The sequence below is a fragment of the Photinus pyralis genome, unplaced genomic scaffold (assembly GCF_008802855.1).
Source record: "Photinus pyralis isolate 1611_PpyrPB1 unplaced genomic scaffold, Ppyr1.3 Ppyr1.4_LG4, whole genome shotgun sequence".
In the NCBI taxonomy this organism is placed as follows: Eukaryota; Metazoa; Arthropoda; class Insecta; order Coleoptera; family Lampyridae; genus Photinus; species Photinus pyralis.
The window spans coordinates 48066917-48129055 of NW_022170511.1; the positions used below are offsets into that span (position 1 = coordinate 48066917).

A 62139-nucleotide genomic window follows, 5' to 3' on the forward strand; every position below is an offset into this window, starting at 1 on the left:
ATGGCGCGCAAATACACAATATTAGCCTTAAAAGCTTGGCCAAGACTTTCGTTTTAAGCGATCTAAAAGTACAGCGCTCGACTGGCATAGATTCTCTTCGAAAGCTTTAGTAAGAATCCCGCTCTCCCACAAGATTTTTGCTCAAGTATTCGTCGAATCCCAAATACGAAACGGACCCACCGCAACCGAAGCGGTCAATCTGTTTTTTATTCACGCAATCACCCTCACCTTTATTAATAAAGTGATCTTTTGGTGCTTTGATAGAATGTGTTTAAAAAGTGACACCCTAATTCCCTTCTAAAAATTAAATTCAAATTTTGTTTTAAGCTGTTTCTAATAAAAATTCAATTTTGGTAGGTATATAAAGAGACAACATTTAGACAAAAAACAAATACAATCACTTAATGCTATCTGACTATTCGACAACGATCTCAAAACAATGCAATTAGCAAAATTACTCTGTAAGGGCCACTCGTGATACAGCGTGAACTGAGAATCTTGGACATGCCAGAAATGACTTACTTAGGTAGTATGATCTTTGCTTAGGTACATATTGTTGATGCTGTATCATCTTACATTCCACAATAAAATTAAGCTCCATTTTTTTTCTCGAAATTCCATCCTGCTAATTAATCGATGTTTTAACTCACGGTTTATCTTATTTGCTATAAATATCAAAGCTTGATTTACCTACAAAGAAAAGTATAGTGGGTGTAGACATTTAGTTAGACATACTTGATGCGATTTAAGGTTTATAAAAAGATTGCCAGCATAAGAGTTGGACACTTAATGTAAAAAGAAGAGTAAATAAATGGAAAGTTCACAATTAACCGTTTTTGCAAATGTGGCGAGGACGTCATGCGAGGGGTTAACCACTATTAAGAATTGTGACAGTATTGCGCGAAATCGATGCGATTTTGCAAGCGATTTTGCGGATTTCGCAATCGATTTCGTAGTTTTCGCAAGTTTTAACGTGATTTCCAGAGTTTTTACAAAGATTTCGCGATTTCGCAAGGAATTTCGCATGTTTCATTGAAATTTGTGACACGATTTCGCGAAGTGGACCCCTCGACGTCATGACTTCTACCTCGACTTCTACATATTAAACGAATGTAACTTTTGTAATTTGTGAGCCGCACTTTACAAACGTTGCAGATCAAGAACCCATTTTAATCAACCTCATTAAGGTCGTTACCATACGTCGAAGGTTGCAATCGTTTCTGTAGGCAAATAAAACAACGCAGAAACCGTTAAACCGTTGAGTGAAGTTCACTCAACGGTTAAACAGTTAGTTAGGTACGTTTCAGGAGGATACGAGTATATTCAATATTGAATCAAACCAATCGTGCGTTCTCAACACGAAATTTAGTGTACTCGAGCAGAAACAACCTTCTTAACAGCAGACGAACAGTTTATAGTAGTATTATTCTAACGTTACCTTAAGTAACCAAAAACCAAGAATTAATTTTTTAGTAGTTCGATTCGTTTGCAATTTACTTGACCTGTGAATATTTAAATTGCTCGTTGCGATTCGAGTTGCGATTGTGAAGATTATTTGATCAGAATACATTGTCGGATTTTTTTGTTAAAAAGTTAAGAATTGTGGTAGGTAAACGAATCACAACAAAATTCCAAAATAATCACCGAGACCTTTGATTCGCCCCCATTTTTACCACCTTCCCCTTTTTACTGCCAAAGAAAATGATTAAAATTATACACTCTATGCCGAAGAGGAATCCTAACAAGTGGTAAAATTTATTAGTGCTAAACAGAATAGTGGTAAAAAATATGGCGGTAAAAGCTGGAGTTGTAAAAATGGAGTGGATATCAAGGGATTTTTAATATTTGATTTTCTCTGTAAAATTTAATTATTGAGTGTTCCGTTTTAGTAAATTGCACACCAACAAATGGCTTGTATAACACTAATAATTTTGCTACTTTAACCCATTGGTGCTATTCTTATTTCTCTTTCAATAATATTTTCATTTAAACTATATGATCGCATCGCATTATGTAAAATTGTTAGATAAACAAAATTAGCCTTTCCGGTAATTATATGCTTTCAAAAAGCTTTCAACAAGTAATAGCACATACGAACGATGAAAATGCATTCAGCAGTCACCTTAAAGCATATTATTAGACCCTATTATTTCGCAAACCTTGAACTGCGACTACCATGTGATAATTTTATCTGCACATTCATTTGGATTAAAAAAACAAATTATTTTGCTACATTCTTATTACCCACGGTTGTTATTAATTGTAATTAAAATTTGTTGTTGTTTACTTCTCCTCGTCTATACCTCTAGCATCGAGGTGCAATTTGAATGACTCACCACATTCTAAATCCTACTTGAACGTGAAAATCAAACGAAATCTAACTAGATTATTAACGATCCTCGAGATTTATAATTTTGTATTACTGTCTGTCTGTCTGCCCGTGTGGAAGATAATTAGAAAGTGGTCACAATTACATTGCTGCGTGAAGCATTTTAATCCCAGAAAAAGTGTACGACGAATGAAACTTGGTTTTTCTCTTATTTCTGCACGTAAAAGAAATACTTCAATATATGTCAATTTCATTAATCTTGGCAGAGCGAAGGGAATTACGTTCCCATTTCCATTCCCTACTTCATGTTTCTATCAAAGGAATTGTATCTTATAAACGCCTACTGAGCATTTTATAAGAACGCTTTATCTAAATTTTATGCATGAAAAATAAAAGTAGGTACTAAGTAAACGGTCCATCAAATCAGTGACACTGTGTTACTAAAAGTCACGTCACTTTTAAGGTTTTTTTTATAAAATTGTAGAGGCGAATTTTGATCAAATCTTTACTACTTCACAATATGGTAAGGAATGACTGTTATATGTAAATTTCAATGTATAATCGATAGTTTTCACACTGGGGAATTTTCTTTACAAAGAGGTGCCATAAAACGTATGATTTTTATACCTGTTCTGCTTGATATTTTATTTACAGTCTGAAAATTTGCCAGTCAGGTAAAAATAGCACATATTTAGTATTATTTTTTGATTATAAATTATAATTGACTCAAAAGGGAAAACATTACTTTCTATAATATTAAAGAATTGGATAAGTTTAGATAGATTATTTTTTATTTTACCTGCATCATAATCGCTGTTTTTCTAAAATCGATATCCAAAGTAGGCATTTGCGCTCGTATTTGACAACGCAAACGTCATCTTTTTCGAGGAATGTCACTTTGTCGCTTATAAGCGACAAAATAGAAAAAAACGCTCGCTCTCCCAATTATTAACTATAAATCAAATATGCATTGCTCAGAGTATCCAATGACAACGAGTAAATGACATCTTTCATTTGGGCATAAGATTAATATGATTTGAGTGAAAAATTTAAATTTCTGGAAATATGTGAACTGCTCGATTGTAGAAAAAATCTTGTGTGTAATTCGAGCGCAAATTGATTGTCGATTTCAAGAGATTGCCGCGCTCCTTCGTCGCGCGTCAACTGTCTCTTTCAATCGACAATATATTATTTTGCGTTCTTAATACACAAATAGCTTATGTTATCAAAAATCTCTAAACCTTCCCCATATAGTTTTGAGTTGGATCCATCGTTCCTCGAAATGGGGGTTGAAATATCTATCCGTATCCGCCATGCAGTAAAGCGCCGTGAAGGTTGAAGGAGCAAAGGAGTCTCGGCAAGTGAAATCCCAACTCTCTTTCCATCTGATCTTGAACATCCTGCTGGTTCTTTGATGGACGGGATCTCGGCGGTCGTAAGAGCTCGTTGAACAATGTCATTGACTTCCGCGTGGCGTGCGAATATTTACAGCTAAAACCATGATAACCGGTTGAAGGGACATATGCCCCACAGGGGTTGTCTTTTAGTAATGCATCGTAGGTGGCCTTCAGTTTTGGGAGTTCCCAAGACTTTTGTTTCTGCCGATTTGTGGATGTGGGACGTCGCTGCCAGTTTTGGACCATTCTGAGGTTGCTTCTGCCAGTGTTGCATAGTGATGAGAGGGGCCAGAGAATTTCGTCAATTAGACCGTCACACATGTGGACCGAAGCCAAATAAGATGATGTAGCAGTGTCCAAGCCATGACGTAGTCCGAGACCTCCCTTAGTAAGATAAGGGGGCTTGTTCAACAATGGCTTTAAGCGCGGCACCGTATTTAATGAGTAGACCTTCCTCTCGGAAAGAGGGTGTACACCTTAAAAAATACATTAATCTGGGAGTTGAAATGGATACTTTAAGAAGATAGAATGCTGAGTGGGCAGAAATTAAACCCAGTCGCTGACAAAAAGTTTCAATTTGTCGATCTTTCGTAGTAGCATTATTGTGTTTCAGAATAGTAATATCCGGAGCTACCCTAGGAGCTACCTACCACCATTTCACTTCTCTCTTCTGAAGTACAACCAACGACGTCCCGAAAAACAATGGTCGAATATCTTCTGGTAAAGCACATTGTATATTACTTTGTTTTGTAGGGAGGTGGTTGCTCTGGTCAGGCGATCAATTTCTTCACCATTTGATTGGCAAATCAATTGTTTGATAATTTGCGGACGTAGGTCGCCGAGAACACCGGCTGATCCAGGTCCTTTTCAGTGATAAGGGTGTATGAGACGTCTGTGACTTCAGGAAAGTCGACGGATTGTGAATGAGGCGGGTGCCTTTGCTTTCGATCATTTTTGCAATTTTTTCCGCTGCGGGAATCCATAGTCGTACGGGTGGTTTTCGAAATTTAAAGTCAGATATCTGTTTTGAACGTATATTTGCGATGTTCTTCTTCACCCACGAAGTATGGTCCTTCACATCTGAGTTTTCTGGTTCGGCGAAAATACGGAAAGGGAGTAGAGTCTCACCTATAAGTTCGCCATTTCATCCTGAGTGAGGTTAATGGTTAATGGTAATAAATTAATTAATTTATTCTTTGAGGGGTGGCGCAAATTGACATGAAATTGATACCAAATAGTTTTTTAACACGTTTAACTTAAACCGACGACAGTAATTTTATCCTTTGAAAGTATGCAACCGATTATTATGCCAACGCATTCTTTTACGTACTGCGGTATGGTACAAAACGTTGTTTATTTATGTACGCTGTTGGCAAGCACGTTACAATTATAAACAGTATGTTATGGCGTCTTATAATTAATCTACGGAAATTGACGGGCGTTGCGAGGAATAATCACGAATCTAGATTGGTCAGGAAGTAATTTAAATTATGATCAGAACTACGTTTAGGCTTTGCTTGAGAAACAAAATCCTTTAAATGGCTTCGCGTGGAAATGTTAATGTTCCCAGTGATGGATGTTCGTCAGCGTTATTCTTTATTTGCATAATCATCTTTTACAGAAGAAACTTGACGCTATTCTTCCGCCTGCCTTTTTCGGAAGGTATAAGAAATTCCTAACAGTATACTCGCCTTCTGCCACCTTTCGTTGTCTCAAAATATTGAAAATTATGTAAGTAACAAATTTATTGATGGCTTTGTCTCATTAGTGCTTGAATTCATTTCGTAAATGAAAATTGTGAAAATGTTCTATTATGGTAGTAGGTATAGTTTATGTCAACGTTAAAAGCCATTCCAGGGAAATTGAACAAACAAAAATCGAACCCCCGCCCCTCCATTCCTAAAATTAGTTCAAGTGGAAACGGGTGCACTAAAGAACGTAATTAACCCTCTCTTTCCCTTTCTTATTCGGTAATAAATTAAGTTGTAAGATCGAGAATATGAGATTGTATTAAAAGTGGGGCGTGGTGCATGAATAATAGATTATATTTACGCTGTCTACAGGTGTTTGCCTTCCATACCAGATTCCACGTTTGACTCTTCAATTTCCTTGTACACAAACATTTGATTTCTATTTTTGTACGTATCAAGAGATCCTGGCGATCATCGAGATTGGCACTAGAAAAATGTTCTTATTTTGGAAATGGCTGCTTCACTGAATTAATTTACATGAAATAGTGTAGTGATAGTGAATGAATACACATATTTGGCTACACGTACGTGCGTTACAGACACGGTTAAATTTATACGTGACGTTTCATTTGCGGATCATTCAGTGTAGTGTAGATGATGAACACTGTCGTCTAGGGGTTGAATAGTATCACATAACAATGCATGTATACAGGGAGATATACATACCAAACTATGCGAAATTTGGTAGCCACGATTTGAATTTTTTTCTAGGGATCACTCAAAAGTGTTTTGTCCTTTCACATTTTTATTAAATATTTCCATAACATTTATAACATCATTTTACGATCTTTTGTTCTCGATTAATAAATCGTTTGCGTGTGTAGTCCCTCCTTTGCTTACTAACATTTAGTGTCTTTAATGGGGTAATGCCGAGGGTAATGCTTTATCGGAGATGTAACGAAGAGGAAGAACAAGTAGGCACAGATGTAAGGGTATTTTACATCTGAGCTTGTTCCGCCTGTTCGTTTAGTTTAGACAGTGCGTTTTGCTGCAGCCCAAGCGAAATTTATGGGGAGGTTATTACGATTTGTACGATCATTAAAGTTGATATATTGCATCGCGTGTCCAACACCAAGCTGCGAATAGATCTTTGAAAAGTCATAATATACCTAAATAACAGGTAAAATACTATTTGATTCAACGGTTTTTAAATTACTATTTTTCGAAACTTTTGACAAAAACCTATGATTTTAGCTGTACCTACATACTGCAGATATATTTTTGGTGTAGAATCTATGACTGCGCACGAAAAAGGTGCGGCGAACTTTGCCGGGAAGTCCGCGAAAATTGCTTAGTTGGTTAAATCCAAAAATGAAATTTAATTAATTACCGGCGCGGCGTATTAGTTTGTTTACCTTCAAAATTCGAACTAAAACCCTAAAAATCTGGGACATATTTCAAAATCTACATTAATTAAGCGCGCTTCTAATGTACCGCTCCCAATCCAATCAGGCGGTCCGTAGCTAGGGGGTAACGTGGTCTTGTCGCGCCTACAAAATTTAATTTATATTTTGCCGAAGATTTCGAAAAGAATTCGAATAATTCAAAAACTGTCCCATTATGCGTAGGATGACTGACAAGTTTTCTGGAAACGTAGCCTATATTTGAAAAAATAATTAAATCTTGGAATAACACAGTGTGGAACTTCTTGCCAAACTGAACCTGATACAAATCTGAGAACATGGCTGCAACGGACCAGCAATTAAGAAAAGAAAAATTCAACGACGATAGCGGATTTTACTGCTTTCTGCGTTGCACTAGCAAGTGTACTGTATTTTACGACTGTTCACTTTCACTTTCACACGCAACGATATTTTTCTGGTTAATTAACTTTTATACTCTCCACCACCATAGAAAATAAGGACGAATCCCTCTGGTATATATGAAACCCCATCCTATCTTATCTATGATGTGAAGAATACATAATGTTTTTGCATTGTGAGGTGTGCCAGTTTTAGAATAGGAATTTTGGAAAATTTTACAAAACCGGCATCCCAACAGAAACGTCAATTTTGGGACTTTTGGAAACGTACCTACCAATCAAAACGTTTTACATCCTCGTTTATCCGAAAAGGTCCCACAAGCTAGCAGAGCCATTTTAGAAAAATGAAGGACGAAATACATCAGAATTATAGGCTGATTATAGGCCCTTTTTGGAAACTTTAACAAATTTTCAAGCGGCATTCTTTACAGAAAAAAACTATCTGAATTTTTCGCCTTCGAAGCAAATCTCACAAGTGGTCAGCTAGCTTCGTCTTTATAATATTTTTTTATTTTGTTTGTTTTTATTTCCTTATTTAATCTTTAGCCAGCAGAGCCATAGTTTTTTTCTTTAAAGGATGCCGCCTGAAAATTTGTTCAAGTGTCCAAAAAGGGCCTATAATCAGCCTATAATTCTGATGTATTTCGTCCTTCATTTTTCTAAAATGGCTCTGCTGGCTTGTGGGATCTGAAAAAATGCGTGTGTTTCGAATGATCAATAATTCGAATACAAGTCGAACAAACAATAATCTGCCACCATGATATTGTAATGTAAATTTAATTGTGTGATTTACTAATTTACAATTGATTATTAATGAATTTATATCAGTCTTGTACACAAATTTATAGCATGCACCATGCATATCGTTCAATACCCATAAGTCTAATTAATAACCATAACATACTCCAACACTTAAGACAACAAGGTACCTTGTTAATTAGTACTAACAAGTCTCTTAATCTCATAAGCGATTTATGTCCATACCATTTCCAAGGAAAAGGTACGCCTGTACCCTTATATGAATGAAAGACTAATTACATGCACACAATAAACATTCAAGCAGATACACTCACCTTAACAATTGAGTTAATCCTCGTGTTAATCAGATAGCTAGTGCACCGCATAGTAACCAAAATGTCCCCTTTAGGAATCGCAGTCGAAATATTAATTAATATCGGTGAGCCGTCATCGATACGGATGGTTTCACGTACCCTAAGCGAACTTTACGTTGACACTTTTATTGGTGGTTATTGGTAATTTATTGCATAATGTATGAATCTCGAAAAGAATACACGTGTTGTATTAAGACGAAAAAAATAAGTGGTTTTCTAAAAATACAAACATTACATTGAACACTGTAAAATTGAATAAATAATTAATGGGTCGTAAAAAATAGTAGTATGTAATAATACAGATATAGATATTAAATGCTTTTTTTCATTAAGCTACACAAAAAACTACAACAGTATTAAAATTTTAAAACTACTCAAAACATAAAACATAGTTTTTTTTACTGCAATTTTAAACTGCTATAGTAGTCCGGGTTTTGATATGCGGTGAAGTTTATTATAATTTATGTAACTTCAAAATAGTTAGTTCTTCCCTGACACACGATCCATAAATTTTTGTCATTAATAAATTATGTACAATTGACGAGACATTTGAATTGAATTAGAATAGGTGGAAATTAATGTTTCCATATAAACGGAATACTTGTTGACTTATTGACATCTGCTCCCACAAATGGCACTAATATCTAATTAATGATTCAGGAATAATGGCATTCTTTATGGGCATTTTTATTGATATAATAATTCACGTAGTGATTAAAGGCACAATAAAAATCGTCGTAAATTAAATTCTACTTACTTACGTATTGGAAATTTCGTGCATACATTTTTCAGCAATTATCATTACGGAGTAGGATTTCTAAGACACGGAACTGTCATATGAGAAATGATCGAAAGTAACCGAAAAATACTTCGAATTCAAGCAGACAGATAATTTGACACACAATTGAAGAATCTTAAAAAACTCGAAGAATCTATAAAATTGGAAAAAATGTAGAACTTGAAGAACGTGAAGGGCTTGAGGAATTAAAAGAAATATTTTAAGAACCTGAAAGTGCAAAAAGCTGAAAAATTGGTAGAGTCTGAAAGTTCCAAAGAATTCGGAGCACATGAAAAATTTTAAGAAACTGTAGAATAGAAAAGATTGGAAGTATTTAATGAATCCAAGGAATTTGGAGAATTTCAAGAATTCGATGAATCGCTAAATTGATATCATGTTAGAAAAACATAAATTAAAAAAAAAATGTTTGTGGATAAAGTGTTATTTTTATCACATAGATTTTGTCAGTAATTTGACTTGCACTTTTACAATAATATTGCAAAATACGTGGTGGTGTAACAAAGTATTAAAAAAATGTCTCCCAATTCCACTCAAGGTGTTGCCGTGACCAGGATTCGAACCTGGGTTACTACGGCCACAACGTAGGGTCCTAACCACTAGACGATCACGGCTGCGGAGACTTGTTTAAACAATTTCACTACCGTGTATTTCAATAATTAGAGTAAAACCGGTCGACACTGAAAGTAGTTCGCATTAATACAGTTGCATTACTAATCATATTATAATAAATCGATGTTAGTTTTATTCAAGAAAATTATAGTGTAAAGCACGAGCGTTTTACCATTTTTCTCTTGCCCCTACTAATTTTGTAATTTTCTTAGTCGCAATTTTACAAATTTCGGTTACCTATTTAATATGCAATTTGAAGTCCCTAGCTAGTGGTTTATTTCGTGGTATTACTCGTCACCTTCTTTCCGGGTTGAAAGCGGTTTGATGCTTGGCCCATAACATAATCTTCTACAGGGCAGAAACCTTTTGGGAAATGCCGTGGGGTTTTTGTTAACGAATTGTACCTACGTCCCGACTTGTCTTGGGGGTTATTTCTCCGATTAAGACACTTCGGTGTCCAGTGTTCCTTTTCTCACATAGGCTATTTTTTGCACCCCAGTGGCGAATCTGGAGCGAGTTTTTTATAAAATAACTTCGGCAACTAGTTTTTGCAAGTCAATTTATCACACTGAATTTTCGCGGGTGTCACAGTATTTCTCAAATTTGCGAATTTTGGAAATCGTTTTTTTTTTAAATTTATCCCTCTCTTGTTTTGGGCCCTCAACAGGCATGCGCCCAATTACAGAGTGACCCGCATAATGCTATTTAGTGGTGCCTCTGCAGAAGGTCTTTTGTTCTACCTTGAAAAATTAAACTAAAGGCAATGCCTACAGTTCGTTGAATGAAGGTCTCCATTTTGTTAGTATGTTGAATGAAAATGATTGATTTAAAAATGACAAACTAGGTTTTTTTTTATTTTGTAAAAACCTAGTTTGTCATTTTTAAATCAATCATTTTAGCAATACCTATAGGTTTTTATAAAATGCCTTAACGAGAACATGAAGATAAGAATAAAAGTAGAAAAGTTAGATCACAAATTTTAACGCAGAAAAGCATCTCAAAATTGTCGAAAAGAAAAAAATAAAATAAAATTTTATTGGGGAACACATTTTCAAAAGTGAACAAAGTGGTCGCTTGCTGGTCCATCTCGCTGGTTGTGAAATTATCAGATGGGTATTCATTGTTTTGTTCAATATGGTCCTGAGTTTTGAAAATCAACGGTCTCGGAACCATCTGAACTCATCAAACATACTTATCTGAGCCACATTAAAATCCATCGCGGGTAGCATTCGTTTGGAAATCGCGAAATCTCTCGCAATAATGCGAACTCTCCCCAAAATCCCCATTTTTGCAATCTTGTCACAATTTCTCAATCGACCGTCGTGTCTTTTTGAGAAAGAAATTGTTACGTACATAACGATTTTCATATCACCTGTCATAATGTAAGAAAGTCTCTAGAAAGTATGACGTATGACAACAGTTGCTTACAAACGTACACAAGTAGCGGTGGCAGGCGAACGAAGGGACGAAAATGAATGATGTTCAACTTTTGTGGATCGCGACTAAAATGAATACCTAGACACCGCACCGGCAAAGGTTTTTCGTGTAAGAAACTGGCAATTGCAGCCATTTACTGATAATAAATTAAAAGTATCCAGACTTTACCCTACGAGCCAGATGCCTTCATTTTTGCATATTTGAAATTTGTTAATTGAAAGTGAAGGAAAGGATTTCACCCTACGATTTCTACGGGTACAAACTCTGAGGGTTCCCCGTTATTTGTCAGCCGTGCTGACACTTTTTAGCCTAATCATATTAAAGCCGTCAACGAAAACCGTCCAACTCATTAAACTAATGAAGAATGAATTTAAGCAAAAACACTGGTGAAAATTACTAAAGAATGCAAATGATATTATTATTGCCTCTCACAACTGTAAATATTTTCCAGGAGATTTTAAGTAACTAAACGTGGGATTTTATTCTAAATTTCAGTTACGCTTTTATTCGGGTTGTAGGTCACCTCGTAGGTCACAGACTAATGCAGAACGTATTCCGATTTTAAGGGATTGAGGTGCCTTACACAGTTTTAAATTATACAATCCATCATTTTGTCTTCCGACAGATTCTACGGCGTCTACTTTGAAAGAAAAAATGAAACTTTACTGCTATCCATATTCAGTGTAATGGTAATTTGATATTTGAAAATATAGTAGTTTTTTTCTTTCTCGTTCGTTATATTGGGGTGCAGAATCTGAATTTCAACTTTGCTATTTCCCAGCAGTAGGCACAGCGTCGGAACTGACTTTTCAATTTCTCCTTTTAGCCATACATCTAAATCTGATTGTTTGCTGGTCCAATTCTTAGTTTCTCGCATAAAATTGATAACCTTGTTCTTAACAGACGTCCTCTTCGGTCACTAACTATTTTGCATTCGCATTTGAGGGATTTTTTGGATCCTATACTTATATGCAAGATCGAATATATTTGCCTCGAATCAAAAGAATCAAACAATAACCACAATAACAATCCACAGAACCCTGTCAAAATTGCGACGGTCGGTTTCCAATTCGACAATTTATATTTGCCTGCTAAATATAGCGTCCAACATCTGAAATATGCAAATAGAATCCGAAAGGAATAATTGTACCTATTTAAAATTGAATTTCTTTTAAAGGATTATACCTTCAAGCTTTTAAAACTAGAAAACACAGTCATTTTCATCTCGCACTGGGGAATCGTTTGCATGTTCTAATTGGATACGATGCTTTATTTTATGACTGTGCACTTATTCCAGAATCAGAAACAGAACCATGAGGTCGTTACCTAATTTGTGTGAACATGATAATGGTGGTTTTCTTCATAAAAGAGGTTTTCTGTTACTTCCAAGACGTTATTCATGGAAATCTACTTTGTCTGCTAATTATTTGCTTCTTAGCTTGCACTCAGATAACGAAATCATAAAATACCCTGTTTTTTATTTGTACGCTCTTATCAATTTTAATTTTAGCCTTCTTTATTTGTTGATATTAATTTTGCATTTTACAATGTGAGACAAATTTTGTTGAATATGCAAGTAACCGGATGTGTGATTTAATGCAACCACGTACAAAAGGTAGGTAGTTAATTTTTTGAACATCATGACTTGATTGCTGAAAATTAAAATATATACACCATCCTGATTGAAAAGTTCTCGAAGGAACGAATGTATAGCTACTAAATACCTACACACCAAAGTTATTCATTCTGTACGGATCTAATTTTGTACTCATACCATAACGTTTACGATCTATTTTTATATGGATTCTCAATTCTCATGCTTCTTTTCTATTTTGGATTTTTTACGTTGAGTCAAAACGCACAGCATTTGTTTGACGTGTTGGAAATTTTTCATGTGTTTTCGGAAATAACTTGTGTGCATTTCTTAGTTTAAACCTCTGAACGCAGTGAATAGTGGTACCTAATTGTAATTTGTTCTCATAAAGTATATTTATCGATAATAGCCAATAGGACACCGATGTGATGGTTTATAAAATAATATAAATGGTATTTACCCAGGTATTTACAAATAAGGGACGTTTATTAATTTTAACGTAAGGGAAAATATTTTAAAAAGTGTATTATGAATTTTTTTGCAAAAGTAAAACAAAAACACTAATAAACCAGAATAATATATTAAAACCTCAAACGCGTTTCGAGAACAAGCGAACAACTGAGCAACACAATATAAATATGACCCTATTTATACTAATTATACCTGAAAGTGAATGTTTACCAACTCTGACTGGCCTGAAGGACCTCCTTTATCATTGTTCATTACGAAGCGTTTTTTGAATGTATGAACTTTCATAATAATCCAATTCATTTTTACTATTTACCTGCTTAACTAGGCAACGTTAACTATATAGTATAGTAAATAGTTACCAGACTATTTTCAAGCATATGTGTATCCAATGAATTTCTTATTGTTTTATTCAGTATTGTTCATTTTGGTATATAGTGAAAAAACTTTCGAATTTCATTTACAGCAAAGTAGCACACGCGTTGTTGTTATCAAAACGTTAATAGCAAAAACAATTAAATCCAAATCCAATCAGGGTTGCTCATAATCACACGAGATTAGCTCTAGGGAATTCATTGATTACAAGAAAAGCGCTATTGAAAACCTCCCAGGATATGTACTCTCTTACTTTCTTACTTCTTTTCAAATTTGCATTTTACAATGTCACATTATGATAGTTTTCAACGTGAACGACAACATCGGAGAGTTTCATTTTCCTCAAAATTGTGACTATACACCACTATTTCAAATATTGTGCCACATCTTTCATGGAAATGAATGTAATTAATAAGACCGTTATGTAACGGTATCCGCCATTCACACCAAGGGCTCGCGGTATGAAGAATACACATAATAATTATATAAATTTTGTTCATGGTTAAGAGCTTAGGCAGGCGTCTACATTAGGACGTGACCTGTCTCGCCATGAGAACAATATAGGGGCTATCTTTAGGGTTTTAGTTCGTTGTTTGACGCCCGCCTTTGGCTAGGACATAACTTGTCTCATTATATAATAGGGGTATAATATTTGCATACAAAGTAGGGTTTCGGGCGGGCAGGGACAAGTCGCCGTCGGGCAATCTCGCCATCGGTTAACTTGCCGTCGGTTAACTCGCCGTCACCGGAAACAAAATAAAGATTATGTTTTTAAAATATTTAAATCTAACACTTAGATGTTTATAACTGCAATCAGTTTAGTCATATAATATTATTTAGTAATCTCGTTTCATCATTGGAATGGTGTAGTTATTTGCAGTGGTGGGCAAGATCCTTTAATTCTGGATCTAGATAGAGATACAGACACATTTAAAAATCATGATCTAGATCCAGATCAAAGATCTACACTTAAGAAAAGATCTAGATCAAGATCCAAGATCCCCCCAAAATGATCTAGATCCTTTTATCGTATGCAAAATAGCAAGAAAAATTGTACGTAAACCCTTGTGAAAAAGACCTTCCTTGAAAATTATAATAACCGCCTACACCCTTTTAAGAATTCACTGGTCACTGGTAACCCTCCACCTCTAAAATTGAGAAAGTATATCGAGACCCCGACGCACGCGTGTTGTTATTAGTCCAGAATTTTGGTGACGATAGTGATATTTCGGAATATCTTAGGGGGTTAGCCTATAATTATGAAATGTAAATGTATAATGTATAACCAAAAATATTTTTGTAATTTTAGAGTGTTTTGTTTGATAAGAATAAACTGATTGCACTTATTTTATTTAGTAGTATTTTTTATTATTTATTCCGCTGACGGCGACTTGACCGACGGCGAGTTTGCCCGACGGCGAGTTTGTTCTACGGCGGGTCGGCGACGGCGAATTTCCGACGGCGATTTGGCAACGGCGAGTTGTCCTAGGACACACAACATAACAGTATTTCAATAACATCAATATTCGGGGGTCATGAAAAATAGTCACATTTGGCAAACAGATCCAATTACGCCCCTACATAAAGCAAACAAAACACCCGACTCATCACACAAGGCGATAACAAATATCGTAACTGAATTTTGAAGTCCACCTCCCTGCGAATTGTTAAAATATAAAATACATGTGAACAGTTCCATAGCATTCTAACTACGTACACAAAATATCCCAGATACCCTAAATTACCCCTATATATTAATTTCAAACTTTCCACTTTACTACCTACGTATCAAAAACTATAATATTGGTTAACTTGTATTAACACTCCTACTAATTTTCAACTTTCTCTCAACAAATAATAAAATCCACCCTGTAGTAAAGATATGAGAAAGCATTACGCATGTGACATCTCTAACAAATAAACAAAGCTACCTACCACTAAATACGGCCCTTACCTCAACTTATTTTATAAACCTTGCGCAATGTTACCCTACATCTTATGCTAATTAAAGTAATTTCAAAGAAAAATAAAGGATACAAAGGAAGTTCAAGGAAAGTGCTAGAATGGCTTGGAAACAGTGTGGACTCTAGAATGCTCTGAAGGGATATTTCTAAAATGCGCAGGAACATTATAGGCTCTTTTGAACAATTTTTGGGTCTGTCCAGAGGATATAATGTTAATATAAAGTCTTCTACTTTCTAGAGAGTGGTTTGTCTTCTAACGTATTATGGATAATTTCCTGGGTTGGACTTGCCTCGAAAGCTCTAGAAAGTGCTTCAAAAAATGGACACACACTTCTGAAAAGTAGCTATAAAGCTCTACCAAGCCATCGATTTCCATAGGGAAGTTTCTGAGTTACTTTTTAGAACTCTCTAACGCTTTTCTGGATAATAACATAACTCTTTACAGGACAAAGAACAGGCGGTAAAGAGCACTGAGAAGTGTCTAAAATGCTCTGAAAAGCTGTATATTGCTCTAGAAACCGATAGATGTGTTTAAATTTAGCGCTATTTCTTTTCTATTCAATTCTATACTCTTCAATTCTACCTTAAATTTAAGTTTTTGTCCGATTTTAACAATATCGCAGTTATCGAAAGAAATTCACTGTGAGCTAACTGCGATACACTGCGATTTGTATAATACTGTTATAGTCGCCTTGTACAGATCACCTTTGGGAGACTTTGGCGTGTTTTGTGATGTCTTAGAACGCGTTTTACATATAATAAAGCATTATCCACGAGTTATAATTTGTGGTGATTTTAATGTAAAATTTAACAGTCTTGAAAATACTGCCACAACAATTACTAACTTATTTTTGTGTTATGGATATATTAAAGTCACAGTTGAAGCTACTAGGAAAAACAACTGTTTAGATAATTTCTTTATTAATTTTTCTAAGCGTGACTACATTTTTAAAAATATGGACACGAAATTATCTGATCACCTAGGTCAATATATCTCACTTAATATAGGCCCTACTGTTAAGGATAAAGCACAAGTAATAAACACATTCAGACCAATCACTCAACGAGGACTCTCAATTATGTTCAATATTCTAAGTCAGCAATCATGGAACATCTTAGATGACTGCAACTTGGATTCCAACGAAAAGTTTCTAATATTCCATAAATGTTTTTATAGTGCGTTTTTGAGTTCTTTTCCGGTGTGTAAATTAAAAACCCGGCGATGTGACAATGGTATAAGGTGGTTTACTAAGGAAATCTGTTCTCTTAGGGACCAATTACACCTTATTACTGATATGTACAATACATACAAAACTGAAAATTTAAGACGATTGCGTAATAAACTTCGTATTAATTACAGAAACAAAATCAAAGCGGCAAAAATTACTGCGAATGACATAGTTATCTCGCAAGCAGCCAATAAATCTAAAGCAATGTGGCAGGTAATCAACTCACACAGAGGTTCAAATAGCGTATCTTCATCGGTTAGCATAAGTCCTGATGAATTTAATTGTTTTTTTGTAAATATGGCACAAATAATAGTTGAGGACATTCCAAAAACAAATGGTGGTGCGTTAGATGTTTGCAAAATAAGCGTAAATTCAAATATTAAATTTAGTTTTCATGAAATCTCTCAAAATGAAACCAGATGTATTCTAAGGAGTCTAAAAACTAGTAAATCAAAAGATATATATGGTGTTTCAACTTACCTACTTAAACAAAATATTAGTCTATATGTTTCGCCGTTAACAAAGTTAATAAACCATACTTTAACTTCTGGCTGTTTCCCTGATGTTCTGAAGATTGCATCGGTCGTACCATTGCATAAGTCAGGAGATATTAATGATGCGGCAAATTATAGGCCAATTTCAATATTGCCTTCATTCTCAAAGGTATTTGAAAAGGCAATGAGTATGCAAATCTCCAACTACTTTGAATACAACAATCTCTTTTACACTAAGCAATTTGGTTTTCGCAAGGGAAAAAGTACTTCAGATGCTTTGGTTGAATTTGTAAATAATACTTTGAACTGTTTCGAAGAAGGTGCCTATACAATTTCAATGTTTTTAGATTTGTCCAGGGCTTTTGATTGTATATCACACAATACATTGTTGCAAAAATTACAAATAACGTATAATTTTGACGATTTCAGTTTAAAGTTAATTTCTTCCTATTTATCTAATAGATTTCAGCACGTCTTCCACAATGGAGTATTGTCAAGTCAACTATCTGTAATTAGGGGAGTTCCCCAGGGGTCCATTCTCGGACCACTTTTGTTTTTGATTTATTTTAATGACTTCCCTAATTACATAAACATCTATGCGGATTGTATTTTATTTGCGGACGACACAACGCTCGCTATAAAACGCAAAATTAGCAAAAACATATTTGTGTTACGTCGTTTATCCGATAATGTCTCAAGGAACGTTTTAGTGAGTGCTTATTATTCGCTAATACATTGCATATTAAGCTATGGTATCTTAGTCTGGGGAAATTGTCCTGCAGCGCCAAGAGTTTTTGGTCTGCAACGACGTGCAGTACGAATAATAAATGGTCTTTGTTATAGGGATGATTGCCGAATGACTTTTATTGACCTAAAAATATTAACCTTACCATCACAATATTTGTTAGATAGTATTATGTATGCGAAAGATAATCTTCATCAATGTAAATTACAAAGTGATATACATCATCATTTCACAAGATCCCGAACTAACATAAGGCCAAACTATTGCCGTTTAGCCAAGACGCAAAATGGACTAGTGTACGTCTCCCAAAAACTCTTCAATCGTCTTCCAACGCAAATAAAAGAGTTGACTAGACTACAACTAAAAAAGAAATTAAAAGAAATACTATTAAAAAAAGCATATTACGCTATTGAAGAATTCAACTGTGATAATCGATCTAGTCTTATATGAAACCTGTTAATTTATTTTATTTTTCGATTTTATTTTATATACTCTTTATTTATTCCACTAAATGGTAACTCGTGCCTTGATGCGTATCAGTTTTGTATGTTCGTCCCATCATATGTCCTTTGTTTTTATATTACACCCTTGTGTCACATATATGATAAGTGTAAGCGTAAGCTAAATTATTATTATTATTTTATGTAAATCAAAATTTTAATGTGTAGTGTACGTCCATATTTATATTTATTGAAAATGTGTAGTTATATCTCGAATGTTGCTGTTTTATATTTACGTTATTTACATTGTGCATTATTGACATGTCAAAGCCACATTTGGTACTCTGACAATAAATGATTTGATTTGATTAGATTATGAAATCATCGCTTGTTTTTACTGTAAGAGAGAGTGTCACCGAAGCAATAAAAAGTCCTCACTATCTGAAAAAAAATCGTATTTTGAGAAAAAAATCCGGTTCTCTTATTTGGACACCCTTTATTTAGAATACCCTTGGTTTATGTACATGGTACATGGTTAACCTAATTTACTATAAGTAGGATTGACTTTCTATTATTCCTCACGTAGTAGCAACTAACATTGATTGCAAATTGATAGTTTGCAAGAATCTCATCCTATGGCTGTTTTTCTGTCTTTGCTTGAGGGGCACATAGCACACCCTTCGATATGGCTCGATTAGGAGGTTCTTTTTCAATTGGTATTGCTTCCCCCCCCCCCCCCCATATTTCTGCTGCCATACCTTTTCATGGGCATCTACAAAGAACGATGTCAAACCTTCGCCAATCAATTTCTACGAGTTCAAGGATTCGTGCTATATGAGCCGTATTTGAAGTCTGGTTTCTGAATACGATCTGAGTGGCAAAAAATTCCCCTAGTGAAAATCGTATGCGATTCTTAGTATATTGTTTTATATCTTTCTCAATATTAAAAATCTCTTACATCAATTCCCGTCTAGAATAGGCACATTGTTTTCCATGTAACTTTTATAATGCAAATAATATTGTTAAATTACACACGGATAACAGATAAATCTGTAAATTCACAGAAAATCTGGCAACTCAGCGGATTCCTAGATGAATCTGTACATTCCTAGAAATGTCTGTGGTAGCGCACCGTTAATAAAGAAAACATCAGATTAAAGGCCATATCTCATCCACTTTACAGTCTATGAGAGTATTTACCCACGGCAAGATTCAATTATAAGTATAATTACTAACGTAATAGTTACAATTCGTTAAGTATAAATAGACATTAATAAAGTAAACTCCTTGAGTTCAATTAACACCTCTGTGTTTTTCTAACACTTGGTGTTGTTCATAAACGTATAATTTATCCGATAATGGATTTATTAGCCTCATATATTGGATTAAATTGTTAAACTCATACCTAACGTAATAAGTAGATCGATTTGGGCGTTATATTTAAACAACTAATTGAGTTGGGGTTGCGGTAACATGGTTTTCCTCTTGAATATCTCTAATTTTGTTATTATATGTCAATTCTCGCGTTCCGTTCGTATCCATTCAAAACACTGTCGAATCCAGAGGTAACAAATAAATATAAAAAGCCAGCTCCAAAATAAATTTAACCTCGAATTTAACAGACCTTCGGTGTTTATTCGTGAGTTTATTCTGTTTCAAACTTTAACGTAACAAATATCGAAAACAAGACCGAGAATACAAGCAAGAACATCCCCCAATAAAGCCCCGCCTGAGCGTGACCGGCTGTCTTAGTAGCTGTATCAGTTTACTTTATTAGAAACTTCTTCCACAAGCCTACATGGTTACATGCATACTAAATTTCATTTACGTCAGCGCCGAAAATTGCTCTATTTGTTTAGCATGCTATCAGTTAGCTGATAATGTACTTAATCGCGGTTTTATAATTTATTTTTAACTCTGTCAAAGTACCTGTTAATATTCTATATTAGTGTCGCCCAGGAGTACAAATATGTTTGAAGCATAAGTGAAATGTAACACTCAATTTATTACAACACCCGAGGGAAGGAATTGGTGTGTAAAGATGAAACCGACGAACTTTTGTGATTCAAGGTTCAAGATGACGATTATGCTTTAGTCTTCAAAGGTTCGAAATATAAGATTTAGACCAGGGCGGCAACAATCTTGTATGTTGAATTGTAATACTATAGTCCTGAAATTGTAAACTTGAAACTTGATAATTAAATTAAAGCCTGAAGCTTGGTAGGCGCTTGAATTTTGAAGTACCAATCCTGAAGACACATTCTAGAAATCTGTGTGGCGTAGTTGAATTGAAGCTGGACTGCGGTACTGAGAATCCCTGGTTCGAATCCGGGTTCGGGCATGGATATTTGTAAATGTATAGTGAGTTGGGTTGCTAGAGGAGCCGTAACTGAAACCCCGCTCACTCAAAAATAAAGGCAAAAATAAAATTATGTTTATCTTTAATGTCCGGTTTCACAAACGATGATTAACGCTAATCAAGTATAGAATGTTAGTCACCTTCTATAATTAGGTTTGAGGTGTTTACCATTCTAATATTTTTAATTATTGATTAACTTTAATCATCGCTTGTGAATTCGGGCACAAGATTCGTATCTAATGTGGATCGCTTATCGTTCTAGAAAGTCAATTATTGCGTGGCGTGTGCTTGGAATTAATTAATTAAGGGTTTTTAGAATCAATTGGGGGTCTTTAACGCTTTTGTCAAATTACTCAATATTTGGGAAGGACATTGACCTTAACAAATTTGAAAACCTAACATTTACTTTTATTAAACTGCCAATTAGTAACTACACATTTCGAAAAAAGAACTGTAAACCTTTAGACATTGATTTCAAGATTTTCAGATAAATAACTATTATCGTAAGTTTGCAATTTAGTGAACATTTTATCATGGAAAGTATAGGTAATATAAATCATTCATATTTATTCATATTTTCAGACACATAGAAACAAACATTTCCAGATGCAAGTGGAAATTTCGAAACAGACATAAGAAAGTTCCTGGCATTGTAAGTAAAGTGTGTAGAAAAATAGAGACAGTTAGTGCACGTATTTTAAGTAAGTCTGCCTATAATACGATACGAGTATGCGATATATACGTAATTGGTCAGTAGGATTAAAATCCAAATCCGATTTAAATCCTACAAAAGGTTGTATACCTAAAATCGTCCTGAAAGTTTCCATGATAGAAGCAGAGCAGACTACGTTTCCTACTGCTTGTCACTTTACTGGCCGCACCTGTCACTTTACCGGCCGCATTTGTGACATTGATAAATGTCTATAATGACTACTGTCATCACTGACAGATTGACATCATACAAAAGTTCTATATGAAAATTGAAATGTTATATTAAAATATGATTTCGGGTAAATTTAATACAAATTCGCCAGTAAAATGACATTACTATAATGAGTCATCAAAAACATAGTCCGTCTTGACTTCTTTGACGTATATAGGGTGATCTTAAATATGATGTAAGTACATAACTTAACTTCATAACTTTTATTGTTTCCTGTTGACAATATAATATTATATTAGGACATGTCACAAAATGAAGAAAAAAGAAAGAAAAGGGGAAAGAAAACATTGACATAACTTAACATAAAGATAACATAACACTACTTAAAACCTTTAGCACTTACTTAATTCTACAAACTCGTCGACAGTGTAAAAGGCATTTTCGCTTAGAATATTTTTTATTGATCTTTTAAAATGTTTGAGTGTATGCTGGTTTTTAATTGAGGTTGGGAGGTGGTTGAATAGTTTGATTCCTACAGAGTTTGGAGATTGTATTTATTTATTTACTCCGTTGTTTTTGTATTCGGTACCTATAGCTCTGCCACCTGAGCCAAGAAGAATCTACATGATTTATGTGTGCGTGCGCAAACTGCATGCGTCAAAGTCTTTTCCAAGTTCTCATGTCGCGGAAATTGCGCCTCTACGTCGCGAACACCATCGTTAAACGTCTGCACCACCACTTGTTCTATGAAGCTTTCTGGAGCCGTGGGTGACGCCAATCTTCTAAACCTGGCTATACCTTTCGGTGTCCAGTTCTTGAAAAGTTTCGCTCGGTTTTTGTGTTGGGTTCTTTAATTGGGGGTGCAAATGTTTATTTTCATACCGAGCTTCTAACCGTGATACAATTTGCTCAAAATCTTGTTGATGGTGTTCTCTAATCGTACGCAAAATATCCAATGCAACTATCAGGAAAGTTGTCTTCTCTTCCACTGTCCATTTATTTGTAATGGCAGCGGCCTCGAAGTGTTTCAAGTAGGTGGACCAGTAATTTTCCATCGAATGCTGCTTTTGGTAGCTCGTTGATTTCCGCTTTCATTTCATTTTCTACCGTATGAATGTTATCTTGGACACCGTCTTCTAGTTTTTTGCTTTAAGTGGAGCAGTTCTTCTATTTTCCCTGACGCAGTGAATCTGGTCTCTAGTGGCATAAAGTTGCATTACTTGTCGACTCGCTTGTCCACTTATAACACAACCCCACACCTGACACCGATGTAACGTAAATGTACGACGTGCTTTATTTATTATTTACAATTAGCTAAAAATAAATTTTTAAAAGTCTTAACATGGATTAATTTATAACAGTAATTATTATTTATCATTCACTATTTATAACATAAGTCAAACGCATTGATGTTGGAACTGACCCGAAACACAATTCGATTTTTCTATATAGCAAACAACAATCTTTCTACAATGTTCTCGAGAGCTAAGGAACGCTTCAGAATGTTCTACAACAAACACGCCGTATTTATTGGGAATCTAATCAAACAAATTAAACTGCTGTATGCCCCAAATTTCCACCAAATTAAGGTGGATTCAACGGGCAACCCTCAACTTCGCGTCGGGCGGCAAACACTTCGAGTGCTTGAGTTGTAAATGTGAGACATATGAAAAGGAGCTGTATGTATGTACATGAATAATTAAATCCACAAGCAAAACACTGCAATTGTGTTGCCTTAACAATCGCATTATTATTATAGTAAAGTGCCGCTGTATTTTCTACATTGAATTTATGCATTGCAAACAGGAACGTTGTTAATCATGCAAAGAAAAAGTCATCCAAAATATTTATCGTTTGATTTACGTTGTTTTTCCAGTTGGGGAACAGGTGTTTGCTTATGAAATATAACATTCGTTCATCTCAATGTTGGAGTTTGGCAGTGCTCAATTTTTCAAGTATAAAAAAACAATTGTGGATTCGTGAAAGTTTCTCGAAGTTTGACGGTTTTCGGATCTTGTGAAGTTTTTCTTTTTACTTGTCTCGTTACAGGTTTTTTGTACTACTAGATGTATAAACATTAAAATTGTAACGATGGGCGTCAAAAACTTTACGCTTTTGTAGGAAAGCTTTTTCGGGTTTTCCATGATAACTTTATTGTAATTCAAAGAGATCTGTAATAACGGATAAAGGGATTGTGGATAGAATTGCAGAAAGTTTGAATTTGACTTGTTGCGTATATTAAACGTATCAGTCCGGATAACTGTGTAGAGTATAGCACACAAGACAAGTTTTGGTGAATTTTAGCTATAACTATTAGAGTTAGCTCATCAGATCAAATGTTGTTCAGCAGCTTTACGCTTATGAAACTGTACGGGTTTGGCGTTGTATGTGCTGTCTCAATTAGGTGCTTACGCTGCTTACATTTGTAACATTGTAGGCAATGTTGTAGATACACGTATTGCGAGAGGTAGTTCTAATTACAGAAACATTTCTGTTGTACTACAATGGCGGCTTTCTTGTCTACATTTCTTTGACGTGATCTGCAAGCATGAGAATCTCATCTATAAATTTACAGCACGAAGAGAGGTTCTTTGATGCCTGCATTGCAAGTTCAATTCAAATGTCTCTGGGTCTACTGATATTTTTCTAAAACAATAATTGGATGGGTTGATTTGTATATTTATGGACACTTTTACAAAGTTCACTTCGATTCGGGATAATTCATACTCAAAGACATAAAAATATTAAAAAAAAATTATGTCATTAATTCCTACGTATAAGGCGGTACTCAACGAAAATAGTTATTTATGCGCTAATTATTTGCTGTTCGAAAGTTTAAAAGCGAGTTTAAAAACTTTTTCCGTTTCTTCGGTATTTACAATTTAAATGTCCGTTTATAAAAGACTTCGCGTTACTTTGCGCAAGAATTTATAAATTTTGTCATATACCAATTTTTATTATTTTTATTAAAGAGATCGCAAAATTTGTAGTTACGGCTTCTGAATTTACCAAAAGCTAATTTTGGATCTTTTGTTTTATTTCGTGTCGAAAACGTCAACATGGTAGCATGTTTACTTGCAAGCGTTTTCTATAGTACGTTGTTATCTTCGCTTTTTCGTTATAGGATTTAATTCCTTATTTAATTTTAATATTAGTATAGCTGATTTTGTTTCATATTCTTTTTTATCGAAAATAACATCAGTGGATTGACCTTTTTTACCCTTTACAACATTTAAGATCAGCAATCTCCGTCTACTAGGGTTTTGTATTTTATTTAAAGAATATCGATTTTTGCCTTTAAATATTATCCATTGCGGTTTAGAGTAAAATTAAGTTTATTATTTTGTACTTGTTAATTTTACTGTTGAAAAACTGTTCATCTTAAACATATCTACAGATATTGTACGTTAATAAAAGTGTTATTGTTATTTTATGAATGCTAATCAGTTACCTATTAATTTTTTTAGTATTATTTATCTTAAAACAGATGATGCGTGATTTTTTGTTTTATTGTATTTTATTTTAAGTTGTTTTTCTATGGGAGTTTAATTGTCTTTTATTTTTTTCCTTTTTCCAAGGATTTTATTGTATTTGCAGAATATCAACATACGTCAAGGAACTCAACATTCTTATAATTCCAAAAAAAACTGTTATATTGGAAACTTTCAGTTATATTTGTAAATTTCCACTTGGATCTAGAGAGTTTTTTAAAATCTGGTTTATAATGGTTACCTTTAGAATTTTGGTCAAATTACAAACAAAACTAGTGGAAGCGGAAAAACTCCAAAAATTGGATCAAAGACCGGACCAATCCTGCTATAGTAATTTATTACTTAGCGGTTTTTGTTTGAGTGCAGTTCAATATTTATTGCTTTACAATTTCAAAAAATAGTCAGATAACCCTGAATAACCTTCAGTTTAAAATAACAACTACATTATGCAAGCAATAAAATACATTGCGCTTCACTTTAACAATGTAAAATGTGATGAATATTCAAGAAGCGTTTCTGGCGTCTTTTTTTGTTATCTTGTTTTTTATTATTAGTATTGTTTTCGTTTTGGTTTCACTGTATGAATGATTTTAGATTTAGCCGTTAACCTTGAGGTTTTTATTTTCCATTTACACACAAATCTTCTTGTAATTTTGTACCAGGTAGCAGCATTTCGTTCTGGATTTCTCCCGAACTGGAAGTGGCTGAGGTGTCAAACAGCACTCGTAATGTTGTGGTGAAGCTTCCTCTTTTAACGCCACTTGGTGGGGAATGTAGTATTTTGCAGACGCGTCACCTGCATTTCGAGGTACCATATGTCTCAGCTTTTCATACTCTCGCAGGAAAACCTTGTACCTGGATTTCATCTGTAGATGCATTTCGAGGTACCATATGTCTCAGCTTTTCATACTCTCGCAGGAAAACCTTGTACCTGGATTTCATCTGTAGAAGGCGAGCGGCTGCCTTTTCTAATTCCTGCGCATATCTTAGTAAATAAACGAGATATTTAAAAAAATCAAAATCCGTTTCGGTAATTCGGAGGGGGAATCACAATGACATAGTTGGCGACGCACCCCCTCACACCCCCTGCGCCCTAGCCACCCCAACTTTTAAATCTTAAATAGGGACTCCCCATGTGTGATACGTCATTGGAAAGCTCTGAAAAAATGCTTTCCAACCATACCAAATAGCATTACATTTAGGTTAGTAATTATCGTGCAAATCAAAAAATAAACATGGAAAATCGTATTTAACTTGAACTTCCAAAGCCGACTCGACAGCAACTCATTTTTGATCGCCAGTTATAATCTATTCTCAAACTCTTGTCGAACCTTTTCAAATGTTGGTTTTGCAATATTTCGACATTCTTGAATTATTCTCTGTCTTAGTTCGTCTATGTTCGCCGGTTGCGTTTTAAATACGACAGATTTCAAATGTATCATATTAGTTTATTTTTTGATTTGCACGATAATTACTAACCTAAATGTAATGCTATTTGGTATGGTTGGAAAGCATTTTTCAGAGCTTTCCAACGACGTATCACACATGGGGGGTCACTATTTAAGATTTAAAAGTTGGGGTGGCTGGGGCGCAGGGGGTTGGAGGGGGTGCGTCGCCAACTATGTCATTGTGATTCCCCCTCCGAATTACCGAAACGGATTTTGATTTTTTTAAATATCTCGTTTATTTACTAAGATATGGGGGGTGGTAAGTTTTCAAATTGTCACCCTGTATATTCGGTGTTGTTGTTTCTTGATACCTTTCCTCGCATTGGTCATCCTGCGGTAGGGCTGCGTGTTCGGTTTGAACTTCTTCAAGTTTCCAAAATGTTGTCAACGCGGACTCGTTCGTCATGCCTTTGTACTCTATCCTCTTTGGCGAACTTTGTCTTCCCCGAAACAATCCAATTCATTTCCATATTCTGCATTGCCGCGTGGATAAACGGACGTACATCGAACGTGCTTATTGGCGTCGGGATTTTCTCTCGCAGAACGTGAACGGCGTCCTTTTCTGTTTTGTCGTCTATTAGATAATTCGCTGCTTACCATTATATCTTCTTGGGCTCTTTGTATGGCGTCCCACAGCTCGGAAATCTCCATAATTATATAATCCTAATAGCTGTGGAACGTTCCTCACCCCGTTCCGTCCCTACGTTCTGGACAAGTCTCGTAAGCTGATCAAATTTTAATTGCTGTCAGCGAAAGTATGGGTGCGTGTGACCCAAGCTGGGCAGGGAAGGTATTTCTTGGAAAAAAGTTCCTCTTCGATGTTATGCATTGCTCTGTTTTGTGTTTTCGTTTTAAGGTAATCTATAGCTACATTTGAACTCAAGTTTCCTGGAAGCCTCAAAACTCATTTTTCCTGACCTGTAAAAAAATTACTTACGCTACTGCTTTTAAGACACTTACTGTCCAAGTTGGATTTGCATATCAGGTGGTGATCCCTTGAGGTTGACATCATTACTTCTAGACGTTTCGAATTAGCTTCTTAAAATCATAACGAATCCAGTTTTTAAAAGTCTCGTTTACAATGTTGGTAGTGTATGGACTGTACTCTTTCTGGAACGTTCGGTATTCAAAGGCATGTAACAATAAAAAATTTGGAAGTGTTTCCCAAAAATAGTGGATTTGCTCGAAAATATTGCGAAAACTCACAGATGTTGATGGGATCTAAAAAGAGTGTCGCCGTTTGATTCATATACTACTGTTTTTTTTTTTCATTTTTGTTTTCAGAACTCGCTTTAGAACTTCTTCGAAGGTAAATATTGGTTACTGCTGCTGAGGTTTACCGAACAGTTGATATGAACTGTAATAATACCAGGTAGATGTTTCTCTGCAGAATCTGTTGGACATCCTTCGAATTTACTGATCCATTGATTGGTCGCCTATAACAAAAAACTGGCTAATAGTATTCATCGTCGATTTGATATTGTCTGGCATGTGAATTTACCTCGGTATGACTACCCGAGTATAGATCTCCGAGGTGCAATTACTGTTTGTGTATCAAACGGCCGATTTGTTGATGCCTTCTTCTTCTCAACGTGCTTGTCTTGTCTGTCCAATTAGCTTGAATTATACCAAAAATGAATTGTGCATGGATGCACAAAGATTAAAATTAAATTTAATTAAAAAGGTGCTGCAATAAACACTCGCCTAATTAAGAGTTATGAATAATGGGATGCACATTTCATCTCCGTAAAGATAATTTGGAGAAGTTAATTAAAGGCGCTTGAAGTGGGAAGTCATAAATCATTTAATTAGGAGTTGATAACGTAATTTAAAGTAAAATAAATTTCGCGTCCCACTTAAAATGACTGTTATTATTGACACGGGTTTTCTCTTTAATAGTATATGTGTATATAATTATTTTCTGTTTCGCTTGCAACACACGCCTTTATTAATTACTACTGGCTGTGCATGCAGATTACTTCGTTTCTTTTCCCAAAAATGTTGGAATAGGTATATGAATCATGACCCCCTAAAAATACGCTATTTATTTTAATTTCATGATCTCCAACCTTGCCTGTCACTACGTACCCTTTAACGTTTTCGTAATTACCCAAAATTAACTCATATATCATTTACTATTTGTTTTCGTGACGACTATTTGTACTTGTTCCAAAATCTAAATCGATTTCGTGGGCGGATTCTTGGAATAACAATCTGCTGGGTTAAAAAAAAGCAAGTGGTTTTACTGAAACATTTATATACGGCAGTAATGTACTGAAGACAGATTTGTGACTTGTTTCGCGATTTTCTAATTTTTTAATTTATCCATCATTTTCCAAACCATGTGAAGTGAGAATGAAAATAATCTGGGTTACTCAAATATCATAATGACCGGAAAAGTAACCGATTCTGTGTCACCTTCCATACGTTAAATTTGCAAAAAAAAGTAGCGTGCAGTACAATAAAGCATGCACACTTTTAAATACCACATAATAAATTGCTGACCTTTATAAATGTTCGGAAGAAAAATACTTTCTTTGGAAAGAAGTTGAGCCTACCGTTACGAATGCTTTATAATTCATGCATTACCATTGCTTACACAACATCGTTCTATAAATGAATGTAAATTTCGCATTTGTAAACCTTGTATCGTAGATTGCCTTCTGTTATTGATTTTCCAAATCCCGCAGTAATACACATTACTAAATACCTAGTATCCGAGATTCGCTAATATTCGTGTAAATGGGGGTATTTTACTGTAAAGCTCAGCAGGGATATATAAATTTCATTTAATTTTTTATACAAACAAAATCGATTCTCATATTGTTCATTTCACACAATTTTTTTTGAAAATTTCGGCTTATTTCCTTACAAACCTATGAATGGGACTATCCCATCAATATATTATGTAGATTCATGTACATAATAAACATTCACGCTTAGTATTCGCGAAGGTGAAATCCAACTACCTAAACGTCTAGCCGATGGGAATTTCATTTCGACTAGCAACAGAGGAATGTGTAAAATTACAATGCATGTCAATAATAAAGAAAAATGATGAAAATCGTTATTTAATACCGGAGTAAACATTACATAATCCCTTTTGATTTATGAATGGATAAAAGTTGTCTATGCAAATGGAACGCTGTTGTTCCAAAATGAAAGGTATTTCATTATTATTTCGAATAATATTTTAACAAACGTCGTTTGCCATAATGATATGCAATAAGGCTAAGAAACGTGTTTTCTCAATTTGGCGTTTTTAATTTTTCTTTGGGGTTGTGATATATGGTCTATGGTATGGTCTATGGCATCTACGTAAGTTTTGAATTGGTAAGTCATTGATCTCCATAAAAATATTGCAGTAGGTATTTGTGTCAAATTGCAGTTTGCAAAAACAATCTTAAAAATCTTGATTTTATAGCAATTCACTGTTATCGAAAACCATTACTGTTGTAAAATGTTATAAACAAATGAACCCAGAAAAAAACAAAATTCTGCAAAATGTATTTTTTGCATCCTATAACTTACTGTCAAATTTGAGTGAGGGAAAAACATTTATTTATTTATTTATTTATTATCCCTCTCTTGTTCTGGGCTCTCAATAGGCTTGTGCCCAATTACAGAGTGATCCGCATAATGCTGTTTAGAGATGCCTATGCAGAAGGTCCAAAGTTGTTCTATACTATTCCGGTATTTACCTTATGAATTAGGAAAATTGCAGGAAAACCTAATTCGGAGTAGCTGGCAGAATGCTCGAAACTGGTCTAAGGTAATTCCCATCTCTGCCACACATGAAAAATTCACCTCAACCCAGGTTCGAACACCCGACCACCGGATTTATAGCCCAACCCTCTACCATTGAACCATAAAGTCGGTTTGTGACCAACGCAACGTGAAGAAACCACATAATGTTTTCAAAAGAAATTCGTGATGTCATTAATTATTGTTCTTTATTCAATACATTTGAAGCCTCACCGTTGACAATTGTTATAATAAATTGAAAATTCATACAAAGTTTGTTTTAAAGCTCAAGCTAAATCCAGAGGTCGATTGGAAGGTATAGAAATGTTCTTTGTATTTTCGATCTATTGATTGCACTATTGACAGTTCGTTATGAATACGTATGAGAAAGCAATAATAGAAAAAAAGGTTATTCACAGCTGTTCGCTATGTCGAATTCATTAACCCATTTCCCAATAGCATTAAATTGAATTCGGCCTAATTGAATAATCAGTACAACGGCGGTAATCATTTTACTGTAAGTGTGTTACATTCTCAAAAGAATAAATTTGCATACACGATTGCCATCTTTTATGCATAAAATTGGTGTACTACTCTAGATCTTTGGTTCTCACTACGAATGCATCTGCAGGATTTTGAATATTACCGTTACACACATTTTCTTGGAACCTCTAATTAGTAAGTTATGTAATAATTAGGCCTATAGCGCCCTTTGTTAGTCGATCTACTAACACATCTCATTGTAATACTGTTTTTTTTTCTTTTACAGGTAAGCGTTTATCCTAGACTGTGGTTCGTAAAGGGGTAAGTTTCTTTAATTGTAATTTTTGTTGTTGTTGAGACAAGTTATAAGTGACCTAGCAGTTTTTATAGACGAAAAAATGCATTTACCAGTTTTGATATAAGCCGTTTTACTCTAGGTTTTACTACATTTTGTGGTGGTAGCCTTTAACTTGGATTTGAACTTTTCATGTTTTCACAAGAAAAGTATAATAGAACTTGTCAGGTTTAAGTTATTATTTCCAACCAAACATTAGTTGGGCTGGTTTATTGCATCAGCAACGAACCCCACTGAATTGGAAATTTTCTTTGATTAATTCTGAACGGAAATGACTTTCTAGACAAAACTCAATTCCTTTTAAAGGAACCCAATTTTTGGGGTTCATAAACGGTAAAAAAACGTGCAAGACAAAACGGCTTTAACTGCATATAGGTTGAGCTCTTTCAAAATGTTTGAAACCACAAAATTTCTTAATTAACTTTTAAATCTCAATCAAATTTAAAACTATGATGATTTTTTTTCTTAAAAATTATAACCTTTAATTTTCTGTACATAAATGAAAAAAAATGGTACTTCATATACGATGACCCTTATTCGCACTATATTTTTACTAAGTACTGCCCCAAATAATTCCGCCATATTTATTAATTGTGCCAATTGGAATTCATGAAAGACAGAAGAGGTCAGGACAGAGCTAATTACGCTAGTTAGAAATTATACTTGCGACAAAAGAATTAGCCAGCCAAACATTGCCATTAAGACCAAATTGCAGATAAAATTAGCGAAAGAGCCTAATTTCTAGATAAAAGTATCAACTAGGACAAACGTGAAGTGTAAATTAATAAATATGACTAAATGTCATTACAGAAGGAAGTAACTTACGACCTTCCAAGCCTTCGAACCAAATTGGAAAAGTCATTACCTGATTAATTAATTAATTAACCGCAAATATACTTTCCAACAGCGTGTAAGGGACGATGCATCTTTTTTGTACATTTTGTATGCGTGATTCCTATATATATTTTATGGAGACGATTTACTCGTCGAAAAATGCAGCTTCTTTTTGAAAATCCATTAATTGTGAACTATAAGCTGTAACGGGTAACCCTCGGGGTAACCTGTCTACATTTCAACTTCTTTTTCCTCAAGTCAGCTATTTCATTCCATTTTCCTTTATTATAGATTCACCGACATCATTTTCGCGATAAAAAAACGGAGTGTCGTCAAACCCTTTAAAGAAATGGAATTTTACGATAACTAGTCCAGATTCAGGCGCCATCTTTGTGAATGTAGGTAGATAATTATGGGCTTACTCTCGTCATACGAAACGGAAGTAATGTGTTTGAAGGAAACTATAGCAATAGTCCAATATAGTAAAACGAATTTAAATAAGGATTAAAAACTGTTCATTCCATTGTCCTCCGACAGTTTCTTTTATTGTGTAATTGATTAACGATTACTACATTCATTTTGGTAATATATTTTTGTTACCCTCAATAATAGTTGTGTGCCGCCCTTCGTTTTTCTTTCCATTGCCTGCCATTTCGTTACATAAACTTTACTTACAATGTTAAATTACCTGCACGAAGAATTTATAAACGGTTGCAAACGAAGCAGGGGCGGTGTACCTAAATTAGGAAATCAAAGTTGGGCGGGCAAACTTTAGAGAGAACTTGTCATTATCTAACAAAGCACCTTACTGGAGTAAATTACGTTGTATTGGTACAAAACGTTGTCATGGAAACGCATACAGGAGCCATTCTGGCTTTAATTGAGAGATGCTTATACGAAATCGGCGCTTTTTTTTGTTATAATTGAATCAGAACATTCTCTCCACGTGTGTGGAAATAAAAGCGAGAGTAAAATCAAAACAGAACAGCTTTTTATTATCGCACAGGCAGCTTCGTTAGGCGTGTAAAAAATAGATCTACAATCAGTTGACAACTCGTACCGCACGGCGTTATTCAACGGCCATGCATAAAAGAATTGAATTTAAAAATGACAGACATCAAGGATGCTGTTTTGACTTTAAAAAAGGATTAACTGTGTGTGGGTCCACAAATTTAAGCAGAGGGGTTAATAATTATGCGATCAAACGAACTTACCTGTTCATGCAGTTCGTCCTTCTCTAACTCAATTACGAGTGTTTTAAAGAATGCTATTTTCTTTACAAAATGTAAATGTTCTCCGAAATATTGTACATTATTAAGAAAAACAATATAAAATGTAAAATTTTTAAAGATATAAGCAATAAACTCTGGAACTATTAAAAATATTTCTTTAAAAATCAAATAGTTTATAAAGAAACCCTCTATTTTTGAATTTATTGTCAGCGAGTCTATTTCAATACAATTTTCTAAAAAATTCATACCCGGAAATGTTTTTCACTAAATTCTTTTTTTTTAATTTTAGAGGATTAGTAATTTAATTTCATACTTCATAAAATACCATAAAACTAAAAGTGTCTGTTTTCAACAGGCCTTGGACAGAAATGTTTCGCCCATTAATTTGAATAATTAACCAATTTGTACATTTTCCATACTGTTGCCCTAGCATCATGAGCTGTTCAATGTCAAGGCAATACAAAATTAGCGAATTTTTTTTTGGTATGTCATAAACTTATGCAGTGTGAATTTTTTTTATATTACTTCCATCGTTAACCTTTGAAATGTGTGGCTTTGATGTATTAACGTGAATGTTCTGCTCCACACGACTGCTTTTGTGATACGACAAGGACTGCGTGTAAATTGTGCGTTAGAGAATGTATTCTTGTTTGAACTAGATGCTTTATAAACAGTTCAAGCAATTGATTATAAAAATGTGCGAATTATAACGTTTGTAAACTATGGTAATTAAAATTTTGGGAAGTTGTGTGTATTACTTACTATACAGGGTGTAAATTTTAAATTGAGGGCAGTTTCTGCTCATACAAATTAAATTATAAGTAATATATTTAAAGGAATTTTGTGCACTTTCCGTTGAATGCTAAAACTTTTTAATCCACTGGAGTAATGGAGTATTACCCCAGTTGAAAAAGTTGGAATGATAAAAAAAATGGAGAGAGGACTCATGTTGAACAGGAAGAAAACGAAATACACATTTTGTATCAATCACGCTTATTAGCATAGATAGAGTTGGTTAAATGGACAAAAATGATCCTCGAGTTATGCCAAAATAAAAAAAAACAAAATTTACCCCCTCTCTAAAGTTTCTTAAATATGGGGCAAATAAAATAATTGACGTTTTTGATTTTTGCTTTAAAATAAGGTAATTAAAAACTAAAAAAAACTTTCTTTATGGAACTTTTTCTGTTCTTTTAGATGATGGAAATGAATTTTTGTTATCATTAATACTTTATTTTATATCGATACCAACTTGTTTTTCATATGGGAGCCATTTTCAAGTTTTAGGTGAACTAATAGAGAAAAAAATCCTGATTTAAAAAAATGTGTAACATAATGTTTATAAAAAAATCAAAAATATGTTCAAACTTAAAACAAAAACCTTTTGAGTGACCTCTTATTAAGTGTCAATAATAGCATTATCCATGAACATTTGAATTTCCTTAATAAAAACCGGAATTTAACTATAATCAATGTTCAAATGGACGGATTATGTTATGTTTGTTACTTGTGCCTCTCCGATCAGGATTAATTGACAACATTGTATTGTAATGATAGTACCGCATTCGAAATGTCCAGTTATAATGTTGAAATTCTAAACAGTCACTTCCTACAGTCGTTAAGTGACGAATGACCATATGTACAAACTGCGTCACGTGTACTCGTAGATTGCATAATATAAACGCTGTTTCGCGCTCAAGTATTAAAGTTTCAGATTTATCGGTTTGTTGTTGATCAATTTATTTACTTTTTCGTTTTCTTTTTGTTTCAAATTGAATTGTAAACGGAAGGGGAAATAAAATTATTTGGTTGAAGCTGGAAACGACTGTGTTTTCATTCATTAAAAATGTTTCCCGTAGATACTATCGGGATTATTTAAAAGTTCCTGTTTATTGAGCACGTAATACGATTTTTTTTCCGTGCTCAGATTATATTTGTAGCTAACAGAACCTCATGACAATGGCCTTTTTTGTATATAAAATTATTATACTTGATCTGAGCTTTCCCATTTTAATGCTGGGAACTAGGAAGTATGCCGCGAGAGGCCTGTTGTCGCTAATAACGGAATGCACACTTATCGATTGGGGACTATAAGCATTTTCCTTAATTTTTTGTAAAGAAGACTACAGAAACCAGATTCATTTAAATTTGTGATGATAGATTGAAAAGTCTCTTTACTTTTTAAATAAACTCATAGATAGAAATCGGGAGGAGTTGGATCAGGCGAACGTGGGCCCCCTTCGATTTATCAATCTATCTGGAAAAATTTCAGCCAAGTTCAAATTGCAAGACTCCAAAATCGAGTGTTCTCTTTATTGACAGTACGATCAGACGATAAAAGATTGCCTCATCTGTAAAAATAATTTTATGTTTGGTTGCCTCCGAAGCATGGCAATTTCGCAAAACTTCCTTCTGTCTCTGTCATTTGTTAATAATTCATGGATAACGTTTACCTTATAAGACTTCAATTTTTCTCCTTTCAAGAATCGATGAACTGAAGACTATTTGGTGGGTCGAACGGCACTATGTGGATTTTCGATCAGGCCTAAATAACGTTTCTCGATCAATTTCTGGTGTTCCTAATTTAGGCAGATCTCTCACTTAAACGGACCATGGGAACATAATTTTCAAGCTTCAATAATACCAACGGGATAATGCAGGAAAAAATCTTATAGGTCTGCAACTGTTCTCGACTGTCACCCTTCAAAATATGAAATGTTGACATTTTCTCTAGCGTAACTAATTTTTTTCCACTTCTTATGAAAGTAAACTGGGGTAAACCCTATATACAAAAATTCCTCACTTTATGCAAACCATGAGGGTGTTATTTAAAAAATTATGACGTCATCGAAATATGGCTCAACAATTTTCAGACTACTGTCACAGTTTTTATACACTAATCGACGTGTTTTTGCATTTTGCTGAAAATACAATAGGAAAAAAAACTAAATTTTTTGCGTGTCTCCTGGGACGCGTTATATAAACTCAAATAGATTATTATACATAAAAAAAATAACACAAGCATATAGGATAATTGCTATGTCTGTAGTAAAAAGTGTGTAACTTTAGGTGAAATTGCATACCACTGAAGGGGGAGGGAACTGTTGCTTTTAAATATCTTGCATTACACTGGAAGTTGAAGACCCATCTCTTCTCAAGTGCATCCGTAACGTCATATTCTCTTGATACACATGGATCAACTGGAAGGTAGCTTCCCGGGTGGTTACCGAGGGATCTCTGAGATGGGCGATCAACACGTTCAGCCCATTTAAGAGTGCAGGGCCGGATGGGATATTCCCGGCTCTTCTACAGAAGGGCCTGGATCCGCTGCTCTTGCACTTGTTGCATCTCTTCAGAGCCTCTCTGGCTTTAGGGTATATCCCCGAAAGCTGGAGGAAGGTAAGAGTTGTGTACCTACCTATGCCGGGTCGTGCTAATTATGACGTGGCGAAGGACTATAGGCCCATCAGCCTATCATCGTTTCTTCTAAAAACGGTGGAGAAGCTGGTGGATGCATACATAAGGAATGGCGTACTGGTTAGTAGACCACTACATCCGTTCCAACATGCTTACAGGGCTGGTATGTCAACGGAGACGGCTCTACACAGCCTGGTGTGCAGGCTGGAAAAGGGAATGTCTTCCGGGGGGATAGCTCTGGGAGCGTTTTTAGATATCGAGGGTGCGTTTAACAACACCACGTTCCATTCGATTAGTGAGGCTGCTGAGAGCTTTGGTATTGATGGGTCGATCGTAAGATGGATCCGAGCCATGCTCGAAAGCAGAATCATTATATCCTCAATTGGGATGACGGAGATGAGCTCATCGGTTACTAGAGGATGTCCGCAGGGTGGGGTATTGTCTCCACTGCTGTGGTGCCTGGTACTAGATGGGCTCCTCCGCACCTTGAACGAGGGGGGAGCGTATACACAGGGATACGCGGACGATCTCGCGATCGTCATAACTGGGAAGTTTTGAAACACCGTGAAAGAGCTCATGCAGGGTGCTCTTGAACAGGTGGATACGTGGTGCAGTAGCAATGGCCTTTCCGTCAACCCGGAAAAGACCGAGGTTGTTTCATTCACGAATAGAAGGAGAGCGGATCTTGCTGTGCTCGCTCTTCGAGGACGTCAACTGGGTCTGACCAGGTCGGTGAAATACCTGGGAGTTATCATTGACTCCCGCCTGACCTGGAAAGGGCACATTGAGCGCATAAGCAAAAAGGCCACTGCATGTCTATGGGCATGTAGAAGGGCTTTTGGTTGTACATGGGGCTTGAACCCTCGACTGGTATACTGGCTTTACACTGCAGTGATAAGGCCAATAATACTGTATGGTGCACTTGTATGGTGGCCTGCCATGCGCAGGGTAACCTACAGGAAGCAGCTAGGAAAGGTCCAGCGACTCGCCTGTCTGGGAGTCACTGGAGCCCTAAAAACCACGCCAACCTTGGCCATGGTGGCACTTCTGGGACTAGAGCCTTTACACTTAGCTGTGGAGGCAGAGGCTCGGAAAGCTTCCATACGGCTAAACGATTGGGATGAATGGAAGGATCGAGGGAGGAAACCCTCAGGACCGATCCCCTCCTCGCAAGGAGGGACGTGATCCGGGCTATCTTGCTAAGACCAAAGCGTTATAAAGTCATTCTCCCGGATAGGGAGCATTGGCTGAACTCGGATTGCCCGTTCCTCAAACCTGAGGGGCTCGTGTGGTTTACAGACGGGTCCCAAACAGAAAGGGGAACGAGCATGGGTATATATGGTGATCGACCGAGAGCCAACGTCAGCGTCTCCCTTGCGGTCAGCATAGCACCGTGTTTCAGGCAGAGATGTTAGCCATCATGACCTGTGCACAGGAAAACCTACGTAGAGGTTATCGCAATAAGCATATAGTATACATATGCAGCGATAGTCAGGCAGCGTTGAGGGCCCTGTCGGTAGACAGGTTCCGATCAGCTACGGCGCTTGATTGCAGGCGAACCCTAGATAGAATCTAATAGGGTAAGCTTGATTTGGGTGCCAGCGCACTGCGGAATAGGGGGCAACGAAAGGGCGGACGAGTTGGCTCGCGAAGGCAGTGGTGGGGTCTTCGTCGGGCCCGAGCCTACCCTAGGAATTGCTCCCTCCGTTGTTAGGGCCAGGATTAAAGACTGATTGACCAGTCAATTCCAGGCTCAGTGGCAACAAGTAATCGGACTCCGACAGTCTAAAGCCTTTCTAACAGGGCACCTTGGCAAATCGGGGTCTTCTAAGCTTCTAAAACTGAATAGAAGCCAGATTAGGAAGATCACCGGTGTCCTTACGGGACATTGGATGGTCAACTATCACCTGCATAACATTGGGCTCGCGGAGGAGTCCACGTGCAGGTTCTGTGGCGAGGCAGATGAAACTACCGAGCATGTGGTCTGTCACTGTGGCGCTTTGATCAGGGACAGATATCAACTCCTTGGAGACAGATACTGGGAACCGAGGAGGGTGAAGCAACTTAGGCTAAACAGAGTCCTATCCTTCATTGAGAGGAACGGGCTCTGAACTCAGTTGCGAGGAAAGGGGGTAGGCACAATGGGCCTCTGGTGTGCCTAAGTGCTGCCCGGTCAGGCTCCCCTGCGAATAGAATAGAATAGAATATACCAGCAGGATGAGAAAGTGGCGGAGGAGAGAGGAGCAGAATTAAAAGAGGAAACATGGAGAAATTGGTGAGACAAAGGAGCAAATAGATAAAATGGAGGATTAAAGGGAGTTGTAGTATTATGTAATTTATCTATTTGTCCTATGGAAATAAAAGTATTATTATTATTAAATGCAGAGAAGGAAAAATCGATGTGATAAAAGAGCAACTGACAAAAAGGATAACAAAACTAGAAGAAGAAAGTAAAAGAGATAAGATAAGGAGCAATATACCTAACTACCTATATAGAGGGAATAAAAATGGAAAAAGGAAAAGAGAGAATAAAAGAAAACCTACAAGTAGAGGCGAACATAAAATAATGTTTACTCTTATTCCTCTCTTTTCGCTTCCTCTCTTCTCTGCAACGTCCTTATCTCATCCAGTCGATTCCTCTTCCATATTCCTGTAATATTACCTTTACTGTTTCGCTCGTCTGGGTTTTGCTGCATCCGTATATATCACCATTGTATATACAATGATATCACGTTGTTCTATCGTCTCTGTTTCTTCCTTACATATAGTTTGCACTTTTCTTCCTTCTATCTTTTCCCAGTCCTGTTTTCATTTCCGCATCTAAATCTTAGTTTTTATATTTTTGTTGGCGAACAGGAAACGTATAATCGTTTCACAAAGCAAAACAAGATGAACAAATAGAATACGTCGATGTTTCCGCCCTGTACCCCTATGTTAATAAATACTGTAGTTACCCTATCGGACAGCCCGCACTATATATTGGAGGAGACTGTTAAATTAAAGCTTGAAACAGTAGAAGGATTAATTTAATGCACAATAATATGATGCAATCCAGTGCTATCTGTAAAAATGGATATACGGTGAACGTTTCATTCAAGGACATAACAAGATAACTTGGGTGGTTGATGAAGTTAAGAAAATTAAAAAGTTGCTAAAAACCGTTCGGATGCAACGTTACAATACACAATGTAAACAAACCATAATAACATTCTTAAAATTTCGCACTTGTTCTCCATATTCAAGAATATGCGTATCTTCCTACTCCAGATCCTTTTTTTAAACCAATACCATAAAATTCATTACGGATCTGATACGTACCCTACAGCTTCTACACCATCTTGCCCTGGTAGGAGCTAGGATAGGGGATATAGACTAATCAAAAGCCATAATTACATTGAAACACTGCGGTAGTTTATTTAATACGCTATGCAAGGCGTGCTATTGATTCATACAAACAATATTAGTTAATGACCACTTCCAGAGGATCTGTTGGTACTATTTTGATATAAAAGCTCATGTTTGTAAGTAATATATCATCCACGTATAGATATCCATTGAGCATAAAGCGTCCTCTCGGAACGAAGGGCGGAAACTTGCTTTGGTCGAGGTTGAGGTCTCGTAGGTAGTAACTGCCCTAAAATTATAATTATTTAGTACAGTGAAACGAGAACAATCCGCTAACTACTCTAAGCAGAAAATAAGCCACCAAAGATTTCGCCTTGGACTGGTATCGTCGCGCACTTTTTCTGCAGGAGGATTCCAGTTTCATAATAGTATATTAAGAGACAAGTGTATAATCATGTCTCTAAAGCACGCGCAACAAGTTCAAGGGCACGACGCGTAGCGTCAGGATCGGAATTACTACTTTTTTTAGTAACTTTTCTGATTAGGAACTGCCTGTTGTACCCGTTCCCGTAGAGAAATTTAAATTATTTTTGTAACATCCGAAATCTCTCTTCGATTGGAAGGGAAAATTAACATTGTACGATTTCAGCTTCATTAATTAATTATTGATCGATTCCAATTTAAAACTAGGATAGAAGCGGACACGGTCGTCGTAGCACCTACGATAGATAAGTAGACCTCTCGCTTGTCATGAGAATTCCAAGTATCAATGGACTAACGAATTGGGAAATTATTAAGTATAGTGGCTTTTACATGTTGTAGTCTTCAAATTTAAGGTCAAATATGTTTAAATAAATGTCATTGAGTCTTAAGCTACAATCTTTACTGAAAGCGGCATGCTTACTTTTTTGGTGGGACAAGTAGTCAAATTGGTGTCCGAATTTTTATAGCTAAAACCAAACGGACCATTGAATGTGAAGCTGCATGGGTGCTCTTCGTGCCGCACTCCAAACCTACGGTACTCGTTGCTTGTAAATTTCAGCGCTTCTAGGACAAACTGCAATTGAAGTGTAACATTACCATTGAGGTACTGATTCTTCTCACCTTGACGTTTGTGCCAATTTCTTGAAGTACATCAACAGTAAACAGGAGTCTTCTACTTGTTTTGCTCACTTTGCTGTAAGTCAGATTGTATCTTATATACTTTTCATTGTAGTAGTTAATTAAGTGCCTTTCGTACTTCGCGACATAATCATTTTGGAAATATTCCTTAAAATCCTAAAATGGTAACAATATCATCCCATTTCTGAGATTTGGAGGAGACTTACGCATGCAAATGTTGGAAACAACACGAAGTAGTAAACAATATGAATGCTTCTCATGACGCTTTTCATGTGAACGGTTTGGTAGAGTTATATAAGCGATGATGATGAGATATAATCGAGGTAAAACTGGCTCATTATACTATCAGATGCGTTGATCAGCTTTTTCTCGCTTGACAGGAAATATACATGTATTGCTAATGATGAGCCATAAAAGTTATTTCCCAAATCACTTAAAAAGTGAAGGTAAAAAGGACGGTGTCCCCATGAGTGTACATTTTTTGGCACGTATTGTATGCTCTTGTAAGTCTGGCACAAAGAGTTTCATTCTTAGACAAAAAACATTCCCGCAATTCTTCTAAACACCTGCATCTCCGTTATCAGCACCTGCGTCTAACAATAAAACTTCTTATCGCAAGCGACCAGATGTTATCTTTTATAAAACACGCAAATTTGACCAGATGTCTCTTACTTCTAGCACCTTATCTAAATTGAATGATTACAAATCTATAATATTTAAACAAGAATTACTCATTTACAAACAAATCTTAAAGGAAAAACAAACACTGAATGCAAATTCAAATTAAACAAACCAACTTTGTTCATATTTCATAAATAATCCCAAGATTTACTTCATAAATTGAAATAATTATCATATACAGGATGTCACGTCAGTATTTTCAGTGTTGTACCACACAGACTTGTTGGAAAAGAAACGGAAAAAGAGGGCTTGACGGACTTACAAACACTTCTGAATGCTAAACAAAATTTTAATCCAACCAAAGGAAGGGAATGGTATCACTGAGATTAGATGCAATTTTCCCATCAATGAAACAAAATAACCAAAATTATTTGTATGGATATTATTAATATGAATAAATACAGTACAAAGTTTATTCGAGGCAAATAACTTTCACGGGTGGTCGATTCCTTTAGGAATATTAAAATTATATCAAACAATATTCTTTATGCACATTCCTAAACCTAACTGACCACTACTTTATACAAATAAAAAAATGTAAAATAATTTAGTTATCTCGTTGGAAAACATCGCTTCCTTTACAAGTATGGAAACAGAGCGCTTCCAAATAAACCGGCTTCAATTTCACGAAAGAACTAATTAACTAAGTTGATATCAGCATCCGTTTTCGAGAAAAGTATGAGAGCGGCCAATTTTTCTTTTCAAAACTAATTAACGGCAAAAAAGCGGCAAAATGCTATCATAGTCACCACCTATTTTTTTGTTGTTGCCTCATTAAGCTGATGGACATCACGGCAGCGAGTACTTTGGACATTAACAGATTGATATCGTTGACCTTATTCAATGTTTTCTAAACTTATACACGTTTCAGGGCCTTCCAAACTCATTCAACATTTTTTGTGGAATTTCGCTTTGTGTCAGACTTACAGGAACTTACAGCACGTGACCTAAGCTCAATGTCAAAAACGTACAGTACGATTTTTGTATCGACTTTTTAAGTGATTTGGGAAATCATTTTTATGGGTCGTTTGTTGAGCAATTAGCAACGCAATCGTGTGTACTTCCTGTCAAAAAACGAGAAGCTGATCAACGGATCTGATAGTATAATGAGTCAGTTTTGCTAAAAATTATAATCTGTTTAGATTATATCTCATCATCATTGATCATCAACCGAATTGCGCGTTGGTTCCTTTTTAAATAAAAAATGTCACGTTCTTGCAATTTGCCCTGAGGGCTAGTTCAAAAATCAAAGTAAGACATTGGCCTCCAACACTTGACTTCACATGGATATCGTATATTAGGCATTATTATTATTATTGTACTAGGAGTGGTCCCAATCTGTTCTTGGACTGATCTAATGTGCTCTCCGGTATTGTCCACCTGCATCTTTAAAGTCCAGGGTTTTAATAGGGCGAATTCTCGTTACTTCCTATGGTCTATTTCTTTTTATTTCCAAGTAGGTGCTCCCTTGCCTTTGTGTACGACTCATCACAATGGAAAATGACGTGGTATGGTGTTTACTCTTCCTCACCCCAACCCCTGCATAACAGTTAGTCCTATTTTCTGCAGGTGTTTTTTTTAAACCGACAGTGTCCCGTGACCATCTTGGTCTTTACCTTTTTCCTACTTAACTTCAAGACGAACGACAATTGGGGGAAGACTGTGAACCCATACACAGCTTGGTCTCCATCACGGACGAGAGCACGCTGACGAAGTTTTGGGAAATGGAAGTCCAAAACTAAGAGGCAGTACCATTGCAGGAAAAAGAACAATGCAAGAGCCATCTCTACTAAATTTAAATCGTTCAATAATTGGCACTAAGATTGTTAACAACTTGTACTTCAAACACAAACTTAATTCGTGTTATGTTGAGATAAGAATTCGGAATAAACTGGTCACAAACTCAGAGATTTCTTTCGATGAGAATACAAAATAGTGTATTAAATATGGAGAACGGTAAGGGATTTTGACCGCTCGAAGACAATTATTGTCTGAGAATGGTAACTCTTAACGTTCCAGGTGCTTATAACATTTTTTTGCGCGATCGAAATTAAATCGATCAGAAATAACCAGGGAACTATAATTACACAGACACTCTATGGCACCATTGGCCCCAAGAGGTGCGTTTTATGGAGGGCGAACGGGAAACTTAATATCCTAGTAATAATCATTTTACAAAGCAAAACAAGATGAACAAATGGAATACTTCTATGTTTCCGTCCTGTACCCATATGTTAATAAATACGGTAGTTATCCTATCGGACACCCCGCACTGTATATTGGAGGAGACTGGTGAATTAAAGCTTGAAATAGTGGAAGGATTAAATAAATTCACAATCATTATTCCATCCAGTGCTGTCTGTAAAAATGGATATGCAGTGAACGGGTCAACCAAGGACATAACAAGAGAACTTGGGTGGTTGATGAAGTTAAGAAAGTTACTAAAAACATCACGTGATTAATGGAGGACCCCTTGAAAGAATCAATGGAGAGTATCGTATCGTCATATCAAATGCGGTCTAGAAGAGACCGTTCAGATGCAACGTTACAATACACAATGTAAACAAACCAAAATAACATTCTTAGAATTTCGCACCTGTTCTTCATATATTCAACAATGTGAGGATCTCCTTGCCCCAGATCCTTTTTTATAATACGTACCCTACAGCTTCTACACCATCTTGGCCTGGCAGGAAATAGGATAGGGGATATAGACTAATCAAAAGCCATAATTACATTGAAACACTGTGGTAGTTTATTTAATACGCTATGCAAGGCGTGCTATTGATTCATACAAACAATATTAGTTAACCACCACTTCCAGAGGATTTGTTGGTACTATTTTGATACAAACGCTTATGTTTGTAAGTAATATGTCATCCACGTATAGAAATCCATTGAGCATAAAGCGTCCTCTCGGAACGAACGGCGGAAACTTGCTTTGATCGAGGTTGACGTCTCGCAGGTAGTAAGTGCCCTTAAATTATAATTATTTAGTACAGTGAAACGAGAACAATACGCTAACTAATCTACGAATCTGAGCTGAAAATAAGCCACCAAAGATATCGCCTTGGACTGATGGTATCGTCGCGCACTTTTTCTGCAGGAGGATTCAAGTTTCATAATAGTATATTAAGAGACAAGTGTATAATCATCTCTTTAAAGCACGCGCAAAAAGTTTAAGGGCACGACGCGAAGCGTCAGGATCGGAATTACTACTTTTTTAGTAGGTAACTCTTCTGGTTGGGAACTGCCCTATATTACTACTGTAGCCGTTCCCGTAGAGACATTTAAATTATTTTTGTAGCATCCGAAATCTCTCTTCGATTCGAAGGGAAAATTAGTATTGTACGATTTCAGCTTCATTAATTAATTATTGACCGACTCCAATTTAAAACTAGGATAGACGCGGACAGAAGGGTTATGTCTCTATGCTTAAGGAATTTTGCATTCTGTTTTGATTAAGATAGTGAATATTAAACGCTGAGTCTGGAATCGTGACGTTTGTGGTCTAACCTGTGAATATAGTGGCTTTTACATGTTATAGTCTTCAAATTTATGGTTAAATATGTTTAAATAAATGTCATTCAGTCTTAAGCTACAATCTTTACTGAAAGCGGCATGCTTACTTTTTTGGTGGGACAAGTAGTCAAATTGGTGTCCGAATTTTTATAGCTAAAACCAAACGGACTATTAAATGTGAAGCTGCATGGGTGCTCTTCGCGCCGTACTCCAAACCTACGGTACTCGTTGTTTGTAAATTTCAGCGCTTCTAGGACAAACTGCAATTGAAGTGTAATGTGACCGTTGAGGTACCTACTGATTCTTCTCACCTTGACGTTTGTGCCAATTTCTTGAAGTACATCAACAGTAAACAGGAGTCTTCTACTTGTTTTGCTCACTTTGCTGTAAGTCAGATTGTATCTTATATACTTTTCATTGTAGTAGTTAATTAAGTGCCTTTCGTACTTCGCGACATAATCATTTTGGAAATATTCCTTAAAATCCTAAAATGGTACCACAGTATCTTTTCAATAAGCTTCGATTTCAGCATAACATACGTGATTTTTTCTTGAGACATAAAAATTTAGTTATAACACCGCTTCATAAAACCTCCTTGTATGAAAGATCATTTAGTTATAACGCGTCTAAAGTTTATAATTCAATACCTCCTGAAATTAAAGAACTTCCTATACAACATTTCAAAATTCAACTACATAAACTATATCTACTTAATCAATACACCTCTTAAATAAAAATTAATCTTGATAAGCTTCTGTTTTTATTATAATTTATTTGTCCCGTTAAAAATATTATTTTTCACTCGTAATGCCATAATTAATGTTATTTAGTAATCAAACTGGGTTGAGTGGAAGACCAAGCTGCTACTTAGTAGTTGCTTGAACTCACTCCATTTGGGAACAACAAGTGAGGCAGTTCTTAAGTACTCTGTTCTCTTCGAACATCATGTATGATTTTATTTTTCTTTATTTTTATCTTGAACATTATATTAAGTTGTTTTCAATAAATGCATTATTATGGTCGGTGTTTCTTGTGAGAACTCAGGTCTAGCCTGGTTAACTAATCGCACGGATTAAAATCAAGTAACGATTAGTGTCTGTGTCTGTGTCTGGTGAAGTTATGTAGGGTCCTTAATAAAAAAAAAAAAAAAAAAAATCACACACGTACATTGGACATCTAGGGATAGTATGTAATTCGTACTTACCAACATACCTATTGATGGGCACAATAGCCAACGCTATCAGGAAAGAGGAAAACAAAACAAAACAAAAAAATCATTATAATAATTCCTGTAATTTTATTAAATGGAGTTTATTGTGTAAGTGTTTCTTTGGCTTTGCGTTTGGGTTGAATACGAGTGGGTTGTGATAACGTGGTGTGTTTCTGTGAAGAAGGAGTTTTGTGTTTTTTAATTGTATTTATGGTGTTTCTTTGTTCCTGAGGTCGTATTTGTGAGGTTGCTTGGGTTTTTGGTGGAGATATTGCAGTATTTTGTGAGCCTGTGGTGCTGTTAAGGTTTTTGCGTTTCGGTTGTATACGAGTGGGTTGTTTCTGAGAAGAAGGAGTATTGTGTTTTTTAACTGTGCTAGGGCGTGTAACTTTATTGGATGGACCTGTCTTTGTAGTACATGTTGCGTTACTTGTGTTTATGGTGTTTCTTTGCTCTTGAGGTTGTATTTGTGAGGTTGCTTGGGTTATTGATGGAGATATTACAGTATTTTGTGAGCTAGTAGCGCTGTATAGGTTTCTGCGTTTGGGTTGAATACGAGTGGGTTGTGATAACGTGGTGTGCTTCGGTGAAGAAGGAGTTATGTGTTTTTTAATTGTGCTAGGGCGTGTAACTTTATTGGGTGGACCTGTCTTTGTAGTGCATGTTGCGTTACTTGTATTTATGATGTTTCTTTGTTCTTGAGGTTGTATTTGTGAAGTTGCTTGGGTTTTTGGTGGAGATATTTTAGTATGTTGTGAGCCTGTAGTTCTGAGGTTTTTGCGTTGGGTTGAATACGAGTGGGTTGTGATAACGTGGTGTGTTGAAGAAGGAGTTATGTGTTTTTTAACTGTGCTAGGGCGTGTAATTTTATTGGGTGGACCTGTCTTTGTAGTGCATGTTGCGTTAGTTGTATTTATGGTGTTTCTTTGTTCTTGAGGTTGTATTTGAGAGGTTGCTTGGGTTTTTGCTGGAGATATTTTAGTATGTTGTGAGCCTGTAGTTCTGTTAAGGTTTTTGCGTTTCGGTTGAATACGAGTGGGTTGTGAAAATGTGGTGTGTTTCTGTGAAGAAGGAGTTTTGTGTTTTTTAAATGTGCTAGGGCGTGTAACTTTATTGGATGGACCTGTCTTTGTAGTGCAAGTTGCGTTACTTGTATTTATGGTGTTTCTTTGTTCTTGAAGTTGTATTTCTGTTGTTGCATGGGTTATTGGTGGAGACATTACAGTATTTTGTGAGCCTGTGTTAAGGTTGTTGCGTTTGGGTTGAGTACGAGTGGGTTGTGTTTGTGATAACGTGGTGTGTTTCTGAGAAGAAAGAGTATTGTGTTTTTCAGCTGTGCTAGGTCGTGTGGGTGAGGGCGTCTTTGTAGTGCGTGTTGCGTTACTTGTATTTATTGCGTTTGTTTGTTCAGGAAGTTGTGTTTGTGTGGTTGGTTGAGTTAAGTTTGGAAATATTACAGTATGTTGTGTGTCATGTTGTGAGTCTAAAGTGCTGTTTAGGCTTTTGCGTTTGGGTTGAATACTAATGGGTTGTGATAATGTGGTTTGCTTCAGAGGTGAATCTCTGATTGTAGTATATGTTGTATCATTTGTTGTACTTGTTTGTTCGGTAAGTTGTATTTGTGTGTTTGTTTGGGTTAGAGGTGGAGATATTACAGTATGTTGTGTACCGTGTTGTGAGGGAGTGCTGTTGTTTACATGTATACGTTGTGGATCATTTCTGTATGTAGTATTATTATTATTATTATTATTATTATTAAATGGTAACAATATCATCCCTTTTCTGAGATTTGGAGGAGACTTACGCATGCAAATGTTGGAAACAACACGAAGTAGTAAACAATACGAATGTTTCTCATGACGCTCTTCATGTGAACGGATCCTACGGTTTGGTAGACTTATATGAGCAATGCTGATGAGGTATAATCTAAGCAAAACTGGCTCATTATACTATCAGATGCCATGATCAGCTTTTTCTCGCTTGACAGGAAATATATGCTAATTACTCAACAAATGAGCCATAAAAATTATTTCCGAAATCACTTAAAAAGTGAAGGTAAAAAGGACGGTGTGACAGTTGATCCATATAATAAAACTAATGAGAAAGTTATGGAATAAAATTTTGTGAAGGGGGTGTGAAGAAAGAACGCATGAAAAGGGGCACGTTAATAAAACAATAAAGGTTTAGGGATTCAGAGATATTTATTAACAATAACAAACCACTAATTATTATAACTTAAGACTTCTGCAGAGGCATTGTGTGGGTCACTCTTTAATTGGGCGCAAGCCTGTTGAGGGCCCAGAATAAGAGTTGGATAATAAATAAATAAATAAATAACAATTATAATGCAACATTTTTAAATAAGAAAACTTCCTGTTTGCGTTCATTCTTCTGTGACGCAGAAGGTGATGTCATTCGGCTTTTTCCACCGCTTTGGTTAACTGACCTGCACAAATTTATTATAAAAAATAACGAACTACGGATTCAACAACGGAGGGCGAACGGGAAACGTAAAATCGTTTTACAAAGCAAAACAAGATGAACAAATAGAATACGTCGATGTTTCCGCCATGTATCCATATGTTAATAAATACTGTAGTTACCCTATCGGACACCCCGCACTGTATATTGGAGGTGACTGGTAAATTAAAGTTTGTAGAAGGACTAATTAAATTCACTTATTCAATCCAGTGCTGTCTAATATAAAATAGATAATGGATATACGGTGAATGTTTCAACCAAGAACATAACAAGATAACTTGGGTGGTTGATGAAGTTAAGAAAGTTAAAAGTTACTAAAAACATCACGTGATTAATGGACGACCCCTTGAAAGAGTCTGTGGCGATCCAATGCACATGGGCGGATCTGGAACAGGTGTTTATTTAGCTTTAGTTTACATGCTAATGATTAGAGAAATGTCAATTAATCAAATAAAAAACGGGCTTAGTGTTACTTTAATTCTATTATAAAATTAGTGTGAATGTTATCCACAGGATGGGCGATATAGGCTAATCATAAGACACAATTACATTGACACACTGAGGTAGTTTATTTAATACGCTATGCAAGGCGTGCTATTGATTCATACAAACAATATTAGTTAATGACCACCTCCAGAGGATTTGTTGGTACTATTTTGATATAAAAGCTCATGTTTGTAAGTAATATATCATCCACGTATAGATATCCATTGAGCATAAAGCGTCCTCTCGGAACGAAGGGCGGAAACTTGCTTTGGTCGAGGTTGAGGTCTCGCAGGTAGTAACTGCCCTAAAATTATAATTATTTAGTACAGTGAAACGAGAACAATCCGCTAACTACTCTAAGCAGAAAATAAGCCACCAAAGATTTCGCCTTGGACTGGTATCGTCGCGCACTTTTTCTGCAGGAGGATTCCAGTTTCATAATAGTATATTAAGAGACAAGTGTATAATCATATCTCTAAAGCACGCGCAACAAGTTCAAGGGCACGACGCGTAGCGTCAGGATCGGAATTACTACTTTTTTAGTAACTTTTCTGGTTAGGAACTGCCTGTTGTACCCGTTCCCGTAGAGAAATTTAAATTATTTTTGTAACATCCGAAATCTCTCTTCGATTGGAAGGGAAAATTAACATTGTACGATTTCAGCTTCATTAATTAATTATTGATCGATTCCAATTTAAAACTAGGATAGAAGCGGACACGGTCGTCGTAGCACCTACGATAGATAAGTAGACCTCTCGCTTGTCATGAGAATTCCAAGTATCAATGGACTAACGAATTGGGAAATTATTAAGTATAGTGGCTTTTACATGTTGTAGTCTTCAAATTTAAGGTCAAATATGTTTAAATAAATGTCATTGAGTCTTAAGCTACAATCTTTACTGAAAGCGGCATGCTTACTTTTTTGGTGGGACAAGTAGTCAAATTGGTGTCCGAATTTTTATAGCTAAAACCAAACGGACTATTAAATGTGAAGCTGCATGGGTGCTCTTCGTACCGGAATCCAAACCTACGGTACTCGTTGCTTGTAAATTTCAGCGCTTCTAGGACAACCTGCAAATTGAAGTGTAATATTACCATTGAGGTGCTGATTCTTCTCACCTTGATGTTTGAGCCAATGTCTTGAAGTACATCAACAGTAAACAGGAATCTTCTACTTGTTTTGCTCACTTTGCTGTAAGTCAGATTGTATCTTATATACTTTTCATTGTAGAAGTGAACTAAGTGCCTTTCGTACTTCATGACGTAATCATTTTGGAAATATTTCGGAAAATCCTAAAATGGTAACAATATCATCCCATTTCTGAAAGTTTTGGAGGAGACTTACGCATGCAAATGTAGAAAACAACACGAAGTAGTAAACAATACGAATGTTGCTCATGACGCTCTTCATGTGAATGGACCCTGCGGTTTGGTAGAGTTATATGAGCAATAATGATGAGATATAATCTGGGCAAAACTCAAGGTTGGTATACTACGGCAAAACTGGCTCATTATACTATCAGATGCGTTGATCAGTTTTTTCTCGCTTGACAGGAAATATACATGCATTGTTTTTGGTTGAGAGGTCTGATCGAAAAAGTACGAATTGTTGTATTCTACGCACCAAAATTAATAAGAAAAAGTGTTTTCCCGAGAAATTTTGGTGCAGTCGATTTTTGGTAAAAAAGGAAGGTTATACACTGCTTTTTTTGAGGCCCGAAAAAAATTTATTGCAAATTAGTTTAAATACAATTTAAAGTCACTAAATATAGAAAGTACCGCAATCCAGTGGACTCGTGTGTTAGAAAGAGAACGCATGATTTTTGCCCAAAAATGGCGGAAGTTACCAGATTCTAGTAACTTTAATGTAAGGGATTGTTCCACCTGTTTGGAGATATCTGTATATATTTTTATAAAACATGACAGTACTATGAAGTTAGGTTATAAAAAATGACCACTATTCAGATTTTATTTGTCAATTTTTTTAAGTTGGCAGCAAATTTGCCCAAAAATGGCGGATGATTGCGGTACTTTCTATATCTAGTGACTTTAATACAATTGGTTCAAGTGCGCCATCTCCTTGGTAATCGATACACTAACTTTCGCCCTATAGTATTATAAGTGTAGTTGAGATGTCGCCACGTACGTAACTTTTTTCGAAAAAACTTTTGAAATTTAGCCACGATCGACATACAGATCAAAAAGCGACGGGACGACACCTTTGCGGACCTCGGGCATACAGACACTCCAGGACATGCTGTATTTGAGTGTAAGAGGTGAATAAGGCGTACATGGACGCTGAGAATGGAGTTGGTGGACACACACCCCCACGCATCCTTGCACACTACTCGCGTCGAAGTAATTATTCCAAAGCTTAGGTGTCGATGAAAGGCTCCTCAAATGGTTCTCCGTGGCCGTACCGTGCGCATCCATCACCTTTTTAAACGACACTGTGCTCACGATGTAAACTTGCTCTCACAGAAATATTTTAACGCTTTACTTAGCCTTAAACCTTTACAAAAGTTGTATATCAAGAGAATATAATGTGCGAGGAGGAAAATTTTTTAGTGAGGTTAGGTTAGGGTGACAGTTAGATTAAGTCAAATTGGTTTAGGCGTCTAAAATTTTGGCAAACTAATTTGACCTAACCTAACTATCACCCTAACCTAACCTCATTAATTTTTTATCTTAACCTTCAATTTCCTCGCACATCATATTCTCCTGATACAAGATTTTTGAGCTAACCTAACTATCACCCTAACCTAACCTCACTAAAAATTTTTCCTAACCTTTATCTCCTCGCATATTATCTTCTCCTGATACAAGATTTCTTACCTAACCTAACTACCACTCTAACCTAACCTCACTAAAACTTGAACCTAACTTTCAATCACCTCCTCGAATATTATATTCTCCTGATAGAAGTTTTGTAAATGTTTAAGACGAAGTAAGGCGTTAAAATATCTCTGTGAGAGCTAGGTTTACATCGTGAGCACAGTGTCGTTTAAAAAAATGATAGACGAGTACAGTACGTCCTCGGTGAACCATTTAAGGAATAGGAGTTGGTGGGGTTTTCGTCGGGCCCGAGTCAAACCTCGAAATTACTCACTCCGATATCAGAGCCAAAGCTCAAAGATCAATTCCAGACCGAGTGGCAACAAGCAATCGGACTTGGACAGTCCAGGTCCTTTGTAACACAGCCCCTTGGCAAATCTGGGCCTTTTAAAACTGAACATAAACAAGCTCGCCGGTGTCCTTACGGGGTACTGGATGGTCAACTATTTCCTGCACAACATTGGGCTTGTAGGAGAACCTACGTGCTGGTTCTTTGGCGAGGCATGTGGTCTGTCTCTGAGACGCTTTGATCAGAAACATACAGCAGCTCCTTGGGGACATCTGGACATCATATCTGGAACCGTGGAGGGTGAAGCAACTTAGACTCATCAGGGTCTTATCCTTTATTGGGGGGAGCCGGTTCTGAACCGAGTTGCATAAGAAAGGGGGTAGGCACAGTGGGGCTGTGATGCGCTTCGAGCTCCCCACGCTTCCAACCTGAACGGAACAACCGCTCATTGGCAGGATTAACCCCTCCGAGTTCCACCGTACAAAAACCTTTTAATTTCTTTGAAAGCGGTGCCCTTGTAAGAGTTCGGGTTCATCAGCGATATTCAAAACGATCCTATTTAATTCCTTTCCTTCACTTACTCTCTCCGAGCTCCATTTAAATATCGACAAAGAAATTAGTAATCGTAATAAATTAAATCTAACGCACTTCAGAGATTAACCCCACAGATACAGAGGTTCTTAAACTTTTCCATAATAGAAAACCATTTGAACTCCGTCTCTGCCTTGAATTTTATTTTGATGGCAACGAAACTAGATCTAGGGACCATGATCATTTTATATGATAATATCGTGGATCGGTACAGCAAAGTTGTAATATACAAATATTCAGAAATCGCACTTAATTTTTGTTTGTAATTGGGCCTAATAAAGGTTGTTCAATGTAGGTAGGTGATATAAATAATTGAGCAATCGCTTAATATTTTTTTTAATAATCTAACAGTCTAACGTCAAATAATTATCATAATTTAATACACTTTGCATGAGGTTTTCTTTAACAATTTCATTATATAAGAAGTACAAAAACTACTACTATTGGTTCATGAAAATATGTTGGGTTTCTTATGCTATTTTTAAATACGAATCACTTGTTTGGCCTCGAATAATATTTAAGAAAATATCAAATTTAACTACACGCCTTGTAACAAACGATAATAATGTACAAAATCATAACTTTTTGATTATAAAGATCCTTCACAACATTTAACTACAACATTTTTATTATAATAAAATAGTCATTTATACTTTTTTTTTGTTTCAGTACAGCCTGTTGGTGTGATAACTCTATGGGGCTTGGGTAACATTCCCTGTAGTAACGAAAGTTTTCTTCGGTTTTGGGGGCACTAGTCTAATACGGCTAGCAAAAATCTACATAACAAACGTATCATTACTTACGTTACAGGCACGATAATGATGCTTAAACTTTGAACGCTACTTACGTACATTTACACAATAAGACAGTGGCTGAAATACAAACACGGAAGCAGATTGTAGATGTGGGTAATTTGAAGGGACACAAGACAAACAACAATAAAAGCGTTCATTAAAGTACCAGGAGTATGTGTGCTAAGCTTAGTCTATACAACAACGGAAAATTGAAGAGCACGACCAAAAATCTCATGTACACGTGTCACATTCAGGATAAATACATTTCTTTTGATATTCGATTAAGACTAGTCGCTAGAGATCACTTTCTTTGGAAATTACATACGGTAGGTTAGAAAATTATGAAAAAATACTCCATAAAGCTAACAACTATATTATGTACCTATAGTAAATGATTGGAAGTAGGTAACTTACAGTGTGATTACAAGAACCTGTATTGTATAAATGTGATTGTTTTTTTAACAATACCTTGACGTCATTCCCTCGTGCGTTGGGGTTACTCGCACGCACGAGCGAAACCTCGCGATCTTCGTCGACGTCATCAGTCGCGTCTCTCCTTTTGATTTCTAGTACACCGAAGATAGGTACAAGATTTGTTTTTTATACATTTAGAATACATGCATCTCACTTTTCAATTTTTTGTCTTAATTTTACGAGAGCGGAAGCTATAAACCGAAATGTGCCGATATTGTCAAGTGCACGTTCTAGGTGGCGATTGAGGGCTACCTTTGAAAAACTATTCGCGTAGAAAGCCGTCTGAGTGGCCTTCTGAACAAAGTTAAGGCTGTAGGAAGCAGTCCATGAGATCATGTTCAATTGCAAGATGAAATTACAAAACTTTCGAAATTTAAAAACTCCCAAAATTGTGCACTACCATCCAAGATATCCTATTCGCGCCATTTACTGTCTCCTCTCTCAAAGGAAAATCGTGCCAGGTTTCGTATCGTTAGATTCTTTTAATTCTTGGTTTTGTGTTCATGGAATTTAAAGAACGAATCTATTCCTAAAACTAACTACCGTTACAGTACCCCCCTCTTGTTTTTCAATCGAACTCTGGATGTGTTTCCATCATATTTGTCAATTGTTTTAGATTTGGTTGGTTGGTCATGGTGAAAGTCGTGTGGGCACCCAAGCTATAGTTACCGAATTTCATTTTTTGGGGTGTCATATTACATTTACAAGTTCAATTGTGGTGGAGGATACCAAATTAAGTGTTCAATGTTGTCTAAGGTCAATGATCTCAATAATGATGTTAAATTACATTTTCAATGTCATCCAAGGTCAATGGTCCCATTTGTTGTGTCGTCAAATTACAATTTCAAGGACAATGAAAGAATTTTTGTGGTATCAAATTACATTTTCAAGGTCATAGAGAAGTAATGAACTCATCTGTTGTGTTGGCTAATTACATTCTTGTCCTCCAAGATCAATGACCCTTTTTTCGGTTTCAAATTACAGGTTCGAGGTGATTCAAGACAATCCAAGGTCAATTTTGCGGTCTTAAATTACACTACCAAGGTGATCCAAGGCCATAACCTCCTTGTCATGTGGTAACTAATTACAATATCAAGGTCGTTCAAGGTAAAATCCATTCCTTGCGGTGTTAAATTACATTTTCAAGGATATACAAGGCCAAAAACCTAATTTTTTGATGTGGTGGTGCCTAATTACATTGAAGGTCACGCGATGTCAATGAAACCTTTTTTGCGGTGTCAAAAATTACACTTTCAAAGTCATCCATGATACATTCATCCAAGGTCAATTAAACAATTTTTGCGGCGCCAAATTATATTTTCAAGGTTAATGGTCTCATTTTTATGCGGTGTCTAAATTAGAATCTCAAGATCATTCTAGGTCATTGGTTTCGATGTCAAATTGCATTTTTAAAGACAAAGAACGTAAGTCCTACAATCCTAATTTCCAAGGTCACCCCCAGGTGGCGAGAGAGCTTGGACTAGACAAGTACCTTTGACCCATTTTAATTTCAGTGTAGTCGTGTGTATTTGTATGGTTTTGATATTTGTCCCTTGGTCAACTTCTTAAGTGTATTGAGAGGGGGAGAACCGGGGCGCGACCAGCTAAATGCGTGTGAAAATTTGAGGCGCCGAGAAGCCGTGGAAAATGACGAGATTAAGCTAGATTATGTTCGTTTTACATTAGTTGTTATCAAGCTTGCTACGTAGTTTGGATTTTGTAGATTCAGAGAGATTTTTCTCTGCGGGGAGGTGAGTTATTGGTGTTACCGATTGGACGGAAAAATTAGTCTTTGTTGGTGGAGAAGGTTGTACGGCCCTGATTGGGTGCGAGTTAAAAAATAAAGATTGCTGGGAGAGCAATTCAGATAAGCCGCGGGGTAATTCGCGTCGTGAACAACGAAGAAATTAGCGCGAATCTGCGGACCATCTGTAAATATTATTTTCAGAGAAGTTGCGTAGGTTGCCAGTAGCAAAGCATGCTAGTAGAAGACCTATGTTCGTTCTGGATCAGGAAGTGACGTCACACCAATCAGAGACGAACTTGTGACGTCACAGCCAATCAGAGACGAGCACGCCACTTATGCCCTTCCCCTTGACCAATAATTCAGCATCACTGGGGGCCCCTTTGCATTTCCCAGAGATTGAATTATAGGTTAGAATTGAATGAATCTCCCAAAGCCTGCGTAGCTCAATTGGTTACGGGATAGCTTTTTATTTCAGGTATCGTGGGTTCGATTCCCAACACGAAATAAAAAAATGTCTATAGCGATCACGTGACCGATGACGCGGATCCAAGATGGCGGGTCCAAATTAACATCCAAGATGGCGGATCGCACGAGACAGGCGGACTGCAGAAGAATGGCGGATTTAGTGACTACTAAAATGGCGGGCGGATTCAAGATAGCACCCCACAACATGGCGGATTTAGTGACTAATAAAATGGCGGTCGATTCATAGACGACGACCAACAAAATGGAGGATTTAGTGACTAATAAAATAGGGACCGATCCAAGATGACGCCTAACAAAATGGCGGGTTTAGTGACTAATAAAATGGCGACCGATCCAAGATGGTGCCCGACAAAATAGTGGATCACGCCGCTCATTGGCTGTGACGGCACAGGGGGAGCATAGAGGGCGTGCTCGTCTCTGATTGGTGTGACGTCACTTTCTGATTCAGAACGAAAATAGGTCTTCTAGTGATGTTTAAATCAAACAAGAAGAGAATTGCGACCTTTATTTGAAAAGGATATTTTCCGACTCGGAAATCATCGCCGTAAATACGAACAAACGCGTGAAAATTAGAGAGAAAAAGTGTTTTCCCGAGAAATGTTGAAGCAGTCGATTTTTGGTAAAAAGGAAGGTACACTGCCTTCTTTTGAGGCCGGAATTTGAGTCCAAATTAACATCCAAGATGGCGGATGGCACGAGACAGGCGGACTGCAGAAGAATGGCGGATTTAGTGACTACTAAAATGGCGGGCGGATCCAAGATGGCACCCCACAACATGGCGGATTTGGTGACTAATAAAATGGCGGTCGATTCAAGACGACGACCAACGAAATGGAGGATTTGGTAACTAATAAAATAGGGACCGATCCAAAATGACGCCTAACAAAATGGCGGGTTTAGTGACTAATAAAATGGCGACCGATCCAAGATGGTGCCCGACAAAATAGTGGATCACGCCGCTCATTGGCTGTGACGGCACAGGGGGAGCATAGAGGGCGTGCTCGTCTCTGATTGGTGTGAAGTCACTTTCTGATTCAGAACGAAAATAGGTCTTCTATTGATGTTTAAATCAAACAAGAAGAAAATTGCGACCTTTATTTGAAAGGGATATCTTCCGCTCGGAAATCATCGCCGTAAATACGAACAAACGCGTGAAGTTCTAAGTGTGAAGTCAAGTTGCATGACCTTAAATACAGTTTAATTTGCGCGAATGGGAAACTATTACGATAAATGCGAACAATAGCGCCGAATTATGTAATAACTGTGTGACCTTGGAAATAAGGCTCAGAGATTGCTTACCCGCTGGAAAATTTGTGGAGGTGAAGGTTAAGGTCGCTATCCTCTAGTGGAAAGTAGTTGGGGTACAAAGTACAGGTTATTTTTCAAATGATCATTTTCTAGACCAGAGGTTCGTTCAAGAACACATTATTAGCATATAACCTTACGAGCATTGACCTTTGATGACATTAAAAATGAAGTATGACACTACAAAAATGGGGCCATTGACCTTTGAAAATGAAATATAACACCACGGAACTGGACTGGTCTCATTAGCCCTTGTTAACCTTGAGTCGCGTTCACGTTAATCCTTTCACGTGCAAAGGTCAATTTAGTTTTCTCTCAAATGATCATTTTCTAGACTAGAGGTTTGCTCAAGGACACATTATTAGCATATAACATTAAGATAATTGACCTTGTGATGACCTTACAAAAAATAGGCCTTTGTTGACATTGAAAATGAAACGCGTGCAGACCGGTGCATTTTCAGGAGAGCGGCATATGACTTGAGCGACGACAAATTAATTTCGTCCAACTAAAAATTAAAAAAAAGTCATATTCGCGCGAAGTTAAAATATTCACCGGCATTACGTGTTTCAAACCGAGCATACGTTGAGAAATTTTGAACTGCAGAATTTACGCTATGCCCGAAAAAGTTAAAACCGGATAAATCTAGTAAGGAACTTCATATACCACTACTGCATGCTTCGACCTAGGGTAATCCTGAATCCAGATAATTTCTATGGGAATTGATGCAACTTTAGGAGAACACAGATTTCTTGGATTGCAGTAAAAAGCACTAAAATCTGTTTGACGTAAATGATGTTGCACTGATCTCTCTAGTTTTCAGCCATAATTCTTTCATTTGCATTACAACGTCTAAGTTTGGTACGAACAACGTACATTCGACAATAAACATTCGGCACTAAAGACGTTGAGCAACTACCTAAGCAGTGCACCGAAAAGACCTTATGAAGGTCTTCCTGAGAGCAACTAATCGATATACCTTTGATTACAAAATAAATACTACAAACGTTTTTGATATCATAGCAACAAAATGGGAACAATATACCGCTTATAACAATATATAACAACGCAGCCGAAGATGTCCTAGAACAACAGGAATGAGACCCGAGTACGTCTCGAGTCTCCCTTGTTGCGTCTGGACATCCCCAACTGTCATAAACTCTGATCCGATCCTGTGGCACCTACTCCCTTGTTATCGCCGCTTCCACCGACGCCGGAAGACGAACGTCCCTCGCCACCGGACCCACGGCCGGACACGCCGTTCGCACCACGAAACTCCAGCTTATACTGAAAAACAGGCAGACTATCAAAACGCAATTAACGACCGAGAGACAGGTAGGCGGTTAGCAGCTAAGAAAGCGAAAGTATTAGTTTGAAATACTTCGTGCCTTGTCAGGAGGAGGAACAAAAAGCTCCGAACCCGGGATCGGTATACAGTACTACAACAAAACACAAACACATTGTTATTAATTGGCTAGTGAAACGCAAGGACTGGTTAAAAGAAACCTACAACGAATCATACGCTATCGAGGCAACGTCGCATATTCTCCAAAAACACATAGCCTATTCAAAGCCTGTGGACTTAGTTGTAACGGCAAGTGCCTACCATCCAGCGACACGCACGGAAACTTCACCCTCTGAGGCATCGAGACACGGTACTAATCACAACAACATGCATTAACTGAGATAGATATCGAATGACGATTTGAAGGGACTCGCAAAGCCTCACCTTAGTAGCACACTCGAAACATGTCGTAACGACTTTTGATATGACGTTCATAAGATTCTTCGTCTCTTGTATCACATTATCCACTTTGGTAAACGTCGCCGCCTTCCCCACCGTATGGTCCTTGACGGTGAACTGGAGTCTCTGTACGAACGTCGGCACCTTGTCCAGACTCTCCAGCAGCTCCTTCTTGTTAGCGCCCCCAGGTACCTGAAAGCGACGCTTTAACTGGGCTAGGCACCCCGAGTACCACTCACCTGGTAGCTGAACTGCCTGATCACCTTGTACAGCCTGTTCGCCTCCTCCGCAAAGTACTCCGCCTGCGTGAACAGATCCTGGGTGGTTTTCAGAGAGCCCTCGCCCTTCGTGAACTGATACATGGAGAACGCCATCGACGACATGTTCTTCGCTCTCTTAACGATGTCGTTATTTTCCTACGGCCTAGATCAAAGAGTGTCGTTAAACGTTCGTCTTTACCTCCATTTGCGTGCTGCTCTCCTGCCACTTTTCCGTCTCGGCGTCCATCTCGCTACTGATCAGCTTCATTTCCAGCCCGGACTTCGCGATCTTCTCCTGCTCGTCGACGTCCAATCGAACGGATTTTAGTGGCTTCGATGTCGTGCCGTGTTTCTGTGAAAACATGATCGCGATCAGCCTAGTCGGCTGAGAAAAAGTTTACTGCAGCTGTCCGTAAGGACTCGAGCCTGTAAACCGCAGGTCATTTCAACCCCCAATACCAGTTTGAGTTTCCGAAGCCAATCGGTGCTGAGTACTGTAATTTATTTATATGTTCGTAGTAGACTCAGTCGACGAAAAAGATGTGGGTATACCCCACCACATCCGATTTCCCACTTATCGGAAACCATAAAGTGACATACAAAGCCAATAAAATCTGACCCAAAAGGTGGAGAGTCGTTGTGGGCGGTTTGGGTCGCCGGGTAGGTAGTGTTTAGTACGCATGTCTCGGAAGGATTGTCTACGTTCGTTTAATCTAACCGCGAAAACGCCACAGACATGCAAAAGACTAGTCTCTTAAGACTATTAAGTTTTTAGACCACCCAAGAGCCAAGAGTCTCCCAAAGGAAACCCTTGAGCCACATGTAAACCTTTGACGCATCTCACAGATTCGTAAAAACTCTGAACCTTGGCATGGCTTATTAAAGATCAACAAAACTTGCGGACACTGAGTTTTTAAAAACTGAAAACGACCCTGGGAGACTTTCGAAGGCTCTTTTTAAAAGTATCGGTACGCGACACTTACATATTTCCAAAAACCTTTGAGGCCCTATGGGAAGGGAATGCGGATAGCTGGTAACGAGGAGGCCAATCGCCACGCACCAAATATTCCCAAATCACTCAGTAGAAGTGCCATTTTCTTATAGAGTTTGGCCAGTAGAATCCATAATTTCAAACAGTTCCAAGATTGGACTGCTAGATCAAAAGTTACAGCCCTTTGAACTTTTTGTCGAAATTTGTAATTAGTCCATAACTTTTGATTGAGGGGCCTGATCGAAAAAGTACGAATCGTTTTGGATTCTACGCACCAAAATTAGTGAGAAAAAGTGTTTTCCCGAGAAATTTTGAAGCAGTCGATTTTTGGTAAAAAGGAAGGTAATTCACTGCCTTCTTTTGAGGCCGGAAAGAAAAATTGTCTGAGATCGGCCGGGAAAAAAAAACATTTTCTTATAGAGTTTGGCCCGTAGAATCCATAATTTCAAACAGTTCCAAGATTGGACTGCTAGATCAAAAGTTACAGCCCTTTGAACTTTTTGTCGAAATTTGTAATTAGTCCATAACTTTTGATTGAGGGGCCTGATCGAAAAAGTACGAATCGTTTTGGATTCTACGCACCAAAATTAGTGAGAAAAAGTGTTTTCCCGAGAAATTTTGAAGCAGTCGATTTTTGGTAAAAAGGAAGGTAATACACTGCCTTTTTTTGAGACCGGAAAGAAAAATTGTCTGAGATCGACCGGGAAAAAACATTTTCTTATAGAGTTTGGCCCGTAGAATCCATAATTTCAAACAGTTCCAAGATTGGACTGCTAGATCAAAAGTTACAGCCCTTTGAACTTTTTGTCGAAATTTGTAATTAGTCCATAACTTTTGATTGAGGGGCCTGATCGAAAAAGTACGAATCGTTTTGGATTCTACGCACCAAAATTAGTGAGAAAAAGTGTTTTCCCGAGAAATTTTGGAGCAGTCGATTTTTGGTAAAAAAGGAAGGTAATACACTGCCTTTTTTTTGAGGCCGGAAAAAAAAATTGTCTGAGATCGACCGGAAAAAAACATTTTCT

General features: G+C 36.7%; 3 protein-coding genes and 1 non-coding gene across 8 annotated transcripts; all 4 read right to left on the bottom strand.

Annotated features, from left to right (window-relative positions):
- Positions 1–9689: 9689 nt before the first annotated feature.
- Positions 9690–9761, bottom strand: Trnah-gug. Its single transcript has one exon. It is a non-coding gene; the product is annotated as a tRNA-His (tRNA).
- Positions 9762–40140: 30379 nt separating this feature from the next.
- On the bottom strand, positions 40141–41478 carry LOC116168325. Its single transcript, XM_031484095.1, has 4 exons — positions 41425–41478; positions 41201–41374; positions 41001–41153; positions 40141–40385 (listed from the first exon to the last, which is right to left on the bottom strand). Exons 1-4 carry the CDS (start codon positions 41476–41478, stop codon positions 40212–40214), a joined length of 555 nt encoding a protein of 184 aa, XP_031339955.1. The 3' UTR covers positions 40141–40211.
- Positions 41479–49728: 8250 nt separating this feature from the next.
- Positions 49729–51018, bottom strand: LOC116169206. Its single transcript, XM_031485235.1, has 5 exons — positions 50944–51018; positions 50718–50891; positions 50614–50669; positions 50517–50562; positions 49729–49902 (listed from the first exon to the last, which is right to left on the bottom strand). The coding sequence occupies exons 1-5, from the start codon at positions 51007–51009 to the stop codon at positions 49729–49731; spliced, it is 516 nt and encodes a 171-aa protein (XP_031341095.1). The 5' UTR covers positions 51010–51018.
- A 4506-nt stretch (positions 51019–55524) lies between these two features.
- Positions 55525–60602, bottom strand: LOC116168324 (alpha-catulin-like). 5 transcript variants are annotated; one of them, XM_031484089.1, is made up of 5 exons: positions 60323–60602; positions 60103–60279; positions 59849–60055; positions 59508–59558; positions 55525–59406 (listed from the first exon to the last, which is right to left on the bottom strand). In XM_031484089.1, the coding sequence occupies exons 1-5, from the start codon at positions 60485–60487 to the stop codon at positions 59272–59274; spliced, it is 735 nt and encodes a 244-aa protein (XP_031339949.1). In that variant the 5' UTR covers positions 60488–60602; the 3' UTR covers positions 55525–59271. The 5 variants fall into 5 exon arrangements, with proteins under 5 accessions (XP_031339949.1, XP_031339951.1, XP_031339950.1 ...); XM_031484093.1 differs by lacking the exon at positions 59508–59558 and adding an exon at positions 59726–59777 and having other exon boundaries at positions 59368–59406; XM_031484092.1 differs by having other exon boundaries at positions 59390–59406; positions 59501–59558.
- Between the last annotated feature and the right edge of the window lie 1537 nt (positions 60603–62139).

Excerpts from the sequence above, each read along its gene's own strand:
- LOC116168325 (XM_031484095.1), bottom strand. The coding sequence starts at position 41,478 with ATGAGAAGCATTCATATTGTTTACTACTTCGTGTTGTTTCCAACATTT. Across the intron at positions 41,154-41,200 it reads AAATTGGCACAAACGTCAAG|TTTGTCCTAGAAGCGCTGAA; the intron begins GTGAGAAGAATC and ends CTTCAATTGCAG. Across the intron at positions 40,386-41,000 it reads CTACTTGTCCCACCAAAAAA|GGCAGTTACTACCTACGAGA; the intron begins GTAAGCATGCCG and ends TTATAATTTTAG.
- LOC116169206 (XM_031485235.1), bottom strand. The coding sequence starts at position 51,009 with ATGAAGAGCGTCATGAGCAACATTCGTATTGTTTACTACTTCGTGTTG. Across the intron at positions 50,670-50,717 it reads ACATTGGCTCAAACATCAAG|GTTGTCCTAGAAGCGCTGAA; the intron begins GTGAGAAGAATC and ends TTCAATTTGCAG. Across the intron at positions 50,563-50,613 it reads TACCGTAGGTTTGGATTCCG|CTATAAAAATTCGGACACCA; the intron begins GTACGAAGAGCA and ends GTTTGGTTTTAG.
- LOC116168324 (XM_031484089.1), bottom strand. The coding sequence starts at position 60,487 with ATGTTTTCACAGAAACACGGCACGACATCGAAGCCACTAAAATCCGTT. Across the intron at positions 60,056-60,102 it reads TCAGGCAGTTCAGCTACCAG|GTACCTGGGGGCGCTAACAA; the intron begins GTGAGTGGTACT and ends CGTCGCTTTCAG. Across the intron at positions 59,407-59,507 it reads TTGTTCCTCCTCCTGACAAG|TATAAGCTGGAGTTTCGTGG; the intron begins GCACGAAGTATT and ends CCTGTTTTTCAG.